The sequence below is a fragment of the Canis aureus genome, chromosome 36 (assembly GCF_053574225.1).
Source record: "Canis aureus isolate CA01 chromosome 36, VMU_Caureus_v.1.0, whole genome shotgun sequence".
NCBI lineage: Eukaryota > Metazoa > Chordata > Mammalia > Carnivora > Canidae > Canis > Canis aureus.
Genome location: NC_135646.1, coordinates 12,002,838 through 12,074,926, shown reverse-complemented (window position 1 = coordinate 12,074,926; position 72,089 = coordinate 12,002,838). Strand labels below are relative to the sequence as shown.

At 34.8% G+C, this 72,089-nt stretch overlaps 2 long non-coding RNA genes across 2 annotated transcripts; both read right to left on the bottom strand.

Moving 5' to 3' along the window:
* Positions 1 to 19,412: 19,412 nt before the first annotated feature.
* LOC144305870 (uncharacterized) lies at positions 19,413 to 22,592 on the bottom strand. Its single transcript, XR_013372895.1, has 2 exons — positions 22,508 to 22,592; positions 19,413 to 20,227 (listed from the first exon to the last, which is right to left on the bottom strand). It is a non-coding gene; the product is annotated as an uncharacterized LOC144305870 (long non-coding RNA).
* An 860-nt stretch (positions 22,593 to 23,452) lies between these two features.
* Positions 23,453 to 54,878, bottom strand: LOC144305904 (uncharacterized). The gene is made up of 4 exons (XR_013372925.1): positions 54,757 to 54,878; positions 26,612 to 26,674; positions 24,130 to 24,205; positions 23,453 to 23,649 (listed from the first exon to the last, which is right to left on the bottom strand). It is a non-coding gene; the product is annotated as an uncharacterized LOC144305904 (long non-coding RNA).
* Positions 54,879 to 72,089: the final 17,211 nt, after the last annotated feature.

Below are 72,089 nucleotides of genomic sequence, written 5' to 3'. Positions count from 1 at the left end.
ATACTGGGTCTGAACCTCAGTGATTCTGGGGTGGCAGCTAAAAATGTGCATTTCTAATAGATTTCCAGTGAGCTGCTCAAGTTTACAGTCTTAAGATGATTTATCGATCATTTCTTTTTACAGTAAAGTTATAAGGTCCCTTATGTTCTGGGACCCACAGTCTGACAATCACTACTATAGGATATTTCACTTGCCATGCTAGATTGACTGAACCCTCTCTTGTAGTAGGGTTTATTTTTAATAGATTTTCAATAGGATATGTACACATTGTGAAAATATAGTAATCACAGCATTACCCATCCTTCCCTTCCCTACCATATTACACCCTCTTTTAGTCCTTTTCTAGCTCATAAGGGGAACAAACAAACAAACAAACAAAGCTTCCCTAAAGAAAAAGTGGCTCAGTTAATCTACAAAGTAAGAAGTGGCATTGGGAAGGATAATAAAAAAGTAGTGGTTGGTTATACGTATGTAATTTGATACATGCAAGAAGAGAAGTAATTCCATTTTTTGTATTAATTTTGGTCCCTCTTATACTCCTTTGGGCATATAACACAGTTTTGAGACTTATATATGTAGATTGCTCAATCTGATAATATATTCACTTAGGAAATCACAAGTGAATACACGGAGAAATCCTGTTTTCCTGAGTCATCCAACAGATGCCAAAATTGAAGAAGAAAGAAATCTGAAGCTGGAACAGTAGTTTTTTGTTATTCTTTTATTTTTTTTCTCAGAGAATTGAGTTTTACTATTATCTAGGGGTAAGAAGTCAGAAATGAGTATTGAGCCAACAAAGAAGGGCTTTGTGTGAATTCATCTTTGCTTGATTCTTGAACCCATAGGAATAGTCTTAACACTCAGCCAGATGCAAATAGAATTAACCTATATTAATCTCTGTCCTCCAGAGGGAAAAATATCATTCTTATGTATCCAAAACAAAAATCACTGAAAAAATAAATTTAGGTAATCCTACCAAAGTATGCTAATTTTTAATTGTAATATCATCACTCTTTAATCATCCCCTACTTATATGTTCTTATTCAATATTGCATTTTATTACTACCAGTTTTCTGCACACAAAACTGTAATGTAGCATTTTGGGGAGAGGGCAGAGGGACCATAAACCTTCACATTTTTCTAGTTTTAACTACTTTTCTAAAGCACTTTCACATCTGTTATAATTTTACATTTAGAGCTGAGAAGAAATGCTTTGTTTGGGTTTCTTGGGGAATCTCTGACTTAACTTCTATTTCCTAAAGTAGTCCAAGTTTATTGAAGGATAAGTCTTCATTCCCTCTTCCCATCTAATTACTTACGTAGAGACTTTAAGGCTAATCTCCTCTCGCATTTAGCTCTCCCTGGAGGCAACTACAGAAGCTAGGAAACAAGCTGGCTTGCAGTAGTGGACAAATTGGCAACCTTCTTCTCCCACCTGTGTGAATACTAAAAGGAGTAGAGGTTAAATGTGAATCCTTTGTGATTTCACGTGGAGATGATTCAAAGAACCGTAGAAGTAAGTAGACACTTGTCATTGCCTCTCAAACAAAGCGGCCCTTTTCTTATAGATACACTCCTATGGGATGCTTCCTGGAAAGCATAAATGTAAACCATCCCATACTAGTGGTAAATGGTAGAATGTATTATTCTATTCATGACTTAGTTTTAAAATCTCTTGGCTTCTCAAAAATGAAGGAGAAAGATGTGAGCTGCATAGTGGTATAGGACTCATATTTATTTACTTTCTTTTGGTAGATGCAGTATGCATGCAGTAGTTCTTAACTTTTATTTTTATATTTTTTAAAGATTTTATTTATTCCTGAGAGAGAGAGAGAGAGATGCAGAGACACAGGCAGGGGGAGAAGCAGGCTCCATGCAGAGAGCCCGACGTGGGACTCGATTCTGGGTCTCCAGGATCAGGCCCTGGGCTGAAGGTGGCGCTAAACCACTGAGCTACCTGGGCTGCCCAGTTCTTAACTTTTATTATGATTATTATTTTATTTTTTTGTTAAAGGCCTTGTAGGACTCTAATTAAATATAGAGACCACTTCCTCAAATAAATCACATTCAAATATACAAACATTTTCTATATTATCTCGAGTGATTCATATACTCCTTATAGTATGACACAAATACTATTCTGGAGTTAAATAGGTTCAAGTTTTAGCCATGTCATTTACTACCTCTTTAGCCTTGGGTTAGTTGAGCTTCCAAGTTTTCAGCTTCTCCACTTGTGAAGTTGATGCCATAAGGCATGCCATCATCACAGGAGAATAAAAGTAGAAATATGTCTAGTATTTTAATTTTCAGGACAGCTACCACACCTGAAATGGCGCCCTGATTTTCTTGTGGGAAGATATCCTTCCCACCTTTGAAATGATCTTGGTAACATAGATGTTCCAATATCTTCCAGCCAAGTGGTGGGCACATGACAAAGTGTCACACCAATCAGAGACTTTCTTACACTTTGATTGTAGTTAAACTTAAAGTCTGAAGATGTTTGTACCTGGTTCATTCTAACAGCGGTACTCAGATTATCTCCTCAAATTCCTTTATTCAAATGACTGTAGATAAAAACTGACAATCAGGAATAAAGCAAGTAATTTTTTCTTCAATAACTTGTATACGTATGAGTGCATAGACAAGCAAACATTCATTGATTTGACAGATCTAACTGTCCTACTAGAAAGTTTACCCCATGAGAGATAGTACGTCATGGTGCCTGTCTTTTCACTTGGGGCTCAACCCCTAGACAAGAAACTGGCATGCAGCTGGTAATCAACAAATATTTGTCTAATGAAAGGAAGATCAGAATGAGGTGAGATCAGTGAGGTAGACAGGGGCCAGATTTTATAGGATGTTTCAGACCATGGTAAAAAGAATGGATTTAAGTCTCTAGCGACTGGACAGTTTTAATCAAGGGGAATTTGATAATTGCTTAAAATTGTGCTCAATAGGTATTTCTCATACTTTCCAGATCCCATGCTTGACTTTTCTAGAAGGCGCAAAACATTTAAGTAACTAAAACACTAGTCTAAAAATTAGAGCATGGAGAATTATGGAGCTAGAGAAAGGACACAGCAACAACTATGATTTTAAAGAGATTACAAATCCTATCCATTTATTTCTATCAAATATTTTATATTTGTGATAATATTATTAATAAAGGGAATTTTATTAAATCTCCACAGGAGAGCCAGGACATTTCATCTCACCAAATATCAATTCCATAAAGAAGCTTTAGCTTTTCTGACACATTAATTACGGTTTATTATTAACACTTTCTGGACTTATCTGACTCCATGGATTCCTTTCTTGATGAAAGGAAAATGTCATTTTCCGTAGTGAACTGAATTGCACATATATCCTTTACTAGACTTTTGTGCTTGCAGCACTGAAGTCACAATGTCCAGGAGGTCATGAGAATGGTCCCTTCCACCTGGTAACTACTAGGATGGGAGGGCAATATTATAAGGTATCAATTCTACCCTTCAGATAACCTGTCAATGTAATATGATGCCAATAAAATCTGTTTTCATTTCTAGGACTTCACAAAATAATTCTAATGTTCATTTCAAGGAGTACATAAACTGTCTAACAGAGGTTTGAAAACAATAGTAATAACGATGGGTTACCACCCTTAATAAATTAAAATAAAGCTACAGCATTTTACAGCTTTTTATTCTGAAATCATTATAGATCCACAGGAGTTTGAAAAGAGAATAGAGAGGTTCCATGTACTTTTCTCTCTGTTTACCCTAATGGTCATATCCTACTTAATTATAATCACTATCAAAACAAAGAGATTAGCATTCTTACAGTATGTGAATTTGGTTTTATGTCATTTTATCACATGGTTAGACTTATGTTAACACTGGCACAGTAAAGAAACAGAGCTATTGTATCACCACAAAGCATTGCCTCATGTTACCCACTTTAGAATTACAGTTTTATCCACCTCAGTAAGACTCCTGAGTTTAGTCAACTCTGAGACCCTGATCTGAGGAATCTAAAACCTTTCTGGAGTGCACCCTTAGTATCAAATTTTGAAACCAGCTTCAAAACTGTGGGTAGAATTTTGGATACCTAAAAAATAATTTATAGACAAAAAGGCTGATTCATAAATAAAGTCAACTCAGGAGGATATGGTTTTATAGATCCTATGAATCCATTTTAAAGCAAGTGCTTTAGCCCTGTGCTTTTCTTTTGGAGGTTTTTTATTTTAATTAAAAATATAATTTACTGAGCTTATTTATTTTATAAAAGTTCTCTTTTTACAGAGCACGGTAAGTGATCCTAATATCTTATAATATGTGGTCAAATTTGATCATTTTTGAGTACCACTATGATAAATATATATAATATATATGTATAAAATATAAAATATATACAAAACTTAGTTTCCAATTACTCAATGCCATAGCATTTTTCCATTGCATTGATACTTTGTCTATTTTCTTAATTATAGATTATATTCAGCTAAAAATATACTGAAGTTGTGTGATTCTTCTTATACCCTAAAAAGTATTTAAGATATTATATCATAAACTTCTGGTCTGGACAAAATGGTATAGATTTATTTATTTTCTGTTCCCACTAAGTACAGTTATAAATCCTAGAAGTAACACAAAAAAAGTAATAAAAGGAGACTTCTGAAAGCTCTAACATATCAATAATTCCCTTAAATGTAAATAGTGTAAATACACCAGTTGAAAGGCAGAATTGATTTTAAAAACACAAACCAACTACAGTCAATTCTCATTACTCACAGCAGTTATGTTCTATAAAATTACTGTAAATACTAAGCCATTGCTTCTAGGGAAAATACACAGTTAGGTTCCTGTGAACCTAGGGTCAAAATTTTTATTATTAACTAATTAGACATAATCTTGTTTTATCTGTATTTCTGTTTAAAGACATCTTATTTAATACATTATGTTGATCCTTTAGCATTTAATTCATGGTCATTACCTTTACAACTCATGCCTGAATGAAGCTTATCTAACACATAATTTCTTTTTTTTTTTTAAGATTTATTTATTTTAGAGAGAGTGAGCAAGTGGAAGGAGCAGAAGAGAGAATCCTGAGGCAGACTCCCCGCTGAGTGCCGAGCTTTATGTGAGCTCCATCCAGAACCCTGAGATCATGACCTAAGCCAAAATCAAGAATTGAATGCTTAACAAGCTGAACCACCCAGGCATTCCTAACATGTAATTTCTCTGTAAGGCATGTCACAACCTTTTTGTACTTAGGAACACTATCACTTCAGCACTGTGCTTGGCCATTATAAACAGCAAAATCACCAACAGGAAGCACAAAAATACAAAAAAAAATGTAGCACTAAATAAAGCATAAAAAAGATAGTCATTTACAGTAGGAGCGCCCAAACAAGAAGATAGAGCAATACTTTATTCTACTCCAGTTGGGAATGTGTATGTTGAGTGACAAGTTTTTTGCACTCTGCACATGTCCACAAATGGCTGTGCAGATACTACAGGTTACAAATAAATTTTAGCAAGTAGATGAATTTGAAACACAGAATTGTGAATAATGAAGATTGTATCTGCTATTTAAGATAAACTCAAGTGCATTTCACTGACACATGGAGATTGAAAGCAAAAGGATGGAAATGACATACTATGCAAATTTATTAAAAACAGAAACCAAACATGTGTGGCTTTATTAAAACAGATAAAATAGACTTCACAGCAAAGAAAATGTCTAGAGACAAAGTTATATAATGGTAAAAGGACCAGTAAGATATAATGACCTTAAATGCATATCCACCAAGTAACAAATTCTCAAAATATAAGAAACAAAAATTGATTGAGCTGAAAAGAGAAATAAAGAAGTTCATAATTTTAGTTGTAAACTTTGACATCACCTCTTAAAAAATCATAGAACTTCTAGATCAAAGCTTAGCAATAAAAAGAAGATCTGAGGGACACCTGGGTGGCTCAGAGGTTGAGCATCTATCTGCCTTTGGTTCAGGGCATGATTCTGCAGTCCTGGGATTGAGTTCCAAATAGGGCTTCCTCCAGGGAGCTTGCTTCTCCCTCTGCCTGTGTCTCTGCCTCTCTCTCTGTGTCTCTCATGGATAAATAAATAAAATCTTTTAAAAAAAGGGTCTGAATAGCACAATCAACTAACAGAATCTGATTGACATATATAGAATACTCCAGCCAATAACAGCAGGATACACATTTTTCCAAGTGTCCATGGAATAGTCACCAAAATAGACTATATCATGGCAATAATACAAACTCTCAAAAATTTTAAAGAAATGAAATATCATAGAATATGTTCTCTGACTATAACGAAATCAAACTAGAACTCACTAATGGAAAGATAAAAGGAAAATCTCTAAATACTAAGATATGTAAAAAGCACACTTCTAAATAGTTCAAGGGTCAAAGAAGATGCCTCCAAGGAAATAAAATACATGTAAAAGTGAATGAAAAGGTCAATAAAATACATCGAGATATGTGGGATACAGCCAAAATAATGTTGGGATACTTACATTTGAAAAGAGGAAATATCTCAAATTAATAATGTAAGTTCTTACTTAGAAAAAGAATATTAAATCAACTCAAAGCATGGGGAAGAAGAAAGGATATAATAAATATAGGAACAGAAATCAATGAAATTCAAAATAGAAAATCAGTGAAACCAAAAATCTAGGAACAGAAATCAATGAAATTCAAAATAGAAAATCAGTGAAACCAAAAATCTATTTTTAAGAAAAAAAAATCAATAAGATGATAATCCTTTAACAAGACTGGCAAAAATAAAATGAAAGAAGACATAAATAATCAATAGTAGGAATGAAACAGGAGTTATGACCATAGATGCTACAGCCAATAAAGGAATAATTAGGGAAGACAATAAACAAATTTACACTCATAAATTCAAAAATTTAGACAAAATAGATTAATTCCTTGAAAACTACACACTATTAAAATACAACCAAAATGAAAAAAAGCCTGAATAACTCAAATGGCTAAATGTTTAAATTGAAATGGTATTTAAAAAGCTCCCAAGAAGGGCACCTAAGTGACTTAGTCAGTTAAGGATGTGAGTCTTGATTTTGGCTCAGGTTATGATCTCAGGATTGTGAGATCGAGCCCCGTGTTAGGCTCTGCACTCAGTGAGAAGTGTGTTGGAGATTCTCTCCCTCTTCTTCTGTGCCCCCTGCTTGCACGAGTGCATGCTCTCTCTCAAAGCAAAAATTAATTAATTAATTTAAAAGTAAAAAATTTAAAAACTTTTAAAAATTAAAAAAAAAAAAAAAGCATAGGTTGCCTAGATGACTTACTTGGTTAAGCATCAGATTCTTGGTTTCCACTCAGGTCATGATCTCGTGGTCTTAGGATCCAACCCAGGTAGTGCTCTGAGCTCAGAAAGGAGTCTGCTTCAGATACTTTCTCCCTCCCCCTCTGCTCTTCTCCAGTCATGTGCTTTCTCTCTCTCAAATAAATAAATGAAATCTTTAAAAAATGTTTTTAGAACTAATAAGGGAGTGCAGCAGAGCTGCAGAATATAAATTCAATACATGAAAATTGATCACATTTCTATATACTAACAATAAATACATAAAAACAAAAATTAAAAACCCAATACCATTCATAGTTGAGAAAGGTGCTCCTCTTGACCTAACCTTATCGAGGCTCCTCTGAGTGCTCTTTCTGCCTAGGCCTCAATGTTGGCCTGCCTGAAGCAAAGAGTCCTGAAAAGTCAGTTTAGCAAGAATCCTCCTGCCCTTGAGGTATGGCCACCATGGATATCTGATCAGTTTCAACATCCCTCACTCTTGATGTGTATATCCTTGTCTTGACGTTAGTAAAAATCCTGTTAGGTCAGATTAGCAAAAATCCCCCTACCATTGGTGTCTCCTCTTAATCATTTTCTGTCCACTGACCCCTTCAGTCTGCTCACTGGCTATAAATTCCCACATTTGGAGTTAAGATCAGTCTTTCTTCCTTATCGCAATAGAGTTGACCCTTATTACAATAGTTTTGAATAGAATCTTCCTTTAACAAGTATCAGAATAATTTTCTTTTACACAATCATTCCAAAAGAAAGTAAAATACTTAGGTATATACATGAAAACAAACAAAAAACATGTATAGAATTTATATGCTGAAAATTTTTATCTTTAATATTCTTTTGAAAATGCTTTTATTACCTAACTAGGGCATTTTGCTAGATATTCATGTATTTCTTGAAAAAGGAAGGATGACAGTTTCCTGAGTTTCCTAGCTGCTGAGTTAATTGGAACACAATTCTGCACAAAAATTATCATTTGCAGAAAATGATGAGGAGTTCACAACCACTCTTTTCTCTTAGCTGCCCCTCCCACCCTAGTTTAATAATTAGATTTATAAGAAGTTGGGTAAAAGCTGGCTGCAGCTTTCATGTTCCACACAATGCATTTGGGAAACACCTGTCACTCTCAATGGACCCTGAAACATTCACAGAGTGAACAGAAAGAAGTCATTGTTATTATATAATACAGCTAAAGCAAAAAGTTCTGATCAATGGTTTTCTGCACACCAAGTCATAACAAACTTGCAATTATACTAAACCTGAAAGATTACAGAGTTCTGAATAATGGAATTTTATCCATGTGCCAGACACACTGTATGGTTTTTTGTTTGTTTGTTTGTTTGTTTGTTTGTTTTTAAAGACTGTATTTATTTATTCTTGAGAGATGCAGAGAGAGAAAGAGAGAGAGAGAGAGAGGCAGAGACACAGGCAGAGGGAGAAGTAGGCTCCATGTGGGGAGCCGGGTGTGGGACTCGATCCAAGGACTCCGGGATCACAACCTGAGCCAAAGGCAGATGCTCAACTGCTGAGCCACCCAGGCATCCCTGGTTTTTTGATTTTGGATGAATGATTTCTGTTCTTGGACTTTTAGAATAACATCTTTGTCTTTGGGGGTTCTGAGAAATATAGAAAGAAAATAAAGAAGCATAAATTCTCAGTTATTTTCTAACACTGCCAAAATCTCTCTATGGCCCTAAAATAAATCTGAGTTCTTTAAGGTTTCCTGTATAACATGGGATTAATAATATGCATTATCTATAGGCTGAGTTCACTAGAAAAAAACATGCATTATAGAAATAAATTATTCTTGCTTTATGAGTGTTATCATTTGACAGTACTATGTATCTTCTTCCAGTAGAATTTTCTGGGTAATAGAGGCTTTTACAAGACTGTATATTAACATTCACACATGATAGTAAGGGTGTCTGATAAGTTTGGCATTAAAGGAGACAGAGAGTGGGTTCTTCTGAGAAAAGTCGTTCAAGACCATGATTTTCCACAGCCTTACAAATGAAGTCATTTCAGGATTATCTCTTAAGAAATGGCTTATTTTAAAAAGAATTTATAGATGTTGATATTTAAGGCTGTCCCAGCTGACTTTAAAGCAAGATAACATGACCATAGCCAATACATTTTCAGTGCTATCCCTAATTTTCTTGTCTTCTCCTTCCTCCTAATCTTCATATCCTGAGATCTCTCTCTGTCTCTCTGTCTTCCTTTCTCTCTCTGTCCTCTCATTGTTTCTTCGAGGTCTGCGTGTCTGTCTCTCTGTCTCTCTCATACACACAGAAATAAAAAAAGTTTGCTAGTTATAGTTTTCTGGGCCAATTCATTAAAATGTAGAGACTTAAACGTGAAGAAGAGATTTTATGCATTGACTCAAAATCTTTTAAAATTTTTCTTAGGGTTCAGTCAGTAAACAGAAAAAGGTTGTAATGTATAGTGAGTTTATTTTAACTTTCTTGGGCCTTAATAGTAGAAGTCAAAAAAGAAAAGTAGCTTGATCTCCCTAGATAAAGATATTCAAAGTCTCCAAATTATCAGGGAGCCCAGAAATAACACTAAGAGAAATAAAGACCTGGCAACATGGGCCATCTGAGGAACATTTTTCTGGAAAATAGAATAAGGGTTCTACCAAGAAGATCAGTGCTGGCTTATTTTAACCTAAATTCTTTGAGAAGCTATTTTCTTTCTCTCTGCTATTCTAAGATTAACTCTTTTTATAGTTAATCTTGTCATAACGAGCATTACAGCAATACTTCCAGTTTCATGGGTTTTTGTTTTCCCCTTTTTTATCCCATTATTCGTTCTGTATGGGAACAAGTGAACATGTTTGTTTTCTCAAAACCTATCAATACTGCTTATTGTGACTCTAGTCATCAACAAGAAGCACAAACTCCACAGCAGTGAATTTCAACTGTCTATGGAGGAAAAGACTAGCTGAATCGCATGGCAAAATTTCCTCCCTTAAAGATTTTCATAGCTATTTGATTATAAGTAATAAGTGAATAGGGACTCTGCTGCCTTGATCACTTTTTGCCTAGAAATATAACTGGCAGGTGGAGAGTAGCGGAGAAGGAGGAAATAGCATCTCCCTTTGCAGACCAAGAAATACCACTGTTATGATCTAATGTTACTAGAATGAATATCCTATTCTTAGATGTGTTGGGGCACACGGAAGATTGAGAACTATTCCTATCTATCCCTATGCATAAAACACGACCCCACTACCATTTTTTAAAGTAGGCTCTGCATCCAGCATGGAGCTCAACAAGAGGCTTGAACTCAGACCCTGAGATTGAGACCTGAAGTGAGATCAAGAGTTAGACCCCCAAACAACTGAGCCACCCAGGCACCCCACTCACTACCATTTTAAATGCTTCTTTTAAGGTGAGAAAATGTAATTCATATAGATAATGATTTTGCTCTAAACATAATATGAACTCACTCTTATGAAAGTTGCCTTAGAACTTAGGCCATGTCATTCCAATTTCCATATTATTTAGGGTTCCCAGCTCAGTGGTTCCTAAGAGAAAACAATAAGTACGCATTGAAGTGAAACAAAGATTAGAATGTTGATTCTTTCTGAGGAAAGATGCCTGTTGTAAATGTATTTGTACTTTTATTTCTTAATCAAATTAGAATTCTTCAATGTTTCTAGCACAATTTAAGAAAAACACAAAAGGGATCCCTGGGTGGCGCAGCGGTTTAGCGCCTGCCTTTGGCCCAGGGCGCGATCCTGAAGACCTGAGATCGAATCCCACATCGGGCTCCCGGTGCATGGAGCCTGCTTCTCCCTCTGCCTGTGTCTCTGCCTCTCTCTCTCTCTCTCTCTGTGACTATCATAAAAAAAAAAAAAAAAAACACAAAAGCTGGAATTTCAGACATGAGTTCAAATTCTCAATCTTCAACCAGCAGTATGTGACTCTGGAAAATCCAATTAAACTCTCTAACAGAAAATCTATTTCTTCATCAGTAAAATTAGAATAATTATTTTAAAGTGCTTACCACAGCAACTGTACAAATTAAGCATTCAATAAATGGTAGCTATCATATTTTTTGGTAGCTATCATATTTATATGAAATTAGCTCTGTAGGATATTAACCATTAAGTCAATATACATTTAAATATATGTTAGATTAAAATGGAAAGTTTATTTAATTTAAAAGTTAATTTAAAATAAAACAAACACAAATGCTAATAATTGAGATCTTTAATAATTATTTATAGATTACTCTAGGTTTATTGCTAAAGATAGCTGAAACTAAATGATAAAGGAATCAATTCCTTTAGAAAAGGAATGAATTTTCTTTTATATTTTAGCACGTTATCATGAAATAAAAAATAATAAAACATTCACATTTACCCTCTAAAAACTTAAATTTTAATTCAATAATTATATTCAAATTATTGGGATTTGTATTTTGTTTTCTTGGAGGAAAATTTGATAGTATATACTATGAGTCAAATAACAAAAAACTACCACATGTCCTAGCCTGCTGATGCTTATGAAATTCTAATATATTTCAGAAAAGGTAAGAAAGGCAAGTGTAAAAAGCTAAAGGAGTGCCTGGGTGGCTCAGTCATTCAAGTGCCCAACTTTTGATATCAGCTCAGGTCTTGATTCTTGATCTTGGGGTCATAAGTTCAAGCCTCATGTTGGGCTCAATAAAAAAAAAAAAAAAAAAAAAAAAAAAAAAAAGCTAAAAGGAGATAAATATAAAGAAATAACATTCTTAGGGAAACTAAAAATCGTTTTTTTTAAGAATAAGGAAAACACAGAATTGGTCATATCTTGAAGAGTGTTGTTAGTATCCTCTGTCCATATTTGCTTCTTCAAAATGCATGGTACCAAAAACCAAAACAAAGTAAAATGTAGCTGCTCACTGACTATCAAGGAATCCTAAACAGGCTCAAAGGTTGATTTCTAGGTAAAATGGAGAATTTCTATTTACCTTCAATTCTCTCTAAGAACTCAATATACTTCCAGTGGTTTAGCTGAATCTAAGTTGAGAAGGAAAAAATACATTTTTTTAATAATAAAATTTCATTTTTGTACCTAAAAAATCCTCAAGATAATAATTTTGAAGAACTGAAAACCTACAGGGATTTTTTTATTATGTTTAGTATCTTTACTTTTGAATCGGTTTTAGAAGTAGCAATTAAAAATATGTTTTACTGTGTTTCTACTTGTAAATGAAATAAATACATGAGTACTGCAGGAGTATTGCATGAGTATATATTATCACATATAATAAGACTTTAATGTCTGCAATTCAGCTTTCTAGTAGAGGTAAAAAATTAAGGAAAGAAGTAGAGTCCTGAATGGATGAAAGGGGGAAGGTAAGTTATTTAACTGTTTTTAGATCTGTTACCACAAAAATATTTTTATGAAGGACCAGAGGAAATGATGTAGTCAAGAATTAGGTAAGCTTTAAGGATCTTGGGTTGATTTAGTTTTCTAAGATTTTAGCAAATCTTAGAATCTGTGTGTTAAATTCATGAATGCTTGGTTTTATTATTATTAATATACATTTATTCTCTTATTCTTATGTTCTCTTATTTCATTTCTTCTGAAGAAATGAAAGTTATTGCTTCCTCTAATTTTCTTCCCATCTTAGATACAAGGCAGACAACTCCAGTACTGCCTTATAGCACAAAGGAAGCTGACCAAGCTTTGTGAATGTAAACAAGTAAATAATAGAACAGGAGAGATGAAAATTATCTCTCAGAAGACAAACATTTCCAAACTTTTGTCTCTCTCAATTTGGGAATGAAATTTTACCTGTCCATGTTTTCTCAGTAATTCACTGTCAACAATTCAGAGTAGAAATGAGCTTAGATTAGAAGTCAGGAGACCTGGGAGTCCTTTTTTGGCTCCTAATATGGCATAAAATTTGGGATGAGGCATTACTTTATAAAACATGGTAAAATTTTAATGTGAAAATGTCTGATCTGTAGCCAAAATTACAAAGTAGACATATGAAAATAACGGATGGTCTCAGGTCGGTTTCATTCCAAAACTAAACAAAATTTGTTTTGCTCTGGGCACCATGTTTTCAGTTTTCATTTCTTCTACATAAACATATAGATAAGGTCTTTAGAGAGCACCTCTAACACTGCTCTAGTTTAGAAATAACCAGAGCAAATGATTTCATATCTTATTTTAGCCACTTAAACCACACAGCTGCATTCCCTGTCTTTTTTTTATTTCTGGAAGAAAAAAAAATGATCTTAAATAGCAGTTATATCTATGTTCTTTAGACATACACTGCATCAGCAGCTATCAGTTTCTGTATGTTTGGGGTTGGGGGTAAAGTGTCTATAGTTCTGGGAAGTAGGGTGCCTTCTTTTTATGACTTGGGAAGTAATGGCTATCTCTGTTTTTATCAGATCTCCACAACTGTGACATTCTTCACTTTGTATCCCTTTTAACACCAAGAAATGAAAGACTCACCATTATATCTTTCTTGCTAGCTCTTTCTTTCTGAGTATCAGGTAATTGTTAAGCCTCTCCTTATATGTCTTTCTCAGAGCCTGTTGCTGTAATAGTTTTCTTTGAATTTCATTTGAGCTTATAACCGTATCTTCCCTGATACATTTCTCTGAGACTCGGGTGCCCCTTCATAACTTCTTTAATCTAGTCTAGTCAGTCCTGTTCATATCAGAAACTAATTTTCACCTTTGACCTGTTTTTTCCTACACAGCAAGATAGAATGTGAGCTACTTCATAAGAATTAAAGGGATCAGTTATCTACAGAGGACTAGTTCCTTCCTAGCGTCAGATAGGTCTTATGACTGGGACCCCATAGCCACACAAGAACTCTCATTCCAATTTTGAGCAGCCTTTGTTGATAGGAAGATTTTTCTTTTAGTTTGCCAAAACTTGCTTCTGTGAAGCTCTTATTTGTTGGTTCTTAGTTTGTTTTCTGTGTTCAATCAGAAATACATCTAATTTTGTTTCTACATCATAGCCCAGGATAGCCAGCAAGTCCTGGTGTCCCATTTGGGCAGTAGGAGGAAAACAGTAATATGTAAAGGCTGTAAAGTGACACTGCATACATAGCCTATGCTACTTTACCTTGTTATTTAACAAATACATGTTAAGAAAGTGTCTGATTCCTTGTTTATGCTATTGTTTATAGTTGGGAGTGACTCTGACTGAAATCCAAGCAGAGTAGGATGTCTGTGTTCCTGGGCTAGGACTTCCATAGCTAAATACCACAAATTCGCTGGCTTAACAAATATAATCTCTTACAGTTTTTCAAACTAGAAGACTGAGATCAAGGTTTCAGTGGGGTTGTTTCCATCACTTGACTATGAGGGAAAATCTATTCCAAGCTTTTCTCCCAGCTTCTGGTGGTTTGCTGGCAATCTTTGGTGTTCTTGGTCTTATAAACACAAAGCACCCTACTCTCCATCTTCTGGTTCATGTGATATTCTCCCTGTTGTGACTGCTCTGTGTTCAATGTTCCCCTTTCCATAAAGATATCAGTCAGATTAGATTAGGGCACAGCATAATGACCTCACTTTCATTTGAACATCAACAAGAACCTTATTTTTAAATCAGGTTGCATTACGAGGTAGTGGGAGTTAGAACTTCAACATATGAATTTTAGGGAGACTCAACTCAACCTGCGTAATGATTTAGTTTGGGGAAAATGGTAGATCAGTGAGTAATAGTAAATGTTTGATAAATATTTTCTACTACTGTTGTCATGGTCGCTTAGAGTGAATTAACATAATATCATAGAACCATTTGTACAAGACAGGACCCTCTGATTATCTTCAGTAGTGTGGCCATGCCTCTGGCTGTGGAACTCCAGATACATTCTCTTGCTGGTACTAGCACATCCCATGCCTTAGATAAAAACTTGACGTTCACACAGAAGACTGTAACATGGGAGCATTTCTTCTGAGAGGGGGTAAAATGCTGTGATATGCACTCAGATCTAACATAGAACAAAAGTTCAACTGTACAAACCACTAGTCACGAATTCATTAGCAAGTGGGAGTCACTTCCACATATTTCTGTCATGCTAGTTGCCTGGTCACCATGAATATAGTCCTGTCACTTTTGTATCCTCAATCCTAAGATAACAACCCAAGTAGTTCTAGTAGTTCTTTTATATGGTATGGTTTATTTCTCATCAACCAGTTTGCTTTTCACGGAACACAATCCACTTTAACTATTATCCTTTTAAAAGAAGGTTCTTGGATTTGGATACAAGACTTAAATGCAGCAGAGACAAAGTATGAATTTTCTGGGTATTATATTTCTTAATGTTGATTGCCTTTGTTTCCTTTTTTAAAGCAGATATATCAGGATGAATTCATGGTGTTTTCTGATGCTTTCTCAAAAGTATCCCATAGTCATGATAATGAAAGTACATATGTCCGTGAAACAGCTTTGTAGGAGAAGGATGACAGTGATGATGGTGATGGTGATGGTGATGATGGTGATGATGATGATGACAGATGGATAGATATAGATAGATAGATAGATAGATAGATAGATAGATAGACTGAGAGAATTATTTTAGGGTATTGGATTAAGTGATAGTGGAAGTTGGCCAGGATATCTGAAACCTATAGGACAGACCATTAAGAAAAGCAGACTAGCAACTTCAGCAAGAGCAGGAACTGGAGTCAACAAGCAGAATTTCCTCTTCTTCAGGAAAATCTCAATTCTATTCATCATATCCTTCATCAGATTGAATTATGGCCATCCAGATTACCCAAAATCATGTCCTTTAGATAAAGATTGCAAATGGGAATCAAAATAGCCTTCATCACAATATCTAAATTAATGTTTGATTAAATAACTGATTACTATCACCTAGCCAAACTGACATGAAACTGACCACCACAGAGACTAATTTCTGCTCTAAAAATTATTTATGTCTGCCTGGAGTGTCATGTTTAGTGAGATTCTATAGTTGTGTCTAGCCTCAACAGTAAGAGCACTTAGCAATATCTGTCAAGTACAAGGGAAAAAGGAATGGCTACATATAGCATTTGCTTTTCCTAATCTAATAACAAAAACAGATAAATATAAACACTAGATAGTCAACTGTGTATAGCATCATTAACAGGTTCAAATGAAGCACAATATTATTTTAAAAAATGCAGTTGTATATCATGATGTAAACACAGTTCCTCTGGGGCGATACAAAGTATACTTAGTTTTTCCAGTAGCCAACTTTTCTCCTAGAATATACAATTCATTAAGTTCATTTAAAAATAAAAAAGTAATACTTAAAACATCTAAAAAAAGAATAGAGAGATGAAAGATGAGTTACATTTCCTCTAGATGTTCAAAATGTATTGATAAATGACATACACATGGATTATTTTATTTTATTTTTTAAAAATATTTTATTTATTTATTCATGAGATACACAAAGAGTAAGATGCAGAGACACAACCAGAGGGAAAAGCAGGTTCCATGCAAGGAGCCCAATGTGAGACTCAATCCTGGGACTCCAGGATCATGCCCTGAGCCAAAGGCAGCAGATGCTCAACCACTGAGCCACCTAAGTGTCCTGATGTAGATTGTTTAAATTAATATTTATAATCAAGCTCATTATATTTCAAGTAGATGACTGATACATTTGGAAATGCATATGTGATGGCCCATGATCTAATGACAGTGTAGTAATAGATGAGATTGAGATTCTGACCACCAGAGAAGTTTCTGCAGGCTTGCTCAGCCACTTTTCCCAGTCTGTCTGTACACTTTCAGTGTTCAGGGTCTTCTGACCCCAAACTTGGCCCTTCATATTCCTCTTCTCTATAATACATTAAGAATTTCACTTTGGGCCTTGCATGTTTTTCCCAGCCAAAACCCAAAGGTGCTCAAGGCTCTTGTTATTCTCAGGACTCACAGGGTCCCAAGAAGCGCTACCTGGATCACTCATAGAGCCCTTATTTCTCTGCTGATGAGTTAGACTGCCATAAGATTGACTACCACTTCTAAAATCTTTGAATACCAATAAAATCTTTCTGGGCCCCAAACTTTCTGCAATGTCCATTTCAGAGTTTTATACTGACACATATATTCTCTCTAACTACATTTCTCTCATCATCCTCCCAGTGGTCTTATTTCCATGTCCCAGAAAACTCTCAAACTGGTCCTTCTTTAATGGTTATTTTACTTGACAAATACATACTAAATGTCTACCAAGTATACGAATGGAGATTACTGATGGTGAAATGCTTTATTGTCCTATATTCTTCAAGTTACTGGCATCTTTCCAATCCTACAACTCTTTTATCCCATAAATTCTTCAACCTTAATGTCCCATGTTTGCCTTAAATATATTTAATTAGTATAATGATGTACCAATCTAAAAGATATTTTGAGTTAAACAAGCTTGGAAAAGATAAACTAGTAATTCTCTACCACAGGGATTTTGTCTCTAGGGCACATCTGGTAGTGTTTGGAGGCATCTTTGGTGGTCACAACTGGAGGAGTGGATGCTACTGACATCTAGTGGGTAGAGGCCAGGGATGCTACTTAACAACCTACAATGCATAGGACAGCTTCCCTCCCACAACAGAAAAGTGTCCAACCCAAAATATCAGTAGTGCCAAGGTTGAGAAATTCAGAGATAATTTAAAGGAGAATCCAAACTATGTTTTCATATGGATGAGTAATAAAGATACAGGTGAATTATCAATTTGCTTTTATACTAAAGAAAATAAGCTTAAATTTCTGAGAGATTGTTTAGATAAAAGAACTTCCTGATTATAAACTGTTTCAGTAAGTGTCCAGAGTATGTTGGCATTTTTCTTGAATGATTTTAAGTATGCTCCTGCCTAAAGGCAGTGGAGAAAATATGAGGACATTTCAGGATTTTTATAAGAATATTAGCATTCTGGGAACAACAGTTACCAGTTCACTAAATAAACAAAATCTAAAAGATGTGTCACTGCTCAGGACTTTTTTCCTAATTTTCTTTTATTGCTATTGATTATTAAATTGTCTTCTTCATATATCCAAATTATGTCTTCAGTCTCATCACCGAAGTTTATAATATTTAATGTTACCAGCAAAATAACCTAATGATTGACATAAAAAAATCTTACCTCATTTTCTCAAAATTCATATTTGTGTTACCTTTATGGTAAATAGCTGCAATTGCTTACTATTTGGAGTTTATTTCTACTCGACTCTTTGGAGTTGATTTGTATTCTTCTAACATTTGAGCAATAAATTATCCTTTCAATTAATAGCTATTTTAACACAAAATACACAAGAATGAAATTTTCTAATATTTCTAGTGGATGAAGACTTCCTCCCATTTTTTTTTTAAACTGAGATCTCTTCCTTATGGCTACATAGTAGTTCTGTTCACTATATTGTCTTTGCTTATTTTTATTGAAAATGGCATTTAAAATCATTTAAATAAGAAAATTCAGGTAACTTACACTTGATGTAAGAGGAGGATTGATATTTTCATAATTATAATTCATAATGTTTTTAATTAAAGTGTCGAAAGTTCCTGCATTAAGTGAAATTTAGTATTCTTTGACTATTTAGAGTGGCCATTTTGAGAGTTTTTGATAGATTCTATTTTTTCCCAAGTATTAGTAATCTCTACTTCCACTTACTTACCTTGCTTTGGGAGAGAATGTCTCTTTATATCTGGATTATAGCTATGTATGTTCATGCCTTATCTTTCCTTTTAGATTACAAACTGCAGGGAAGAGATGTGCCCTTTTCAACCTTATATCTCCTGACATACTCAACCAAATTTCTGGAAATTAGAGTTGCATATATAACTGTATATATAAATGAAGGTGTGTATCTTCTAGATCTATAATTAAAGTGAGACTGAATTGATACTGTAATATAACAGAAAAAAAAAAAAACACAGGAGGAAGCCAAGAGTGTGATATGGCTCTGGCATTAATGAGCTATGTGACCTGAGGCAAGCTATCTAATCTCTTTGGGCATCAAGTCTTCTAGTCTATGTATGATATTTATACCCATGCACCTAAATATAAAATGAGCAATGAGCTCTGTTCCCACTTTCTCTCAGAGATAGGAAGAAATAAAAGTCCCTTATTCAGGCAAAAATACCTGCTACTGCCAGCTTTAATCAGAGTCTTACAATCGTGGTTTTCTGGCAGCTGCTCTTGTAAGCAAAGAAAATAGTTGATGACAGTTTCTGGCCTCAGAAGCCTCTGGCAGTTACAGCTTTACAGGTCTTTTCAGTAGGATCCTCAGAGTCCACTCCTTTTCTACCAGGTGTTCAACCTGGGATATTACTAGTGCTCACTATACTGCATACAAGGACATAAGTTGGAGATTACTGAGTGGAAGAGGCCCATAGGGGTAAGTGTAAGTGTTGTCCAACAAGTAGGCAGATGATCCAAGAGCAGTTGATAATAAAACTATGGCGGTTCAGCTCCAAACCCACCCTCCTACATTCCTTGTATCCTGGAACTGGAAATGTGAGAACCACACTTCTCCCACCCAGTGGGCCCCTTGTTAAGTTCTGCTATAGGGAACGTTAGAGGAACATTAGAAGGGTGGAGGAGAGAAAAAGAAGTTGCTCTCTCCTGTCTGCTCGCCCTTTCTGTTAACATCACTTTGGCTGCAACACCTGGTCTAGTTTCAGATTTTTTTCTAAACTCTCATTGTATTTCAGTGTACCCCTCAGAAGTATCAGCCCTGTTGGCTGATGTGCTCTTTTCAGGGGTCTCAGTATAAACTCCAGAGAGTCCCACTCCAAGATTGTGTGTGCTGACAAGCCCAACCTTATTCGTTTGTTCTTCCAGCTCCAGCTGTGGTAGCTGCTTCCAGCAGTTGCTATCTCAGTGTGTACCTATACACCCAATTCCTCATATGAAAGGTCAGTCTTCTTGACTGGATTAAAACGAGTGCACCTCCTATATTCACATATCCAAACAGACAGAAGGACAAGGTCATTAGTCAACAATAGAAACCTAAACACACATCTAGGTTTTGAAGGTGGAATTCTAGTCCCATGATGGGTACATATGATTTTGCATATGTGTAAGTTGGGCCTGGCAAGCAAGAACAAGACAGGGCCCAGCTTATCTAAAGTCCCAAAATGCTTGGGAAACCATGGCAGTTGCTAATACAGAATCTTAAGAATTCTTAAAATGGTAAAGTTAGCCCAACTGCTGACTTCATCCTACAATATCAACTCTAAATTATAGTAGTAAAAAGAAACTTGGATTTTATTAATAAAATAAAATAAGGTAAAATGCAAATGATAAGATAGGGTCACCTGGGTGGCACAGTTGACTAAGCATCTGACTCTTGGCTCAGGTAGTGATTTCAGGGTTGTCAGATGGAGCCCCTCATCGGACTCCGGCTCAGCTCAGAGTCTGCTTAAGACTCCCTCTCCCTCTGCCCCTCCCCACTTCTCTCTAAAAGTCAATCAATAAATCAATCAATCAATCTTTTAAAAAATAAGATAACGTGGGAACCCCCGTGGTGCAGCGGTTTAGCGCCGCCTGCAGCCTAGGGCGTGATCCTGGACACCCTGGTCAGGCTCCCTGCATGGAGCCTGCTTCTCCCTCTGCCTGTGTCTCTGCCTCTCTCTCACTATCTCTGTGTCTCTATGAATAAATAAATAAATAATCTTTAAAAAAATAAATAAGATAACGTGGAGAGAACAAAGGCTATCTTGATCTGCCACATTTGTGAGAAGCAAAGTTTGAGGCCTAAGCTAAGAGTAACCAGAGGCAGGAGTGCAAGAAGAGTTTTATTTTGTGCTGTAGCATCCACTGCCTTTCCCTTTACCTCAGAAATTGGCAGAAACAACCTCTACTAGGGCCTCTATATGATAATATCAGGGAAATAAGACACCATCCACGAGATGGTGAAGAAAATGCATGTGGAGATGCTGCCTTCCGACATTGACATTCGTTTCTCCCCTCCCTCCTCTTCAAGCTGGGCCTGATGGGTTACAAATCCAAGGTGACTGCCTTCTTCCACCAATGTTCTTTTGAAATAAGAAAAAAATAAAATAAATGAAAACTTGCTGAGGGTAATTGCCTGGGAATTGGAAGCAAATATGCATGATAAACAGTGGTCCTGTCGTTCCTGGGTCCATCTAAGGAAACAGAGGGATAAATAGTAAGATTTACACTAACTGAAGAATATATAAATATCGGATATAAGAATTCTTCCAGAAACCAACAGAGAAGAAGAAAAAGATGGAAAATGTAAAAGAAAAGTTGAATGATTAGAGGTGTCAAAGTGGCAGATATGTTCAAAAAATCAATAAGAATAAAAATCATGAGTATGGGCCTCAAGTTTTGTTTCTTCATAATAAAACCAAAAATAATATAGAACTTTAAACCAAAGAAGAAAACTCTGTCTCTGCTTGTCAGGGCAGGGGGAGACAAAAAGCACAACATGTGGAAATATGAACTAAGATGGCAAAAATAAATCATAAATAATCAAGGAACAGTTATTAAAAAAGTACAACATGTGGAAATATGAACTAAGATGGCAAAAATAAATCATAATGTGTGTGTATATATATATATATATATATATAGGAACAGTTATTAAAAAAGCAAAAAAATATAAAATAGTCATATCACATATACTATATTTTTGCTTATAATAGAATAAAATTAGGAATTAAAAATGGCTTAATAATAAAAATCCAACATGTGAAAACTAAATAATATCTCATTGAATAATCCTTGTATTTCAAGGAAAATTAAGATCTATTTAAAGGTGAATAATGCGAACCCTATATGATAATTTTGTGAGACACAGCTAAAGCTGTAGTTAGAGGGAAATTTAGAGTTGTAAAGACATTTATTGTAATGCGAAAAAGGTTAAAATAAATGAGCAAAAGATTCAACTAAGAAAGTGAAAAAAAAAAAAAAAAAGAAATCAGTTCAACCCAAAGACTGAGGCAGTTATGAATGGGAATCTCTGCTTAGGAGAAGTGTGTTGAAATGTGGAGATTTGGTCTCAAGAGGCTTAGCAACTAGAAATAAGATGAAAGATCAAAGCCAGAGTCAGTCAGAGTGACTGGGGGATAAATCTCCTAATAAGAAAAGAGATATCCTTAAGTTCTTCATATAAATACTATTTTGGGATGACCAAGGAACTGAGTGCTTAAGATGGGAAAAACAGTTCTAGTCGCAGTTGAGTGTTACTAAGATCTCTGGAGTCACCTGCAGCTTGGCCATCTCCCATCTACTGCTATCCACATGTGACCTTGGGCAAAATATTTGGCTTCTCAAACTCAGTTTAATGCTGTAGAAAACAAGAAGCTCCTCTTAGAGGTTTTTGCAAGAAACAAATGAAAAGATATATTTATTGTGTTAGTTATTATTTTTAGCATGAAAAAAAAAAGCATGAGAGCAAATGATTCTTAGTCCATCGCACCTCTACAACTTTCCATCAAGGAACTGGCCTTCTTAGTGGCAACTATTCTGTGCTATTGCTTTTTTATAAAAGGACTTTCTTTGAACATATTTTCTTAGGGTATAGATACCAGACACATCCAAACTCCACATTATCGAATCCAGACTATTTACCTCACAGCCTATCACTTCTTCTCTGAGGCCTGGGAGAAGGTTACCAATAATAGTTTGTCTCAATTTTACTTCTTTCCCCCAATATCTGGTACTTCCCCTTTCCTCCACTACAACCATCCTGTCTTAGAGGGTCAAGCCTGTCACTCATCTTGAGGGATAACTGAATATGGTTATGATCTTGGGGACTGGACTGTCACCCCAAAGTCCTCCTTGTGCCTTCTCCAAAAGCAGAAGGACTATATGCACCAGTGTGCATGTGGCGATGTCTACTGCCTCCGGATTAGGCATGCAAATTGAACTGAAAAAATGAATAACTTCATATAGGGGAGCACTAACAGCTAAAACCTGAATGTGTCAAATGTTGAGTACTGAAATCATAGGGGGCATGAACAGATTCCTTTGAAGAATTCAGTCTACAAAATTCTTAGGGAGTTCTCCTCTAGATCAGTTCAATGCACCTAATTTTGAAAACAAGATTTGACCTGTCATACTTTGAAGACGTGACTCCTACAGTAATTTGAATAGCATTAACAATTGCTTTAAAACAATGAGGACGGTTTTGGCATTTACTCAAAGCTCTTACCTTAGAAATAATATTGTCATTTTATTTGTAAATGTTAGATTAGGATTTACCTATTAAACTTGTCATCTGGTTAAGTTCAGTTTTTGTCATTTTCTAATAGATTGGATCAGATTTTCCTAAACTTGCCTGCTCATAAGAAATATCCGGATTGATTGTCAAAAATTCAGATTTCAGTGTTCTACTGAATAAAAATCTGTAAGGAAGGAACATGGAAATCTTACTTTTAATACAAATCTTGTGATTCTTTATACTCAGGATAAGTTAGAAGTATCAGTAACTGGTAGAGAGGAAAGAGTCCTAGATGGCTTCAGAATATCTGATCATCATGCTGAATCCCCTAGGAATTAATTCTTTATCCTATAATAGTCCATTTATTTTTAAGCTGTGTACAAATTAGCAAATTCAATATATTCATGGAAGAAAGAATGAATGGGCCAGGATTGAGTGTGGCACATTGAAATATGTAACAGCCTTCTCACATCCAATTTCTATATACATATACATATTGATATGTATATCAATTCATATACATTTAATTTCTAAGTTAATGCTAAAGTTATTAGTAACCCAAAGAAGTTTTCTAGGTCATAGCAAGACATGTATGATACAAACATTCTGTGAAATTGAAGTATTGACCAACGGGCTCAAAGAACAGTCTCTAAAATCAGCTTACCTAGGTTAAATCTCAGCTCAACAATATACTTGGTTGACTTCTGGTAAGTTACTTCTCCTTGCATCTGTTTCCTCATCTGTTAAAAAGAGAGAGAGAGAGAGAGAGAGAATAGGCTCTACCTCATGAGATTGCTATGAAATTTGAATATACTAATTCATGTAACTTATTTGAAATGGTAGTCAGCCTTATAAAAATGGTTTCTATTATTACTATTGCTATGCATTTATTTTTAAAGTATTTTCAGACATGATGAGATGAGCACTGGGTATTATACTATATGTTGGCAAATTGAATTTAAATAGAATTTTAAAAAAAATTTAGGGATGCCTGGGTGGCTCAGTGGTTGAGTGTATGTTTTGGGCTCAGGACGTGATCCCGAATTGGGATCACGTCCTGCATTGGGCTCCCAGCAGGGAGCTACTTCTCCCTCTGCCTGTGTCTCTACGTCTCTCTCTGTGTCTCTCATGAATAAATAAATAAATCTTTAAAAGTTTTTTTAATTAAAAAAATATTTTCAGAATATATGTATACACACAAAGTATTCATATACATTTAATAGACAATCCAGATATTGTACTAAGTACTTTATATTCATTATTTCAATCACCACACTAGTCATTAGTATTTTTAGCCTCATTTGATATGCTAAAAAATTGAGTCTCAGAAATTTATGTAATCTAAAGTCATATAATTACAAAGAGGTGGTTCAAACCAAGTGTTGATTATTTATAGCTAAGAGAGATCACATCCAACTGAGGACAACTAGCATTATTGACCCAAACACATTTTTTGACATCCTAAAATTAAATTACTTTTCTTAAGCTCTTAGCCTTGGTTAGTTTGTGCAAAGCTGGATATTCCTTATTAGTAGTTTTATTTAGCTTGGAATATTTTCATTAGTTTATATTTCTCAGGTTTGATGCCTATGAGAGAGCATTTTCCTGGAAGATGGTAATGGATGTAGTACTGCTTAAATGATGATAAAAGCAGCTCAATGGAATCATATCTGTAAGAGTTGATATTTAAATGAAATAGTCCTTTGGAATTGGCTGAGAAAAAGGGCTTTATGTTTGAAGAAACTTTAGTTGAGAATTACCAGTTGAGAAGACAAAACTTTGGGGCCTCCTTGAATAAAAAGTGGCCTGGGTCAATAGGATAGAAATACAAATGTAACATTGAATTCTTTACAGGAGACCTATGAACATGGAAAGGACATCTTTTTTTTTTTTTTTAATTTGAAAATTTCATGCAAGCTCTAATACAGAATACAGATAGGACTTCAAAAATATAAGGAAAGTTTCAAGACTAGAGAACTTCCTTCCAAAGAATATGTCTGTCCATTGAGCATGAGGAGTCTCATTGGACTTGGCTTTCAACCTAGAAGCTTATCTTGGTTGATCACTTGTGCCCCATATCAATTAGGATTTTGTAATCATTTCCTAGAAAACAATACATAGCACATGTCAGAATCTATTTCTTTAGGCTGTTATTTGAGTATTTAGAGACCCCCAAATTCTTGAGCACAAGGGTCACTGGAATTTTAAATAGAGCCAAGTATAGTTTGCAGGATCTTTTCCATTTAGTCAGGAAGTTTGCCCTTTTTGTCATAACACAAAACTATGAATAAGTTTTAGGAATATGCAACTATTGTTGTTTTACTGTTCTTAATACCGTACTTAAAATAACTGCTTATTTTTCTCTCCTATCATGCCATGAAAAAAGACATAAAATCTTGTCTTATAGACTGAAGCATTAATTTATTTAAATTAAATTTAAGCTATTTCAATATTGGATGGAACGTAATATTCATTCAAGCACTGTGTATTTTTTATTTTAAGATGGCACAGATAAGCTTGTATATTTTTATCTAAAAAGTCTGTTTCTCTTTGTTTTGGCAAAAAAAAATGGCCTGTTAATGTTTTATTTTTACATGGGTTGATATCTAGATTTTATTCTGAAGAGTCTTGTTTTTTTTTCCCTTTATGGTTCTATGCTTTAATAGTATTTGATAAATTATAAATAAGAAGGTATACTTTGCAATTGGTTGTAAAATGTCATATTTTATTTTACCTTTTTTTGTCTCACATACCATGGTGTTTTAGTTCTGATGCATGCTCATCACACGCATCTTTCTTCACATGCAGCACCAAGTTTAATTACATGATACTTCTTGAGTTATATGTACCGAATAGCTAATAATAAGGCCAATTTACCAATCATTTGTCACCGCACACCCTTCTCAATATGGCATTCCCAATTGTAGCCCAAAAGAATAGGAAGGACCCTAGCAGTAAAATGAATCAATTTACTTGATGGGATAAATATGTATGGCACAAATTAGGTAGGATAATTCATCACTGCAAGAACACTTTGATGCATGACCTAAGGAAATCCTATATTGCCTTTAATGACTATAAGTCATAGATTTGTTAAGTTTGGTACATGGCTATGGTTTAAAACCCTTACTGCACAGTTCACTCACCTGGGAGATCTTTTTAAAAGCAGATATGGAAAACTAAGCCTCTTTCCAATCAAACCAACGTACCTGAGAGGAAGAGTCCAAGCATCAATATTTTTAAAGAAGACCCTCAAGTGAGTCTAAGTGTTACCAGGTGTGAGAATCACTGGCCTGTCACAGTGGATTTCAACATGTGCTCTCTGGACCAGCAGCATCAGCACACCTGACAACTTGTTAAAAATGTAAATTCTCAGTCCTATGACCAACCTTCTGAACCCAAAATTCTGGAGGTGGGGACTCAGCAATCGGTGTTTAACGAGGCCCCTCAGATTCTGTTGCATACAGTATAATAGGTGGTCTATCTATTTTTCTGGTTAATTGCATCAAAAGTATTTCCTGGTTGTGCCAGCTCCTTCAAGAGTTGCTAAGGAAAAACCAGGCTAGATATTTTTCATTGTAGAAGAGAACCTGAGAGCAGATTCTCAGACATCATCAAATATATGGGAAGTGTTGCTAGCTATTTTATATTCTATAAACCATTAGAATTTTAGAAGGTTGAGGATAGCATCCCTATTGTCTACCTGGATTCAGAAACCAAATGAGAGATACATCTAAGAAATAGAAAGATAGAAACCGGGCATTCCCTGTGAATTAACAGATTTACCCTCCCTCCTTCCAGTCATTGATGCAGTTAGGTAGGGACAAGCTCCTAACTTAAAAGGAGGAGTTTGTAATTCAAAGCAACCTACTACTGCAAGAAGAAAATATTTGGGGGAGGGGAAAGTAACTCAAACTAACATGCCCAATTCCTTCTTCTAAAGTCATAAAGAGGTAAGTGTCCCTCATTGTCTTCTGGGAAAGAGTAAGTGAAGAGGCAGAGAACAAGAATGTAATTCTAGAAGTTTTTATGGGAACATGATGGGTACAAAAGTTCTTCCCTAAAATGAACAATGATTGGGTTAATACCACACATCTTGAATGGCATCTATTCAACTCAAATTTATTGAGCACCTTATTTTTCAGAAATTAGGATGGTGTGGAATGCAAGAATTTTAAAACTGTGATTTAGAGAACTATGGATTTAGAGAACCACATGGGTAAGATTTGTACTTTAATTGCAACTGAAATATTTACTTTTATCTATATTCAAATTCTTTATTTACTGTTTGAGAACTTAACATACATGATTATATAATAATACAGAGATGTTACAGAAGAGATATTACAGCAGAGATATTACAAAATAGTAGAGAATAGATGAAAAGATAAGTGAAATATCTAATTGATAGAGAATAAATATATACTGTGTCTATATGGTCTGCCCTATCACTTTTCTACTTCTTTAAAAACCAAATATCTCTAAATAAATCTCAATGAAAAGTCTAAATCAGGATGCTTTGAAGGACAACGTATAAAAAAGGAGTTATTGTTAGAAGAGTGAGTGAGATAAAGAGGAGCAAGACCACATGTGCAAATCAAAACCACTTCAAATTTCAATGTCTTTCCAACACCTAAAAATACTCACACAGATGAAAATAAATGTTAATTCAAAAATAAACTTTGCAAGTTGACAATAAATCATTTGCTATTTATAATAAAGGCAGGAGTTTGTAAAGCTAAAGAGAAAATTGCTCTTCTAGTACTAAAAGATGCTTATCAGAATGTGACAGGACAGGGGTTACACATTCAAATGTAACAAGATTAGGCTTTGGATTCCCAAAGTAGAAAGAACATGTTCAGCAGAAATGGTTTTTACATTGCCTATTGGGCTGCTTTAGAATTAATTCTATTTATCTTTGGCATCAGCTGTGGTTCTGAGACTGAAGATTTTTAGTCAGAAAAAAAAATCAGAAAAACTGGATTCTAGAATTTTCTTGTTGGTAAAATGCAATGTAACCTGGCTTTTGTTATGCACAGGCTTAATTACTTTTAATATAACTATAAGACATTATTTTCAAACTTAATATTTTTATGTTTGTGTTAAATGTAAAAAAACTCCATAAAATAATTTATACACAAAGGAAGCTATTTATTATAGAATATCTATTTTATTCTCCATTATTTCCCAATAGCTAATACTTAATTTTTGTTTAGTAAAAGGAATTTAAGAAAAAAATTTAAAACTCTGCAATCTTTTATCTTTTTCTGGGATATATTTTAATATTGCATTTTTATCAAGCAAAACATATAAAATATAAAATGAATATGAATATTCACAATGAGGTTATATTTATATATAGTTAAAGCTCTTAGGTAAATTGGCTAGCTTCCCACTTTTTTAGTTCCACTTGAAGTAACGCCTTTTATAAATTAATACCACCATGAGTGGTCCCTACCTTTTCCCTAAAATTAACTATCATCACAGAAACTCCATTTTGTTAGAGTCTGATATATGCAGTACTTCAATACACACGTTTTAATGGACTGAATGTTTGTGTTCTCTCCAAAATTCATATGTTGAAATCCTAATCCTAGTGTGATAGTATTACGAGAAGGGACCTTCAGGAAGTGATTGGTCAGGAGGATGAAACCCTCCTAAGTTTAAGATTAGTGGCCTTATAAAAGAGACCCTAGTGAGCTCTCTCACCTCATCTGTCATGTGAGAACACAGCAAGAAGATGGCCATCTGTGGACCAGTAAGTGGGCTCTCACCAGACACTGAATCTGCTGGCACCTTGGCAATTTTCAGCCTCCAGAACTTTAAGAGATAAAACACTGTTGGGGATTTACCCCAAAGATACAGATGCAATGAAACGCCAGGACACCTGCACCCCGATGTTTCTAGCAGCAATGTCCACAATAGCCAAACAGTGGAAGGAGCCTCGGTGTCCATCGAAAGATGAATGGGTAAAGAAGATGTGGTTTATGTATACAATGGAATATTCCTCAGCCATTAGAAATGACAAATACCCACCATTTGCTTCAATGTGGATGGAACTGGAGGGTATTATGCTGAGTGAAGTAAGTCAATCGGAGAAGGACAAACATTATATGTTCTCATTCATTTGGGGAATATAAATAATAGTGAAAGGGAATAGAAGGGAAGGGAGAAAAAATGGGTAGGAAATATCAGAAAGGGAGACAGACCATAAAGACTCCTAACTCTGGGAAATGAACTAGGGGTGGTGGAAGGGGAGGAGGGAGAGAGTTGGGGGTGAATGGGTGATGGGCACTGAGGGGGGCACTTGACAGGATGAGCACTGGGTGTTATTCTGTATGTTGGCAAACAAAACAACAATAAGAAATAAAAAAGTGTGTTTTTTTAAGCTACCTGGTCTATGGTATTTTTGTTATAATCTAAGCCTTGTGTATGTTTGTGTGTTTTAACAGTTGTAGGTTTGGATATATATTATCATTCAAAATCTAGTGTTCTCAGATACCTGGGTAGTTCAGTCGGTTAAGTATCTGCCTTTGGCTCAGGTCATAATTCCAAGGTCCTGGGATCCTGTGGCATTAGGCTCCCTGCTGAGTGGAGAGCCTGTTTCTCCCTCTCCCTCTCTCACTCCCCCTGCTTGTGCTCTCACTCCCAAATAAATATTTTAAAAACCCACGAAATCTAGTATTCTCTGTTAGAAACACTGTTTTATGTCATGAGGATATGGTGGAAATAGTATAAAGCTGATCCATGCACAATCCTGACAAATTTAAAGGATGAACAGTAACAAGGCCAGACTCTCTGAGACAAATATGGCTGAAGACAGACTCACTGAATGATGTCTATGGTGCTGAAGAGGAGGAAAAATGGTGCAGGAATTATAGAATATTTGTCTTTTTGTGTCTGGATTATGTCAATAGCATAGTATTTCTGAAGTTTATCCATCTTGCATCTGTCAGAGATTTATGTCTTCTTATGGCTGAATAATTTTATTGTATGTAGATACCACATTTTGATGATCCATTCATCTATTGATGGACACTTGTGTTGTTCTTTTAGCTATTGTCAATAATGCTTCAGTGAACACTGTACAAACTATATATTTGAGGCCTGATTTTTAGTTTTTTTGGATATATATTAGAGTGGGATTGCTGAGCCATATGGTACTTCTATGTTAAACATTTTGAGGAACCACCACACTGTTTTCCACAGTCACTATACAATTTTACATTTCTATCAGTGATGAACTCGGGTTCCAATTTCTCCGTATCCTCACCATCACTTGTTATTTTTAGTTTTTGTTCGTTATAGCTATCTTAGTATATGTATAGTAGTGTCTCCTTGTGGTTTTGATTTTTATTTCCCTAATGGCTGCTTCAATTTCTTTTGATATCTTTATTCACTATTTGTATAGTTTGGAGAAATTGCATGATTTTTTAAAAAAAATTAATTGCATGATTTATGTTTTTGTTGTAGAGTTGTAGGAATTCTTTATACATTTGGATGTTAAAATATATGATTTCCAAATACTTTTTCTCATTCTGTGGACTGTCTTTTCAATCTGCTGATAATGTCCTTTGATGCACAGAAGGATTTGTTTTTTATTTTAATGAAGTTCAATTTATCTATTTTTTCTTTTCTTGCTCATAATTTGTCAAATATCTAGTATAGGCAAATTTATAGTCAGAAAGTAGATTTAGAGGTTGCCAGAAGGCAAAGAGGGCGTATATGGGGAGTTTTACTTAATAATTGAAGAGTTTGTTTAGAGTGATAAAAATTTTGAAATGGATGTTGATAATGCCTGTATATAATTATGAATGCAGTTAATGGCACTCAATTGTATACTTTAAAATAGACAAAATAATAAATTTTATGTTTCATTTATTTTACCACAATACAAGCAGTAAAAGAAAAAAATGAGAAATGGTGCAGAAGTAATGACCAGTGATGATGCAAATAGTAGATGACCAGATTGCCATAGTAAATTAAAATTGAAAAAATGAATGAAAACCTAACAGTGTATTAACTCTGTGAAAGGACGGAAACAAACAAACAAATAAGTAGGAGTTTTTGGCTAGCTACAACTTTAGTGATTGCTAGGAGATTGAAATAACATAAATGCTTAAAGCTGTTAAGTCCTTTCTTGGTGTATTCAATACAATTTGAACTAAAATAAAGATCTAACTTTTATAGTAGCACAAAAATTATGTAAATTATGATAGTCAAAAATATTCCCCTTAAATAAGAAAAATTTTGTTGTTTTACTTCTGGGGAAAAATGCAGATTTATCATTTGGTAAGTATGGTGACTTTATATCCTGAAATTTTATAGAATTTTTTAAACAATATTTATTTATTTGAGGGAGAGAGTGCAGAGTGGAGAGGGGGAAAGGGAGAGGGAGAAGGAGAGAATCTCAAGCAAGCCTCCCTACTGCCAACTGCAAGAACAGAACCCAACCCAGAACCCGACCTAGGGCTCCATCCTCCAACCCTGAGATCAGGACCTGAGCCAAAACCAAGAGTCTGATGCCTAACCAACTGTGCCACCCAGGCTCCCCTAGAATTTTTTTTATTAGTTCTAAATGTTTTGGGTGGAGTGTCTAGAATTTTTTATATGTATAATTATGTTATATGCAGAAACAATGTTACTTCTTCCTTTCTGATTGGAATGCCTTTTATTTACTTATCTTGTCTAATTGCTCTAGCTGAGGCTTTCAGTATGGTGTTGAGCAGGAGTGATGAAAGTAGACACCCTTGTCTTGTTCCTAATCTTAGTGCAAAAGCTCTCAGCCTTTCACCATTAAGTATGGTGTTAGCTTTGAGCTTATCATATATATGGGTTCTTATTAGGTTGAATTATGTTCACATTTCTTCTATATCCAATTTAGTGAGAGCCTTTGTCATGAAAGGATATTGAACGTATCACTTTTTCTGCATTTACTGTAATGATCATTTTTAAAATTATTCTATTAATGTGGTATAGCACATTTATTGAATTACAAATGCTGAACCATCCCTACATCACATGAATAAACTACTTTTCTGTGGTGTATTATTTTTTTTAATGTGCTGTTAATTCAGTTTGGTAGTATTTTATTGATAATTTTTGCATTTATATTCATAGAGATGTTGGAATATAGCTTTCTTTTTTTGCAATGTTCTTATCTGGTTTTGATCATAAGGTAATTCTGACCTGCTAAGACGAATTTGGGAGTGTTCTTTCTTCAATTTGTTTTTAAAAGAGTTTTAAAATGTTTGGGGCAGAATTTACCAGTTCAGTTATCTGATCCTGGACTTTTCTTTGTTGGGAGTTTTTGATTACAGTTTCAATCTTCTTAGTTATTATCGGTTTGTTCAGATTTTTTATTTCTTCAAATCTAATCTTCAGAGATTGTGTATTTCTAGGAATTTATTACTTCTAGATTATCTCATTGTTAATTGTTAATAGTAACCTCTTTAACTTATGCAGATAGAGGACATCCTATCCAACAGCTCCAGAACACACATTCTTCTGAAGCACACATGGAACATTCTCCATGATAGATCATATGTTGGGCCACAAAAAATGTCTTAACAAATTTAAGGTCAAGTATTTTTTCAGACTCTAATAGTATGAAAGTAAAAATAAATAACAGAAGGAAACTATAAAACTCACTAATACTTAGAAACTTAGACAACACACTCCTGAACAATTAATGGATCAAAGAAGAAATCAAAAGAGGAATCAGAAAGTATCTTTAGAAAAACAAAAAGAAAAACACAATATACAAAACTTCCAGTGTGTGGCAAAAGTTGCACTAAAAGATTTATAATGATAAATGCCTATTAAGAAAGAGGAAAGATCTCAAATATAAAATCTGACTTCACACTTCAAGATATTAGAAAAAAAAAACACTAAATCCAATGTTAGCAGAAAGAAGGAAATAATAAAGAGTAGAACAGAAATACATGACCAGGAATCAGTGAAATAAAGAGTTGTGTTTTTCTTTTTTAAATATACACAAAGTTCACAAATCTTTAGCTAGAGCACAAATTAAGAAAGAGAGATGACTCAAATAAAATTATAAATGAAAGAGAAGACATTACAACAGATACCACAAAAATGCAAAGGATCACAAAAGGCTACTATGAGCAATGATATGCAAGTTCTTCCTGTGAGAGCACTCTGTCCTTATTAGTCCTATTATGAAACTTAAAAGCTTTAGTGTAGTTCTGAAAACAGGTCCTGGGATTACCATGGCATGCTCCCTTGCTTTCTAAGTTTCTGCCAGATGCAGCTATTTTAGTGCCTTGTGTGCCATCTTTCCTCTCTCTACTCTGGACTACAGCATCCCTGCTCTCTTGGTTTGGATTGGATACAGTTTCTCCTTCCAACACCCCTACCTCTTGGCCCCCTTCACCTGGCTAATCTCTTCTTATCCTTAGGGGCATATGTTAGAATTTGCAGTCCAAGTTACATTTTTTTGTCCCAGTTTGGCTAGGTATCCACCTTATGCGGTCCCATTACATCTAAAGTACTTACCTCATTGTATTATAATTTTATTTTTCAACTTATTTGTTTTCCCCAACAGATCCAGTTTAGAAGAACTTATAAACTATTGTATATTTCTCAGGCATACCTCTTGTTATTGTTGTGTTGATTAAGCCAATAAATTTATTTTTCCTAAGTGGCAAAGCTATAATTTCAACATGGGTTCATCCAATCCAAAATTCACACTACTTAATAAATGAATGAATAGATGAACGAATAAATAACAAATAAACTGTACTAAAATTTGTAAGTTAGGCCAACTTCCTATATCATAGAGTAAGATCCAAGTAATTTATATTTGTTAGGACAGCCCTCTCAACTCCATTAAGTTATTCTAAATTGTTCATTCTTACATAGAGGCACATTGCTCTCCAAGTGTGTGCTAGTGGTATTCCACTTTTTGCCAGGTGGGGATGGAAACCGAGAGTTTCTTCTTCCTAGTAGAAACTCAGATGGCTTTAAAGTCTATCAAAAATAAACTTAAAAAGAAAAGAAGAAAAAGAAGAAGAAGAAGAAGAAGAAGAAGAAGAAGAAGAAGAAGAAGAAGAAGAAGAAAGAAGAAGGAGAAGAAGAGGAAGAAGAAATGAATCTCCTTTACTATCTACAATGAGGAAAACTCCTAAGAATTTGTTGGTTCTAACCTGCTTTCTTCACTGTTTTTCAGATTGAGAGCTCATAATTTATTGTACTGAGCTTATAAATTAACTTTAAAATCAAAGAGATGGAAGGGTGTCATAGTACAAGGCTGACCTGGGAATATAGAGGTGTGGATAAAGGCCGTGTTGTTGGAATTTCAATTTTAATTATTTGTCCTAACAGCTCTGCTAATGTCCTGCATTTGAAAATGCAAAACTCCATAATCAGTTTTGGATTATGACTAATAAAAGACTCAGATCCACCCATCTCCAATAAAAGCTTTCTATATGAATGATAACATTTGCTCTCCCTTATCACCAATGTCACGATATACATTCCTCTGGAAAGTGTTCCTGTGGAGATGACACCAGGAGGCTGGAGCAGTTGCAAAAGAGCCATGGAGGCAATGACAGAGAAAGTATTAGAATGCTGCTGACTTAATTCTCAATCTATGTTGGATCTAATTATCTAGGGTAAATCAACAGAGTGACTGCCTAATCATGCTGAGTATGTGAAGGGAGAGAGGATGGCAAATTTCATTTTCAAAAGTAGAAATTGACAAAGTAGAAGAATTATCTAACTTCTTTCAAAAATAGCACTAGAGGATTGATGCTTGATTATACTAATCACCATTGATTTTTCTCATTTTGAATTGAATTTAGAAATAACACTAAGGGTGATTTGCACATTTATCTTTTCGCAGAAATTGGCCAAACTCCTCAGGCTGGCATTCAAGGTCATCTATAATCTGGTAAAAATCTATATTCGATTTTGATGTTTTACTATTCCCAGCTTAGCCTTTTGTTGGTGATGATGGCTGATTTACTGCTCTGTGAAGCTGCTTTCACTTGATAGACCACGTGAATTGCTCTCCCATTCCAACTTCATACAGACCCGCTCTTCATTCAAGTTGAGGACTGTGTTTGAATTGATTATAGATTCAGTGTCTGACTGGATGAATGAACACTTTTTGATTATCCTTCTCTAGGAGTTCAGTTATTAGAGATACCTTATACTAGAATATTATGGGGTATATCCAAAGATACCACAGTTCTACGAGACTGTTGCCTGAGGGGATTAAGGAATATCGTATTAAAGGAATTTCATGAAAACTAACTTTGTCCTAATAGTCTTCTAATATATTACATATTATATGTGTTAATGTGTATTTAACACATATTGTATTAACACATATCATATTAACATATAATAGTCTATTAACATCTCTTTTCTGAGATAGGGCTTCAGAAAGATATCCTAGCTATTCCAAAATTATATTAGAATAACTGGACAGAGATAGGAACATTTCCTTGTTAAGAATGCCAGTTTACTCTGTCTTACTTGACTTGGATTCTATCAGGTTACTGAATCCTAGAGCATTGGTGTGGAGTCAAACTGCGATGCTTCTTAGGTTTGTGATGTTGGCAAGGGATTGAATGTCTATGAACCTCATGTTTTCATCTATAAGATACAAGTGATAAGATGTACTTTACTGAGATATGAATATTCAGTAAATAATGTTGGTAAAATTGGTTAGTACATTGCCTAACATGTTGTAGGTATTCAATAAATATCTGGGAATTCTTCTAAGGACATAAAGTAAAATATATGGTTTAAAATTTGGTAGCATGGTGATGTAATAACATGACATATTTGGTGTTTAAATTGTAGAACTTAAAGATCATAGAAATTGTGTAGTCCAACAATTTTATTTTATGTATAAGGAGGCTCAGCAAGTTGAAGTAACACAGGTTACCCAATAGCAATTTATTGTGATATGCCATATTTCATTTTCATTTCATTTTTGTTAATTTTTTTGAGGAGTACACACATACGCAGACTCAGATCTTTTGACTCTGGGTTATGATTACTTAAATTTCACAAGGAAAATTACATAAGAATATCTGGTTAAGGGTGTCTACAGTGTTTGACTTAAGCTTAGCTGGGTATTTTAAATAGTTGAAGCTATTTTAAAATATATCTATATTGCATTTTATAAAAAGGAATTAAAATTTAAATATTCGAGCTTGTATGACATAGTGTATTAACATTGTGTATGCCATCATATTGTCCCTGCCCGTGTTCACATATAACTCTGCCTTCTGAGAAACTCAAACTAAAAAGATTGTAACAGTAAGTAGGTGGGGTCCAGGATATGCATTAACTTAAATCAGAAACAACCCATAATAGAATCCCTTGATGTCAATAAATGTTAGAAAGAGTTCATAGGGAAAAATAAAGGGAATTGTGGAAGACACGGCCAATTGACTCTGGTGTTTAGGCTTTGTTTTGTTTTGTTTTTAAATGGCAGAGCAACCAAAGTGCAAGTGGAATGGAATTTAAAGGTATGGCTACTTAAAACTGATAATGGAACTTTCCCACCACCCTGAAACCTCTGGGGTTATGGCTATTCCCAAGAAGACAGACCAATATGATTTGCTGCAGAATCTTAAGAGATTTTATTGACTCTTAGCCTCATTACAACAAATCAGGGAGGTCTTAAACCCAGCTCAGATGAATGAATTTGGAGCAAAACTTACATGTTAAAAAACATTGCCTGATTATAATAACTATCACAGCTAATGCTTTTCATTTTTTCCTTTCATTTAAATTATTTAAGTCTCACAACAATCCCCATGAGGTAGGCATCATTGTCCCCATCTTATAGAAGATGAAATGTAGGCTTGAAAGCCAATATAAGTTGCTCAATGTCATATAGCAAATGAGAACTAGACCCAGGATTTGAACCAAAATGCCTCTGGAGCCCGAACTCTTAGCTATTTTACAAAACTGAACCAAATCTCAGTCCCCTCCAAAGTCATGTCTCTTCTCACATCAGTGTAACAACTACCATCCCATGACAAACAACAGAGACATGAACAAGAAAGACCAACCCAGGACTCTGTTAATGTGCTATTTGATCCCTCGCAATGTGGAGAATGGTCCAGGAGGGTCTCCTTTACATTTCTGTGTTAGCAACATCTACCCATGAGCACCAGAGAGTATGAATCTGGGCACCAAGAGTGTCACTAGTGATTTAACCCATCTCTTCTACAAGAGGAGATGTAGCATGAAATGAGCATAGTGGCAGCTTCTTCTCTCGTTCAAACACGGTGGCAGATGATGTCCATGTGACAAACATGATGGGTTGAATTAGGGACTGTCTAAATGAGTCTGGGGCCTTGTCGCCAAAATTAGGATTTGAGAAAGTTACTTGGGTGCTACCACACTTAGCGTCCTCATCTGTAAAGTTAAGATGATAGCGTATCATTGTTACCATAATTGGTAGTAATAGCAGTAGTATTCCCCTGAATTAGCATTTAAGAATGACATTTTTCTCTTATTCCGTCTGGACTGAAATCATATATTCATTCATTTCTTCATATCCATTATTCAACCAACAAATAGACCCTGGAGTAAAACCTACCTCCTGCCCTCCAGCTTCTTGCTAAATAAACAAACATTTTGAGCTCACTATAAACTCTCTTCTCAGACTGTCAACTTTACAATACTCAGAATCCTCAATTTTCTATTCTTCTTCAAACTCTTACATTTATGTAGTCTTCTTTTTCTTCTTTCTTTTAAAAGCTTGAAATGTCCTTGTTCAATCCTGACTCCCCCCCCAACCCCAAAAAAGGATCACTGCCCTCATGTCTTCTTGGTCTTTCTTCTCAGGCACGTACTGGTTGAGTTGAAGGCTGTCTGCATAGGTAGGGAATACAGCTGTGTGAATGAGATCTATCATGTTAGCAGGTGCAGGTACATTTCCAGGCAAGATGTAGAACAAACATATAGTGTAAGGTTCCACTGGAACCATCTAGGATATCTTATATTCCGTATCTTTAAGATGAGGTGCTTAGGTAGGATGAGTCAAGGAAAAGAAAAAGAAGAGATAGAATAAAGAAGGGGAAAAGGTGGCGTGCTTAAGTAATTCTCAATCACCCTTGCAAACACACAGGAACCACCAAAAGCTATGCAATCTGGAAATGTGTGTTAATGATTGCTTCCATATGAGTACAAAAACAACACTTCACTTTGATCCACTGAAAATATTTTGCATATTGAAAGTCAAAAGCTAATGATAGTTTTGCTGAAACTATCTCTAATCTCTTTAGTGCAATCCTTAGTTGTTACCCATAAAGCCATCTTAGAATTCAAAAATCATTATAAATACTCTAAGTAACATTGGCTATTATTCTTATAAGAAAAGCATAAAATAACTAAGGATATTTATGATAAGAGTTATATGTACCCAGGAAGTCGAAGCTATTTTAAAATATATCTATATTGCATTTTATAAAAAGGAATTAAAATTTAAATATTCAAATTTATACGACATGGTGTATTAACATTGTGTATGTCATCATATTGTACTGCCAGTGTACATGCAACTCTGCCTTCTGAGAAACTCGAACTAAAAATTGTAACAGTAAGTAGGTGGTTGGGTCCAGGATATGCATTACCTTAACCTATTGTTAAAGCCTACTTCCTCCTGCTTTGACATAATATGTCACTTTTCTGTTTTTCTAGCATATTTTTCTGTTGGGAAACCAGTTGGAGTCGATGAATGCTTCCCCAGAGAGAAATTGAAAGTGAAATCATTGTAGGAGAACTTTTTATATTAACCTAAAATTATTTCATCTTTTAAGGAAATTGAGCCCTAAAATTATTTGTGGTTGCTTTGTGTTGACGACAGTGAATGCCTTTTATTTAATTCCATCTTAAGTGGAAGTTTGTTCCTTGATCTCTAATATCATTCTTGAATGGAAGTAACAAAGGCAATTCTAGCACTCTGACTTCACAGAAAGCCTCTATATTTTACTAAGAACTCAAGCCAAGATAATTACTTCAAATTTTTGTCACTAAAAAGTGAAAGTTGAATGCTATCATACAATGCTGCAAATGTCATATTTCTGGTAAGTCTGGTGGGAGTTATTTATAAAAAGATCAACCTTGAGTTCTGGGAGATGTACAAAACTATTTCTTCCTTTAATGATTCTTGATTTCTCACCTATTACACCATGAACTTCCTCAGAAGGTAGTAGTTGAATGCCTAGTTTTTCTTTTTCTTTCTTTTTTTTTTTTAATTTTTAAATCATCACTTGAGTATAATATGTGGAGAAAAAAGACAACACAAAATGAAACAAAACCACTGCTTTGCCACGACAGCAAAACTTCAAATGCTAGAAGCATAGTTGCAAAACTTGAATACATACTGCCTTTGATGGAGTTGTCCCAGAACAAAGTTATGCTTGGGGACTGCTCACTTGCTCAACTTTTTTTCCTTAGAAATTTCATTTTATTGTCTCAAAACAGTCACGGCTTTCTCAAGACTCATCTCTCCGAATTCAGAAATCTTATTTCAAACAGTAACTATCTTTTTCTGCTAGAATTTTTTTTAGTAAACATTTGTAAATAGTCTAATAAAAATTCCATCTGTTATATACCTTAATTTGTCTGAACCTTAGAGGTCATATCTCTGCCTTATATTTCTTTATTTTGTTATATTCCAAATTATTTCTCTCAATGGGTTAAAATAGGAGGAAGATAGTGCGTGCATGTATCAAAACTATAGAGCTATAATACAATGTTTTGATTTTGAATAAATTCCAAATTCTTGATAAACATAGCTAATTCTAATGTTTCTGTGCTAGTTTATTATGAAGACTAAATACAATCTTATTCTAATATACACATGTATTTGGAAATACTGATGTAATTTGAGAAGAAAATGATTTATCTTATATTTTCTCCATCACTCTCTCTTATGAATATACAAATCAACCAAAATCATAATCAATTCTCTACTTTAATCAGTAGAAGCCACAAGCAGTCTCTACATTGATAACAGCACCATCCAATTGATAATTGTATGACAAATTGACTTTCGGTGCCCATGAAAACATTTTTTTTCCTGAAATTAGAATGATTTACTCTATTTGTTGATATAATATAAAATGCATAATTTATATGATACTTGTTAGTTGAAAGGAATTTTAAATTTCTTTAAAGTTCAACTCATAAACAACTCAAGAGGAATTTCTTTATTTTTTTTAAATTTTTTTAAATTTTTATTTATTTATGATAGTCACAGAGAGAGAGAGAGCGGCAGAGACGCAGGCAGAGGGAGAAGCAGGCTCCATGCACCGGGAGCCTGATGTGGGATTCGATCCCGCGTCTCCAGGATCGCGCCCTGGGCCAAAGGCAGGCGCCAAACCGCTGCGCCACCCAGGGATCCCAATTTCTTTATTTATAAAAAAAGAGATCTATTCTGGGTTAAACAATAATAAAAATTTCTAAAATTGGTGCAGTTCTTTCTACATTTCAAAGCTTTTTCAGAGAATAATCAAGCTAACATTAGTTGAACTTACTTTATGACTAATTTATACACAATTTTCATGAGTTAACTGTTTGATTTCTCAATAATGTCATGCATTGAATTCTATTATTAACCCTCTTTTTAAGATAAGGAATCAGAAAGAATAAACTCCTCTTCTAGGATTGACACAGCTACTATGTGGTGTAATTGAGATTCCAATCTAATGCAGTCTGAATCAAGAATCTGCATTTCTAACCATTATTTCCAGCTGAAAAGCTGGGAATTGTGGAGCCAAATAGGCCTTCCAACACTGAGGAAACCTTATTAGAAATGGAATAGGAGTTTTAACCACACCATTGAAGCCTACTAATTTAGGTGGTTGGGGTTGTATTTGCAAAGACAATGGTTAAGGAAATAAAAGAAAACAGAACGTAAAAACTGAAGCTTCTAAGAAAATACATAAGCACATAGGTCCTTGGAAAGAAAATAAAGTAATATAATTGCATACAGTTTTCCACACATAACATTTCATCAAAATAGAATTACACTTAAATATGCATTTATTTGTTTGAAATTTCTTGTGTGTTTTCACTGTGCATGATCTATAGAGAATATAGAACACAGGCATGATCTCTTTCTTCAAAGATCTTGTGTTTCAGAGAAGAGACTAGAAACTGTGAGCATCTTACACTTGCATAATGCTTCCTATTTTTAGAGATTTTCCATAAATTATTTCACATTAAGCCTGCTAAATAGTTATGTGAGGATCTCTCTTTTATGTGTCAACAGAGCTTCAGAGCGGTGACATGGCTCATCTAAATGTACAGTTATTAATAAATGTGTTAAAAAGGGCATGATACAAATCATGGAAGAGATATGAACAAGGCGATGTGAGGTTATTAAAAGTTGCATTTGGCAATAGTAAAGAAGATGTCATGGAAGATGTGGTAGAAAAATGAGATATTGCAAGTTACATTAACATGAGCAGAGAAGGGACATGAACATTTCAGTTTTAGATAACATCAGGAGTAGAGCAAAGGGAACCAGAAAGTGCCAATATACCTGGGTAACAATAATCAGTGTAAATTTACTGAAGCTTTGGTAAAGAGAAAATGAGTAGGAGAATATATACATCAGATGAAATTAAACTGAGAGGACTTCAAATGCCTTAAAAAATAAAAGGCTTATTAATAAAACACTTTTGAAGTGTTTTATTTGAATTAAAAAAATTAGAGATATGGTATAAAAGGTGTTTTAAAATTTTTAAAAATTAATTTGAGACTCTTGAGTAATATATACTGGAATGGACAAGATTGGAGTCGAGGTCCATCTTCATCTACCCCAGATTAACAGCTTCTCAAATTTTAACATGCTTATGGATCACTTGAAGATGTTGTTAAAAATGCAGATTTAAAAAAATTAAAGATCTTATGTATTTATTCTTGAGAGACACAGTGAGAGAGATGCAGAGACACAGAAAGAGGGTGAAGCAAGCTCCTTGCAGACAGCCCAATCACACCCTGAGACAAAGGCAGATGTTCAACTGCTGAGCCGCCCAGGAATCCCCAAAATTCAGATTTTTAACTCAGTTAAGATCTGATGAGGACTGAGATTCTGCAGTTTTAACAAGTTCATGGTTGATGCCGACGTTCCTGCTGCTGGTCTGTAGACACTGAATAGCAAAGATCTAAGACATCCTCTGTTCGTATTTCCAAATATAAACAAGACTGTTGAGGTTCCCTTCTTCTGGAAGGTGAATAGAGGCTTGCCCCTCCAGTTCCTGAGGATGTTTAAATTGAAGCTTGAGTCTTGAAAGCTAAATTTTGTATTAAAACGTTGACACAAAAGGACAAAGATAATAAAGATGTAACTAACAATTCTTAGCTCATCAGGCACCCATGCCATAGGCTAACAAGGGCTTATGATGTCGTGGTAGATCTGTGAAGGACTCGTGATGATAATGCATTTCAATAACCAGTGTCTTCCATCATCAACAGAAGCTCATGGTGATCACACCCAACTCCCAACTCTCTGTCCTTCTGACTAGATGCAACATGTCTCAGGGTCAATTGTAATCTATTCCTCTGGTCCTGTCCTAGCCTCTTCTTCCTATCTTCTTGATTTCATGATAGATAATATCAAAATCATCATCACTATTAAAACATCATTAATATCAGCTCTCACTACATGTGATAGCCTCTATCCTCTTAGTTGAAACTTCATTCTTCCGCTAAAAAATTTTTTTCTGAAATATGTGCCTCTGATGCCTCACCAAATGCATTATAATTCTCATATTTTATATCTTCTAGACACCCTTTGCTGTTTTCTTTTCTTACACATATATCTGTTCCTTGAATTTACCCTGTCTCATTTTTTATAACTTAAGATCTGTTCATGCCAAACTGCTCTGACAAAAACTAGAATTATGATATTCTGAGATCCCCTCCCAAAAAATTCAATATTATTCCATGCAATCTAAAAGGGTTACTATGGTGCATCATAGTTACTCAAAATTTTAACACATGAGAATCACTGGGATCTTCTTAATAGCACAAATTGTAGGCTGTATCTGAGATATTTCAATTCAATAGTTATAAGATGGGAACTATGAATTTATATTTTCACTATCACCCCAGTATATTCTAATTCACATAGTCTTAGATCTCTCTCTATAAGAACAAATGTAGTCCAAAGAATTCAGGCTTGTATGTTTTATCTGGCCCCTATCACAAGCTAGTCACATGATATTGGAAAAGTCATTGGGCTTCTTTGGTTCTTAGTCTCACATCTGATTGATTTTTCATGTCCATTCCAACTGTTTAGTCTATGAATGCATAAAAAGCTAGTCATCCAACATACATTGAATGCAAAAGGATGTTTCACATAAACATAGTAGAATTAAAATAATGAAGGACCAAGCAGAGACTTGGGAACTAAATGAGAGAGGAAAAAGGAGAGACCCTTTATTTTTTATCAGCTAATATTAAATGCATCATCTGAACAAGTGCATTCTGTGGCTTCTTACAAGTTCTCACAAGTTGTTGATACTCTGATACTCCTTTCCCAAGTTGTTTCTATATTTAGGAGCCAGGAGGTCACATGGAGAAGATTTCCTGACACAGGATGCATATCCCAAAATCAGATAACATGAATTGGTTAATTCTAGAACAGGGAAAGTTAGGGTGTTGTTTCAGGGGGACAAATTTCTTTGGCAAAACAGGCCAAGTTTTGTTGGCATAAATTCTCATCTTGTTCAGTTATCCATGGACATGGATTTCAGAGAAATGCTCTCATCAGTAGCCTTCTTCTGTGTTAACTTTCATAGTATATAGAAGTCACCTCTGAATTATGATAATGACTTATTACCGCCTGCCCAGAATTGCACACACGCGTCTCCCATGGTCTTCAGTGCAGCTGCATGCATGCAGTGGAAATGAGAAATTTTTATGAAATAATTATCTTCAGAATACTTTGAAAATTTATGAAATTAAATGGTATTTATTCATTAACATTTGAAAAACCAGAAATATCCTTCCATCTGCTTTTGATGAAATCAGCCCTTTATTCAATTCAATATTATCACAAATTAGTCAGCTTGCTTTCATAGCTTTTTCATGCTCTCCGATCCATTTAACTCTTAAAAGCAATGCATGCTGTAGCTTAAAGACAATGGTCTCTGCTGATGAAACAACTACAAATTACAGAGACACAACATGGAAGCCTCTAATAAGCTGAATAGAAGTATTTACAATATGCATCTATGCATGACTGTCTGAACGTTTTTGCTTAGATTTCATATTTCACTTTCTATGGCTGATTTGATGGAAGTCTGACGAGAATAATACCGTTTTGTAGCTTTCTATGATTGCTATTGTACTCTGTTATAAACTGTATATCCTTCATTTAGATATGCTAAGCAGTTTTTTTCTTTTTTAATAATGAGAAAAATCTCTTTTTAAATGGTATTCAGAATGAAAATTAATATTAATATTGTCCTCCTCTGGGTTAGTGAAAATGAATTTCAATTACTTTCACCAACTATGGAAGAAAAAAAGATGTTGAAATAAATGGACAAGATTTGGGTGTAAGTTCTAAATGTACTTAGCTGATAATAATCTACGATGAAAATTGTTTTTATTAATATACAAATATAAGTACTTTCATTGTAAGAAAACCAAATTTGTAAGATCAAGTAAGTAGAGTTACTTATACTAATTTTGTTATTTCTAATGCTCCCTTTTGTGTATGTTATAGGGTTGATTTCATTTCCCATGTGTTTTTTTTCCCCATCAGATTAATATCAAAACTACTAAAGGTAGTGACGCACTTTCCACAGTTCACTTCTTTCTCTGTCTTTGTATGCCAGTTGTAAGATTTAACATTTTAGCAACACTTCTCACTTAAATGTAAGTCCTTTAAGCAATCATAATAGTTAGTAGTTCTCTATCTTAACAAAAAGGTCAGGTCTGAGAAAAGCGTTAGATATCTTGGAATTATGTATTTATTCTGCGCAAGACTTTAGACTTAGGTTTTTTATAAATGTCATTCTCGTTTTGCTAGGCATGTCTAGCAGATTCCTTTGTTCTCACCTATTTTCACGAGCTTTGTCTTATATATGTGGCCTATATATGTGTGATCACCAATAAAAATGAATGTTTTATACTCTCCAAGGATGTGAACTGGCCATGATGCCTATAACTGCCAGACATGAGTAACTGACAGTCTAGTGAGAAAATCATATACTTGGTTTCAAGGACATTTGATATTTTTATTTTCCTATCTTAAAGATGAAGATAATTATTGTTAATCATTCACTGTTTTGTGTTTAGATAATTATAGTGTAAATGTTGATATTTTTAAGATAATATTAATAAAACCTTAATCATCCATCTAGTTGTTGACATAATCTTAGGTTTGGATTGAATTTGAGATAAAATGTATAATATATATGGATGTTAATTAGAATATTTTAAACAGGAGTTACAGAAAATAACACAGACCAACTTAAGCAGAAACAGGAAACTTACAATAAGAATGTGGATGACTTATGACACCAAAAAGAAAAGAAAACAAAACAAAACAATTTATATATTTAATTCCAAATTGCTGGGAGGGAGTATTACATAGGTTCAGAATGGACTAGGTGGCCTCAATTCGATCACTGGTGGCTAAGGGTGGTGATCACAGTGTAAAATGTTGCTGTGAGAGGCCCATCTGTGCAAATGAGGTGGGGCAGATAAGGTGGTAATTTTCAGATAATTAAGAGTTTCCTATTATGGCACAATTGGTAGAGTTGTTATAATAGGGCCTCAAGTGGTATTTCTGGCCAATTAACATTTCTAATTATACACTTAACAATTTAAAATCCCACCATTCATTCTTTTCAATGAAACAAATAAGATTTTCCTGCTGTTTGTTGAGTCTAGAGTTAATTCCATGTCAATCTGGAAAATGTCTATCTCTTAGCTAAGAGCTTTGAGAGGGGATCTCAGGACAATGTGAATGGAAAGATTTTAGGGATTGAAATCTGTCTTGGTATTGACAAGATAGAAAGGTAATCATTACAGCTAAAATTTGCTGAGCTTTATGAAGTGGTGGCCAGGGACCATGCAAATAACTTTATATAAATTATTTCATTTAACTCTATGCAAAGGGTTTTAATTATGACTGTTATCTTTGAGAAAACGAAGTAGTGACACAGAAAGTTTAAGTAACTTGTGCAAATTTGCTTAGCTAGTAAGTGGTAAAGCCAGGAAAACCACACCTCTGTCATCTGTGGAAGTAGATGACACCTGGAAGCTAAGTGTCACCTCATAAGTGAAAAAATGTCATTATTCTAGAATTAAGAAAAGAAAAAGATCAGTAAAATTCTTTTCTTATTTGGGATTCTGAGGATCAGACTCCAGTATTTTGGAAATTGATTGTAGCATGGTTCTTTGCATTTACCTTATTTATTTCTCCATTTTATTATCCTCAGAGAAGACTTTCTTGATTTTGTATTTCCCCTCTCCAACCTACCTCCACCCCAGTGCAGCAACATATTTATCTTCTCAAGGCCTCCACTGTTCAGGTTCATTGGCAACAACCACGTCTGTCTTGCTAACAGCAGCTGGCATCACCTTCACAACCTTGTGAGTAAATGCCATTCTTATTTTTATTTAGAAGAAAAAATGAAGTGCAAAGAGCCTAAGTAATTTACCCAAGGTCACACAACTAGCTTTTTTTTTTTTTTTTAAATTTAAGAATTGTTTTAAAGTATGGACAATGTTTGTCAAACTATTCCCTTTCCCTGTCTGCCACACCCATTTCTTGCCTTCCACTCAACACACACACACACACACACACACACACACTCATCACATAGAGTAAATCTTAGGGTTTTTTACACATTGTTTTTTTAAGTTCTATGGTATTGTTAAAAGTTAAAAAATATGAAGTACTACTTCAGCAGAGTAGATGTACAGGTAACTGTGTATTCTGAACTTACATAAAGTTCAGGCTTGTTATTATTTTTGGCACTGTTGCTGCAAGTACTGCCTTATGCCAAGGCTCACAGGGGATATTTCAATTTTTTTTTGTTATTTCATATAAGATTGAATTCCCTATTCCCCAAAATGATCAAACCAGAATCTGTTGTTTGTTTCACATGGGGATACACTTCCTTTAACCTTTGCTCTATGAGCAACCTTTGTTCCAGTCCAATATATATTATGTCATTAAATATTTTTTAGCATCGAAGGTTATATACAAAATTTGGTGATACCTCTATGGATGCAGTTATGATTTGCATAAAAATCCTTTTAAAAATGATTCCATTTCATCTTTCATATAATAGAAAATGGAGTTGCACATATGCACATGCATGCATGCCACATGTTGCACACCACGCATATAAGCATCAAACACAAAGTATTTCTCTATAAGTATCCATGGCCTTTTCCTCAGTGCCAATATTTTGTGTATCCTCCAACTTTTTTCTAAGATGCTGTGGAAAGTAAACATCCTCTGAGTAAGCCTCTTCTGAATCAGATGCTTTACTTGAGAAACTTAGTAGCTGTCTTCCATCTCAATGAAAGTAGCCAAAGGACCCTAGTGGCTAGCAAACACTTCTGTGGAAACAAACATATACTTTATTTCCTCCTTATTACAGTATAACACAATTGTTGTTACTTAAAAAAAGGCTAACTACAAATAACAAATTTTGCAATTACAATATAGAATTTAGAATGCCTTAACAGGTTGGTGATGTTTAAAAAAATAGAACAAGTAAATGGAGACTTAATATTATGACTTAGATTTTAAAAGATCTGAAAGTAAAAGGTTAATGAGGGAATCTTATTTATTATTTGGTAGGATAGTAAAAGTTGACAAGTAAATCATATCAGATATAAGATAAATGGCTTTAAGTCCAGGGCCACACTGATGTTCAGTTGAACACAAGCAAACAACCCACCAAGGCAACTTTGAAAATACAGCCAGCATAGGAAGATGAATAAGAAAGGAGGAGACAAGAGGAATTTTCTTCCAAAGGGCAGGCCAGATTCTTGTTCGAACACCATGATCACTTTCTAAGATCTAGAGAGCTTGAACAAGGATTTGGAAAATAAGAGGAGAAACTGGATTTTAGTGGGTTCTTATCATAGAAGCTACTGTGAACTGGTTTTCCATTCCACCGAAGTACAAACGAGAGACAAATGGGACAAAGAACAAAATTGGAGAAGTAGATTTTTGAAGAGATACAATGCATCTCAATTGATAGTTTTCTAATGGTATCCATGGTAAGTATAACTGTGAGGTCCAATAGTGAAAGTGAATTAAAAAAAATTGTAGCCTTATGCCTATAATATTTTATCACAGTATTTCATTTAGTTTAATATTTCCTAAAATAACTCAATATTAAATTCTTTAAACATGTACTAAATTTAAAAAGAAAATATATAATATACATGAAACACCTACTCAAATTTAACAGTATTTAGTCATATTTGTTTCAGATATAGTTCTTTCTCAGGCTTTTTGGTTTTATTTATTTTATGATGCTGTAATTACATTGATAGCATCCTCTTGCCCCATCCTCAAATGGTCCCCATATGCTCAGGAACAGGTAACCAATAACCTAAAGATGGAAGATATTCATTCTGAATATGTCTTTACTTTATATCTTGACTATATATATTTGTACCTATGACAGCATGTGGTGTTGAGCTCTCGGTGTTTCATGTTTTTACATAAATAACATCTTTCTCTCTCTCTCTCTGTATCTTTTTACATTTTAGTTCTCATTCAATTTTATATTTTCAAGATTTATTCATGTTGGCATATATAGATATTGCACATGTAGATACAATGAAATTCTGTGAAGTAATTAAAGCAAATGTGCTAGTTTCATCACTTATAAATAGCATAGCTACTGACAAAATGGGGAAGACCTACAAGCCTGTTTAGTTCACTTATATGCTATTTTATAGCTAGCCAAGGCATGAGGATTCTAAAGGTAAAAATATTTGATCTGCCCAAGACACCAATATGTACAGGAAGAAGGACTAAGGCATAGTCAGGAAATATTTAGCCTCTTTTTGTTGTCTAAGGGTGTCAAATTGGTTATCAGTTTAATCCTTCCAAGACCTTCCCAGGCACATTATAGGATCATCCACAGAAGGGATCAAACTATGGGCTCCTGTCCTATGAGTGAAGGATTGTAAATTCCATCCCACTTCACGTGGCACCTGCGTGAGCTCTGGGCAAGGTCCTGCAAGGAGAAGATCACACACAGGAGAAGATCCAGGTGGGATGCTTGAGAGTCTTTGTACAATTGAAAAGAGGAATATTGGGATCCCTGGGTGGCGCAGCGGTTTGGCGCCTGCCTTTGGCCCAGGGCGCGATCCTGGAGACCCGGGATCGAATCCCACGTCAGGCTCCCGGTGCATGGAGCCTGCTTCTCCCTCTGCCTGTGTCTCTGCCTCTCTCTCTCTGTGTGTGACTATCATAAATAAATAAAATTTAAAAAAAAAGAAAAGAAAAGAGGAATATTCTACTTACACCCACACCAAGCAGGTAGTCACAGCAGTCCAGGCGAAAAAATGTGAACTGAGAGGATGTGAGGCAGCACACAAGAGGTATTCAATACAAATGCAGGACTTTAAAAATTGAATTTACAGACCAATTGCAAGTTACAAAAAATGTGATGATTGATTTTGGTCAAAGGCCCAAATATCAATAGACATGTTCAGATTTTAAGCTTAAAAAAACCTTTACCTTGAGACAGAACATATTTTTAAATCTTGTTTAGTCTAAAATAACCTTTGCAAAAGAGATTGGCAACAGATTACCTTTTGTTGGAGACACATTCTTAAATTGCAGTTATTTTGGTTGTGGAAGAAGCAGAGGGCAGTGGTAGTATTAAGTTAATTAAGGAAAATATTACAGAAGATAGTGTTTTACAGGAAAGATTTGAATAGGCTTAACAGTAATTATTTCTGCATGGTTGGCAATCAGACTCCAGGTGAACAGAGTAGATCTTATCTTAAAACAAGAGCATTCAGAGGCTGAGTCTATCAAATTAATATCAGGAGTGCTTGGAGTGAGATAGAAGGCTGTAACTTTGAAAAGAAAATCTTACAGTTATATTCTGCAAATTCAGCTTTCAACAGGTAAAGTGAAAGAATCACATTCATTGTTTATTTTCTTTCCAAAAGGTACCTGTGATCCAAGAGATGTAGTTCAAAAATGCAGATGGATGTTCCCCAATGCCCCACCTAGTGTCCTGTCTAATTTAAAAAGAGCCCAGTGCAATTTATCAGGAGAGAAAAGAGAAAACAGAAAAGAAATAAAAAGAGCTCCTTTGGCTACATTTAAATAGTGCTGAATAATGATGCCAGGTTTTGTTGCTAACCCAGCAAGTACACTGATCAATATTGTGCAGAACCAAATGTAGTAGACTAAGTCAAATACTATTTCAGAATAGTTCATCATTTTTGCCAGCCTGTGCAGTGCTCAAAATGGGAAATGTTTCATATGATCTCAGATGTAGCAAAGTTCTTGGGCTTCAATCAAGTATAACTGTGAATTCCTGAAAAAGTGAAAAGTCTGGGAAATTGATCCCAAATTTGGCATTATAAAAGACAAAAATAATTATCTACATTCTCATGTATAATTGTTTCCTTATTCCCAGGAAGATAGAAGTTAAACCAGGGGTCAGATATTTTAATCTTTTGGTTAGTTTTAAAGGAATGATCACATAGTAATGCAGTAAAACAGCCCCAAGTTAAAAACCTTTTTGTAGTAAACTTCGTAGATTAATCATTGGCATTTTGAATACAGTCCTTAAATTACATTTGGTAAGCCATTTGTAGTCAAAATATATCATGTCTATGACCAAATAGATCTATTATTAAAATGAAAAGTGAAACCTTTTCTAGCTGCTGTATTTTAATCACAACAATGAAAGCCAACATATATTGTGTGGGATACAATTCAGTTTTCTTACATTAGAATATAATTTGAATTATACTTGTCTCACCATTAGCTTTTTTTCCTCCATTATGGCTTTCTATCTGACTTTCAACAACCAAAAGGGGATTTTTTTTTTGAAGTTGATATTTAACTTAAAATAAAAACTTTCAAAACGTTGAATATATGTCAGCAATTTTGAGAGACTAAAACCTATCACAGAAATTTTTTTTAGGAGAATGGCTAATGCTTGATAGAAATATAGTCTGAGAAATTTCTTATATTTTTTTGATATATGTCTTTTCTTTTTGGATGTTCCTACCTAACAGTAGCTTCATCAATTTGGAAGATTCAATGTTTTCTCCTTCAAGGACAACAAGGCACAATTTAATTTTCAAAGTGCTGAAGTAATATTATTTCTAAAATATACATATATTTTCTGTGCTTTGTTTTTATTTAAGTGTATTATCCAAATAATATCAGATTGCTAAAAAATTAAAAATGCTAAGATAGGATATCAAAGAAAATAAAATATTTTAAATGACATAAGAATAGAAAAATGAATAAGTGCCATTTTCCAGTCTGGTATTCAAACTGTGGAAGACATCAGAGAATTTGGAGTTTGGTTTTTCCTAATGCTAAACTAAAAATTCACAAATGCGCTTAAAATGCCCATAGTATTCTAAGTAAATCATTATGACTATCCTCCAAACATATTTTCTAAACTCATAAACATCCTAGTAGTTATTATTACTATTATTACTATTATTATTAATTATTATTATTATCAAAATATTCTGCCTGACAGCAATTTTCATGTATATCCTTCTTTCACTGCTAAAAAAAGTATCTTCATTAACAAGGCCTCTGGTACATCCCTCAGTGACTAAAACAGTGACGAGCTGACCTTGGTTTCCTTCTGTGGTATGTGCTTAGAAGACACATTTTTTTGTTTTTGTTTTGTTGTTGTTTATTGAGGTTGGGAGAGAAAGAAAAGACCATGCTTGAAGAGTTTACCTAAGGAGCCTCCTGCACACAGGTTCTATTGTATTGGGATGATCTGGAAAGTCTGCCCCTACTGTTTTTACCTAATCTCCTAAGCCTGCACTCTAGATATATAAGGCTACACAGATCAATGAGTATTAACAAGTACAAGTATGTTGGAGTAGTTCCCAGAAAAAAGATAAATTTAGTCTTTCTAGTCAACTCTTTGTTAAGGTAAAAAAGAATTGACAGCAAGCCGTTTAGCACATTTGCTGGAAAGATGTCCAGTATGCAGAGAGACTATGTCCAAGAGCTTCTAGAGAATTTGCAAAAACCTATGAAAACCTACTGATCACTGATTCCTAGAAAGACCAAGTGAAGAATACATCTGATTCTGCTGATATGGTAAAGTTCTTTATTGAACTTTAATAAACAGTATGAATTCATATCTAAAGTGCCTATTACAGTGTCAGGTACTATATCATCATCATCATCATCATCATCATATCTAACATTTATTGAGGATTATTACATACTAAGTACAGAGTAGTAAGTATTTTATATTCATTACCTTTTAACTTTCAAAAACCTTATGAGGTTTTTTTAACTTCATAAAGAGGATTTTTAAAAGCCTCCAGTTAACATGGTACTTAATAATGGGAAACAATAAGCTATTCTACTAAATTAGGTTCAAGACCAAGATAGCCCTTCTCATCTCTCTTTTCAACATCTTACAGAAAGTCTTTGTTAATGCAATAAGGCAAGAAAAGGAAATAAAAGGTATGCAAATTGGGAAGGAAGATATAGAACTGTCTTTGTTGGCCAATGACATGATTGTCTATGTGAAAAATTCAGAAGATCAACCCAAAACTCCAGGAACAGTAAGCAGTTATAGCAAGGTTGCAGGTTACAAGGATAAAATATTATTAAATAAATGTCAATCACTTCCTGATACACCAACAATGAACAAGTGGAATTAGACTTTAAAAACACAATACCATTAGCACTCTCAAAAATGAAATATTAGGTATAAATCTAACAAAATATGTGTAAGATCTATATGAGGAAAACAACAAAACTCCAATGAATGAAATCAAAGAATTAAATAGAGAGATAATTTATGTTGATGGATAGGAACACTTGGTAATTGTCAAGATGTCAGTTCTTTCCAGTTTAATCTCTAAATTCGATGCTATTCAAATTAAATCCCAGCAAATTATTTTATGAGTATTGACAAACTGCTTTTAAAGTATATAGGTAGGTGTGCCTGGCTGGTTCAGTTGGTAGAGCATGTGACTCTTAACTTTGGGGTTGTGAATTCAAGTCCCACATTGAGTTTAGAGATTACTTAAAAATAAAATCTAAAAAACAAAATAGGGATGCCTGAGTGGCTCAGCGGTTGAGCACCTGCCCTCGACCCAGGGCATGATCCTGGAGTCCCAGGATCGAGTCCCACATCGAGCTCCCTGCATGGAGCCTGCTTCTCTCTCTGCCTATGTTCCTGCCTCTCTCTCTCTCTCTCTCTCTCTCAATGTGTCAAATAAATAAATAAATAAATAAATAAATAAATAAATTCTTTAAAAAATAAATTAAAAATTAAAAAAATAATAATGTATATGTGGAGAAGCAAAATATCCAGAATAGCTAACACAATATTGAAGTTGAAGGACTGACACTTCCTGACTTCAAGACTTGCTCTATAAAGTTTCAGTAATCAAGGCAGTGTGGTATCGGTGAAAGAACAGAAAAAAAAGATCAATGGAACAAAAAGTGAGGACAGAAATAGAAATTCGTGAACAAAGTCAACTGATCTTGGACAAGGAGCAAAGGCATACAATGAGGTCAAAATAGTCTTTTTATCAAAAAATGCTCGAACAACTAGACATCCACATGCAAAATAAAATTAGACACAGAATTTATCCTTTTCAAAAAAGTTAATCCAAAACAGACTACAGATATAAATGTAAAATGCAAACTTTAAAACACTTATAAGATAACATAGGAGAAAAACCTGGATGACCTTAGGTATGGTGATGGTTTTTAGATACAACACCAAAGACACAGTCCAGAAAAGAAATAATTGATAAGGTAGACTTCATCATAATTAAAAATTTCTGCCATATGAAAGACAATATCAAGAGAATTAGAAAACTGGATGCAAACTGGGAGCAAGTATTTGCAAAAGGCACATTAGATAAAGGACTCTTATCTAAACACGTAAATAACTCTTAACACTTCACAGTAAGTAAACAGACAACTCAATCTTTTAAAAATTAGCCAAAAACCTTAATAGACACCTCACTTAAGAAGCAAACAAGCGAACATATGCTCCTCATTATATATTATAAGGGAAATGCAAATTAAAGCAATTCATACCTATTGGAATGGCCAAAATTCAGAACTCTAATAACATCAAATGCTGATGAGGATGTGGAGCAACAAGAAGTCTCATACGTTGCTGGCAGGAATGCAAAAGTGGTATAGCTACTTTGGAAGACAGTTTGGCAGTTATTTAGACAGTTAAGCGGTTTAGGCAGACACTAACAGTTTAGTTTCTTACAAAACTAAACATGAGAAAAAAAAAAAAACTAAACATAATTTTACCATCCATTATGCTCCTTGGTATTTATCCAAAGGAATTAAAAGCTTGTTGTCCACACAAAAGTCTGCACATCGATGTTTTTAACAATTTCACTCATAATTGTCAAAACTTAGAAGCAACTGAGATGTCTTTCAGTAGGTGAATAAATATATAAACTGTGGTACATCTAGAGAATGGAATGTTATTCAGCACTAAAAAGAAATGAGTATCAAGCCGTGAAAAGACATGGAGGAAGCTTAAATGCATATTACTAAGTGAAAGAAGCCCATCTGAAGATGTTACATGCTGTATGTCTAACTGTGTGACATTTCTTGAAAAGGCAAAACTATGGACATGGTGCAAAAAGGAGTTTGGGTGGGAGAATGAATAGCCAAAGCACAGAGGATTTTTAAATAATAAAAATACTCTAAATCATATTATAACGAAAGATATATGTCATCACACATTTTTCCAAATGTACAGAACTCACAACACCAAGAGTGAACCACAATATAAGCTATGGATTTAGGGTGGTTATGATGTGTCAGTATCTATTTGTCCTTGATAACACAAGTACCATTCTGGTGAGCGATGTTGATAATGAGGAAAGCAAGCATGTGTGGTGGCAGAGGAGATATGGAAGGTCTCTGAACCTTCTTCTCAATTTTGTTGTGAACCTAAAACTGCCCTAAAAACTTTTTAAAAATAAAATCACACACACACACACACACACACACACACACACAAACCCACACAAATCCTGTGGGTTCTCTTATATGACCATTTTGCAGATGCTATTCTTTTTTTTTTTTTTTTTTTTGCAGATGCTATTCTTAAAAATATTTTCAACTGAAACTATATAGATGATAGTGATAGATTAGTAGATATACATATAGATATTACATAGCTTGATATTGCAGTTATTTGAAGATAGACAATCATGTAAATTATATCAAATGATAGATTTTTTTCTAGAGCAATAGTCATGATAACAAAGAGTCTCTAGCTATAGAAAATAGAAAATGTTTGCACAAAGGACAATATTTCCATGATATGTAAAATGATGCAGTAGACAATAGAGAGGAGGGTTTACAAAGCAAACATTGGTGACTTTCATGTGAAATAATTTCTTCATCTCCTTCCATTACCAGTCTCCATCCACTGGAATCCTACAGAGTCCCAAACTCAAGACCAAGAGGTAAATAAACTGATAAGATTTGGAAGACATTTGGGTTTCAAAATTAACTTCTGCAATGATTCGCAGAAAGATTTATCGTTAAGATTTGATGGGATAAGATGTATGTTTGCTTAGAATATGATAATATCTGAGTGTGCTTAATAGTGCAAGATTAAACAATTTGAAAATAACACCCCATGTCAAACAGGCATGTGCTTGCACGAAATTGTAAGGAAAGCATTATGAAAAAATTTTGGAATGAGAATAAATGAATTAAAAATTAATATTTACTTAAAAACCACTCATTCAATTTGTGTCTATTAAAAAATTGCTTTCAAAATATATATTGAAAGGTACACTTGCGGGCAAAATGCAGTAGTGATATCCTACTGGATATCCATGTTAAAGGATCACTGGACAAATGGCATTTTGCAAAAGACATGACTATCTTTACTGACTTGTTTCATCTTTTATGAGCTTAATAAAGCAATGAGTGCATTTACTATTCTAAACTTAACTGATCAATAACACCATTGGTGAATTAGCATTATTCTTGGGAAAAAGTGACTGTTGTCATGGTGAGGATTATCAGAGATGCAAAAAGGAATCCAAAAGCATTCTTAATTTACAAAATTCACTGTAGCACCTGATGTGATAAGAGCTCCTGACCTGTGCCATCTCAGTAAGTTGTAGATCTCACTCACCTAATGTCATTTTTATTATATTCTAAGAAAAAAATGGAAAGAATATTGAATAATTGTCTTCTCTTTGAGCCCAAATTAGACTTAAACTGTCTCAGATCAGATGATTAAGCAATCTAATTTTTAAAACCTCAGCTTTAAAATCCAGTGACAATAAGAGGACAAATTAGTGGTCTCTTTCATAGCAAGCAACTAACAAATCACCAAGCATCTCTTAAGTGGCTACTTTCTGCTGAGGAATTAATGTAGCTGAAAACATTTATTTGATTTTTCTCCATCCTTCTTTTTCCAAATGAGTAATAATTTTTAAACTTTTTTTTTCCACTTAGATAACTGAAACATATACAATGAAGTATTACTCTAAATGTATATTTACTTCCAACTCTGATTTTTACATTTAACAATAGTTAATTATTTTGCCTTTTAATGCCTTTTAGATGGTGCAATTTGTGCCTAATGCCTTAGCTTTCCTCCTCGGTCACACAGCTGGAGTGGAACATGAAGACTCTGTGGAGCACGTCTCTCTGGGTGAACGTTTAAAAAAAAAATCACAACTAGTAGGCAAAAAGCCATTTCCTCTAGTCAGGCTGTGGTTATCTTGATCTAGCATGACAAATTGGTGTTCCCAGAGTGGCTGCAAAGTAATCAGACTGTGACAAATGGTTTACTTATAGCAATTTGTTTCCATTTTACTGAAAATTTCCACAGTCTTAAAAAAATAAAAAGATTTTTAATGGCATTTGAACATTGTTGAAAATGAGCTGCTTGAAATGCCCAAAGCTGGAATCTAGAATCATTGAGATCTCCCAAGAGATGCAATAGGAGAAAATCATGCCTCCCTCCACTGATGACAGCAGAGTGTCCCTCTACCTCATGCAGAGTCCTTTAAGACTCTGTTCTCATTGTGAACTAGAGAGTCCTTGGCACAGGTGATTTCTGGTTTACCTTCTGAATTTTTAACTTTATGATGGTGCAAAACCAATACGCATTCAGTAGAAATTGTACTTGGAGTTTTGATTTTGCATCCTTTCCCAGACTAGCGATATGCCCCCACGATACTCTCTTAAAATGCTGGGCAGTGATAGCAAGCCACAACTCCCAGACAGCCATGCAACCATGAGGGTAAACAACAATACACTTACAACCACTCTGGACCCATACAATCATTCCTTTTTTCCACTTCCAGCATAGTATTAGATGAGTTGCATGAGATATTCAACACTTTATTACAAAATAGGCTTTGTGTTAGATGATATTTCCCAACTGTAGGTTAATGTAAGTGTTTTAAGCACATTTAAAGTAGTCTAGGTTAAGCTATGATGTTCAGTAGGTTAAGTATATTGAATGCATTTTGCTTGATGATATTTTCAACTTAGCATCACATTTGTCAGGACTTAACACATCACGCATGGAGGAAGATCTAGATCAAGTATAGTAAGATTCATCTTTTCTAAGGGTCTGCCCAAGCCGGGCAAGGCCCACTCTTGTTGCAATAGAGGAACATCTATTGGGGCTTGGATTCTCTATAACCTGGCCCCCATCTTTCAGGAATGGTATTTCCATATCCCTGCCTACGTATGTTGATCTTTCAGAAATTCTTTTTGTCCTTGGTTAGACCCTCTACAGTGACTCACGAACTGATTTGTTCTATGGCCTAAGCTGCTTCCAGGGTAATGCTGTCTTCCCTTTCTCACCTTTGTAAATCTATGGATGGTCTTCAACTGATCCTCTGTAGGATTTTGGAGAAGAGACCTCTCTCTTTTATTCCCTACTTTCCTAAAGGAAGATGAGGATTGGGGCATAGAAAGGCAAGGTGTAGGGTTAAGAGTTAGCACTGTGACCAACAGCCATTGACTAAGAAATTTGCCTGTGTTACCTCATTTCACTCTGGAAGGTCAGCATTATTCTCTCCATTTTATAAGTAAATGTGACTTAGAAAGATGAAATGAATTGTTAGAAATCAAATATCTGTGCAGTCTTTTTCCTCTCCACATCCTCAATGCCATGACTTATTTTTCTTTTTTTTAATCTGAATTCAATTTGCCAACATATAGTACATCATTATTTTCTGATGTAGTTTTTAATAATTCCTCAGTTGCATATAACACCCAATGTTCCTCACATCACATGGCCCATAATTGCCCATCACCCAATTACCCCATCCTCTCTCTCACCTCCCCATGCCTTATTTTTATTTCTCAATTCATAGGTAGTATGAGGCATTCTTCCTTTTCCATTGGTCTGTGTTGCAAGTTAATTTTTTTAAAAGGTGAGAAAACTTTCCGTTAGCAGAGAAATAGTAATAACCTAGAAACTTAATTAAATGGAAAGAAAATGAAAATGATTTCTTAAAGATATTGCAATGTTAAGCTTTAATTCATATATATGTATATGAATTATACATATATATATAGCCACTTGCTTTACTCTGTACATACTTGCTATTTTTACACTGTATTACTCCTTTAATATTATTGTCCTAACTCTTATCTAAATATACACTGAAAAAGAAGTCTCTAAACAAGAAAGTATGTTATTTATTCTTTATAATGTATCTTTATAGGTCTAGTTATAATACTGAAATAGTAATTTCCATATGCCGGTAGTATTTCCTAATAATTATTGGAAATTCTTTGCATTGCCATAGGATTCCACTTAGCTATAAATTAAGTAGTCATAACTCATGATCTCTTTCTGATGTTCTACTTTATTTTGGAGTCTCTTCCTCTTCCCAACCTGTTTTGTTTCTCCGTTAGTGATCAGATTATTTCTTGGGCTTAAAACATGTGACTCTCCTTCTGTCCTTTACTTTGAATTCTAAGAAAGGTTTTGAGATATATACAATTCTTTGTTTTGTCAACAGAAGAGAAAAAGAGAAAGTTATTTGATTTTGTTTAAATAACAAATATTGTTTGTATTTTTCTCTTTTAAATGAAGCAAAAATCAGTTAGACATGTTTCACACAAGACATAATTAAAACAACCCACAGTATATTTAGTCATAGCTTGCTACCTCAACCATCATCGCTAATCTGATTGTATTCATTTTCCCTCATATTATTTAAAAATTATATTTCCAGCTTAAAATAATAAATATAGTTTCACTGTTCTAAGAAAATAGGGCAAATAATTAAAGATGCAGATTGATGAAAATATGTAAGCAATGTGTAAAGAAAAATAATGATTCTTAATCTGCCAGGACTTTGGTAATCCAAAAATAGTCCTCAAGAATTTTTTCTTCTTGGTTTTTAGTTAGTATCAAATATGGGCTTTATATTTATCACTAGAATGTATATCTGGGATCTACTTTTATTTTCATTCATAGATTCAAATAATATGCCTTTGTACCCTATTACATACCTCAGTTTTGGAGGAATTGTCTGATTATTTCAAAGATTAGGAAAGTTCTATTCTTGTTTGAAGTTATGATATTGTTTACTGATTTAACTTGATTCTGGGTTAGATGACAAAGTCATATTGGGAAAAAAACTACTATATATACTGTGCTGTCATTCTTTTGCTTTGGGATACATTGATTAGATAGGCATGCCGATAAAAGGGGTTAAGAGGGTAAGAATTTTATCTTTGCCTCCAAATTTTTTTTAAAAAATTTAAAAAATATTTTATTTATTTATTCATGAAAGACACAGAGAGAGAGGCAGAGACATAGGCAGAGGGATAAGCAGGCTCCCACTGGGAGCCCAATATGGAACTCGATTCCAGGACCCCGGGATCATGCCCTGAGCTGAAGGCAGATGCTCAACAACTGAGCCACCCAGGGGTCCCATGTCTCCAATTTTTAACATGATACATCACATTTTAAAAATTAATAAAATGATGCAACATATATCATTCTTTTTTTTTTCTCCAAGGAAATTACATATTGGACATGACTCATGCATGGTGTTAGACACTTTTTGCAGGGCAATGATAATTCCCTAGGGTTCTCTCTTTCCTCTAGGGATTGAGTGAATATTTACAAGCTCCTCAACCCATTTCAAAGACTTCCAGTCACCTTGAATCACTATGATTCCATTAAGCAGCGTGTATTAATGTGGAGATGACATTACATTCACTCTTGCACGTTGCTAGCAGAGTATTAAACTACTAAACTCAGAGGCTGTCTTCACCAACATGCTTCAAATCCAAAAAAGCAGACTTATTAGAAATAATGAGTTCCAAACTGAATTAGAGTATGAGCTTCATAAGATCTAAGATATATTCTTTCTAAAGATCTTAGAGATAGTTTGTTGAAGAGCCATTTCATAAACCTGACATTATCTCTTTAGGAATGCTTCTGGATTAAATTGTTGCTATAGTTCTTCCTTACAGGGAGAATTTTCTTGAAACATAAATCCAGTGTCAATCTTTTTGAATATTCAACAAAGACTGCTGCCTACTATTTTTATCAAAGCAGTAACTTTGAAGATAATCATTTCAATTATGCCTCTCTTCCCTCTTACGGTTTTCCACCAACCCAAATTCAAGCACAGTTCACTTCTCCTTTTTAACAGTGGCTGCTGGAACCTGCATACTTTTACCATACCACTCTGTAGCCTTAATCTCTTCACAGAAAAATCCTACTACCTAGTTATTGATTTGGAACCTGGATCTCCCCTGAAAATTACCTCTTTCCCTCTTCCCAATTGGGTGAAAGCTTTTTATATTTTCAAGCCCAAGGTACATGATGACCTAGAGTTAGTACTAGTAATTTCCTAACTCCCAAATATTTTTTTTTATCTTAAAGCAAAAATTACTCTTTAAGGATCATGATAACTCTACACACCATTATTAACTTCTCATTATTGACGTCATCCTTTGCCATCTTGACTACCTTATTCATTCTCTGTGGGCTTTGGAACCTAGCTCTCGGACTTCTTTATTTCCACAGTAAAATCAACCATCATCATTTGTTTAATTTCTACAGCATGTAATCTTCCCAACAAATAGTTTCAAAGTACCTTGACTTTGATATCAGCATTCCTACCCCTACGCCACTCCCAATTCCACCACTACAATACTGTGGACCTCATCATTCAAAGTCTTGCATAAAATCTTAAAATCCAAAGTGTCATCATCTTACCAAGTCTCTTGCCTTTTTTGGTTTGTCATGCCTGTTCTTATTCATGAAGAACTATGAATTCTCTTTCCCTCTGCTTACACACAGTTTGTCACCACTTCAGAGTATCTCTCTGCTTGACACCTTTGTAGTTTGTTTCATCAACATCTATGCTAGTATCTTAACACTGCCATTCCTTCACTTCACAATCATGAAAATTTTCAGATCATCTATCTTGCATGTGTGCAACCATCCATCTTGTCATTTGCTGTTCCCAGACTTCTGAACACTGTTAGAGAAAATAAACCATTGTGTGAATTAGTGCCAACTATTTGGTCTCCAGATGGGTTTTCAGCAGAGCTCAGCAATTCTTTTTCAAGTCCTTGGTTCTGTTGTCTCTCCAGTTCTCATATATGCTATTTCCGAGCAAAACTAATAACGTTATACTTCTTATTGCACAACTATTTTTATTTTCTTTTTTTTTATTTTCCTCATTTTCAAGAAGATAACTTGCCTCTTACTTCACAGAGAAATTTTCAGGCCATTTGTTTATTATATCCTAACTTCACATATCCTATTCACAAATGTGATATTGTCATGTTTCGAGATAATAAATTTGTTCTTTTCCTATTTATTTTCTAATCTTGTTCCATCAAAGACAACCAGGCCTTTTATAGTGTCTTGTTTTATGAGTGATTTCAGTTAGGAGGCTAAAAGGAGAAGTTGCCTTTATTTTTATTTGTTTGATTTTAAGTTGAGTGAATGAAGAGATCGTGATAAATGACATTGAAAGCCACAGTGGTACTGACAGAGTTCCCTTGGAAAGGAAGTGGAATAATGCTATATCCAGCAACATGTCCTTCAAAAATGAAGAGCAAGTAAGGATGTTTTCAGAGAAAATGAAGGAGAGGATTCATCATCAACAGACCTGTCCTTCCATAAACATTAAAGTCATAGGAAAATGATCCTAGATGGAAGCACAGAGCTTCAAGAAGTTATAAGAACATCAGAAATGGTAAATACAGTCATAGAATATAAACACTTACTGACTGTTCAAAACAAAAACAATAATAAAAATATCTTGTGGGATTTGTCACCTGTGTAATAATAAAAATATGACAACAGCACAAAGGTCAAGAGGGATTAAAGGAGTTAAACTGTTACAAATTTCCACATAATTAAATAAGTGATAAAAGTACTAATTTCAGAGAGATTATAAATTAAGGGCACAAACATGTAATCTAAGGAAATTTTAACAGGAAAATGCAGTAATTTTAACTAGAGTTCATAAGAGGATAATAATAATAATGATAATAATAATAATAATAATAATAAAACATTTGATCAATTAAAAAGAAAAAAAGAAAAATATAGGACAAAAAGAAAACAAGATTCTATAGTTAGACTTAAATAAGTCCATAATTACATTAAATGGACTAAAGATCCCAGTTAAAAGATTGATAATAAAATAATACCTAACAATAAGTTTTTTACAAAATACAATCTGAAAAATGTAAATATAAAGGCTAAAAGTAGAAGAATAAAAAAGATACACCAGGAAAAAATATTCTACTTACAGATAAATATCATTGAAGGCAAGAATCATATTAAAGATACAGGAGAACTTCTCAAAATTATAAAAGGTAATTCAATAGAAATGTGTAATAATGTGTAATGTGTAATAATTCTAAATGTGTAATAATTCTAAAATTATGTACAGCTAACATAAACTTAAAATATAGAAACCAAAAATAAACAGTACTAAGGGGTAATATCCACTTTAGATTTTCCAGTTTACCTGAAATAATGCTCAGTAGTCTTATGTCTTAGGTAGTATCAAAAGATAAATGGAGGGCAATATAAATTTGTATTCTTAAAAAGTTCAAGAAAAATCATCAGGTGATGCTTTCAAACATTTATTATATCTTAAACTTATGTACAATGGTTTCCCACACTGCCCTCTTCTCTTGCCTGATGCCTATATCAAGGTCATACTCAGAGCTTTGAGGTATTCTAAAAATAGATCCAACTTCACTAAAATCATTAAGCATAAAAGAAAGCATTAAGAGAAAAGTAACATTTAACTGAAAACTCATGGGGAGACAGAGAGGCAATTTACATAGCAGAACAACTATAAGAAATATAACCAAATTTCTCTTAGATATCTCAATTTTCTCCTAAGTATTCTTTTTCCCTCTAGACTTCTTGTCCTTCTCACTCTCTTTTTTTTTAATTTCTTTTCCTTTCTTTTTTGTTTTCTTTCTTTTTTCTTTTCTTTGCACCAGCTATAAAAATCTTTCCAACAATTCACTTGTATGGCCAACTTAGCACATCAACATCCTTAATTTGCTAATTATTGACAACCCGTGATACTTTAAGCACACATAACAGGTCTCAGTTTATCCAAACACATCTGCTTGTCTTAATTGAAATACCTTTTTTTGAATCATGAGGTTTTCAAAAAGAAAATTAAGCACCAAGATGTGAAATGATTTTCTTCAAGTTTATATTAAATGATTAGTGAAGCTGAAATTGCATCCTTGGCCCAGATCTTGTTATTGAATCCACATTTTCTGTCATTCACTAGATTCTTTATATAAGGCATTGGGAGAGATGTGATGAATACATAGATAAACTGGACACATTTCCTGCCTTCAATTAGTTGAATAGGCAGTTCAATAATATTATTGAAAGGAAAGACAAATGTAGTAGTAGTCTATTGGAGAATATGGAACATGATAAGGTACAGTTGACATGTCATTGAACCACTGAAGAAAATAGAATAACTCTGGAAGAAGAGAGAAAGGATGTGCATGAAAGATCTCAGAAAGAAGTAATCTTTGACCTAGAGACTACGCCGGTTTTGAATAGCTGCCAGACATGTTTATTGAATTCCAAAGAAATATTCACTGATTCCTAAAACATTTTTTGCATTATTTTTTATTTTTATTTTTATTTTTTTAAAGATTTTATTTATTTATTCATGAGAGACACAGGCAGAGAGAGAAGAAGGCTCCACGCAGGGAGACCGACGTGCAACTCGATCCTGGGTCTCCAGGATCAAGCCCTGGGCCAAAGGCGGCACTAAACCACTGAGCCACACAGGCTGCCCTGCATTATTTTTTTAACTAAAAAAATTGTCTTTTCAAGTTTCCCAAATAGTTTTATTTATTTATTTTTTGTATCTAAATAATTAGAATGTTTGAAAGCCACAGGACTATCTATAACCTGTAAAATCTCACTTTGTGGTAGTTTTTATTTATATTCCCTATTATTTTATTCCCTGAAATTCACCATTTAATTTTGTTTACTTATATATGGCATTTGGCTGAATATCAACATCTGAACTATGTGAATCCAGCATCAATTAATGGAGAAATATTGATGTTAAAATACCCAGAGAAATAAGTCATTAGTCATTTGTATGAAATTTATCCATCTCTGTCTTTAATATTATTCACTGATCTATTGAATCAAATATGCTAGTTGAATTTATCGTTTTAGGTCATATTGGTACAAGGACTTATCCAGTTCTAATTGATAAAAAATTATTTTTTTTCTGACAATAAATCATGCTAGCACACTTTCTTCCTGTGTGTTAAACTCAATGCTATACCTTCTCATTCCTACCATCTCTCAATATCTCTCAACTTTCCCTACTTCTTTCCATCTTTACGAAATCAGTTTTTTATTGTTGCTGTAACAAATTACCACAAAACTAGCACCTTAGAAAAATATGTAATTATTCTTTTACAGCTCTCGAGGACAAAAGTCCAAAATAGGTCTCACTGGACCAAAATGGTGGTGTCAACAAGGCCGCATTTCCCTGGAGTCTCTAGGGTAAAATTCATCCCCTTAAATTTTGTAGTTTCTTAAGGCTTCCTATATTCCTTGGTTCATCACCACTTTCTTCCATTTTCAAAGCCAACAAAGTAGCATTTTTCAAGTCTCTGACTCCAACCTCCTCTTCTGCCTCCTTTCCACTTTAAGAGATCTCTATGATTACATTGGGCTCACTTAGGTAACCCAAAATAATCTTATTTTAAAGTCAGTTGATAGAGACTTTAATTCTATCCACAACTGTAATTTACTTCACAACATGTAACACAACATAGTCTCAGATTCCAGCGATTAGAATGTAGACATTGTTGGGAAGCCATTATTCCACCATTTTACCTACAGTCATGGTTCTGGCCACTGTCAGCTCCAACTTGGAAGGTCTCCGTGTGTCCATTCTATTCCTGTTCCTATCCTTTTAGTACTTCCCAGAAGGATCTGACACATCATCCTCTTACCCTTCTAGATTATTATTTTTTGTAAAGATTTTATTTATTTATTCATGAGAGACAGAGAGACAGAGACAGAGACAGAGAGAGAGGCAGAGACATAGACAGAGGGAGAGGCAGGCTCCCCATGGAGATCCTGATGTGGGACTTGATTCCAGAACTCCAGGATCATGCCCTGAGCTGAAGGTAGATGCTCAACTGCTGAGCCACCCAGGCGTCCCCCTTCTAGATTATTATTTAGAATAATATCCAAATTCTTTAACATGAACTCCAGGATTATATGTAGCTGCCCTTATACAAATTCCCAATTTTCTCTCTAATCACTCTGCTTCATTGTATGGAATCACTTCCAGCTCCCTGAATGAACCACACTCTCTCTTCTCTTCACATATGTCTTTTGTCTAGAACATGCTTCCTTCTTGTATTGGCTAATTCCTCCCATCTTTTAGATATCAGTTTAAATGGTATTTCCTCCAAACACTTTTCAAACACACAAATACCTAGGGATGTTTGAGCATTCCTCATACATGATCCTTTAGAACCCTGTACTTTTCATGTCAAAACACTTAATATGTTTTAGGATATTGTAAAGGTAACATTTTTAATTTTATACATTCTCCACTTTATGGTAAACTCTACCAAAGCAGGAACTTTGTCTATCTTATTCAAGGTTGATTGCATCTCTACTGCCTGACGACCTCCTGGCATGCAGATACTGAGTGTTTCTTGATTAAATGATAACCTAGGAGAAATAGAGTCAGCCCCACTCCCCTCACCCCCACCATGGCTACCAAACTCTCAAACTGCAACCCTCTACATCTCTTCAAAACCAGGGAAATATATGCTAACTGTTTGTAAATGTTAACATTTTACTTTGGTTGCTGAGTGGTGTCCAGCATGCATCCTTGAGATATACAATGTTATTCTACAACAAAAGTAGTAAAAATACAGATAACTGAAGACAATTGATGTGCCCCAGTAACCCCTGATCAAAAAGGTGAGGTTACTGGCAAGGGTTAATAAAGACACTATAGTTGAGTTAAAGTTTCAGTCCACTTATGTACAAATATGGTGGGCCTGAAGGTAACTCAGAACAGAAGCTGATGACCAAGGATGTGTGTATGTGTGTGGAGAAGGGGGTTGGGGTGAGTAAATATGGGGTAAAGAAGAAGAGGAGGTAGTCTTGAGGGAAAATTGAACTCACTCACTCATAAATAAAATCTTTGGATAAGCTTCAATGTCTCAGCAGTGGTTATATCATGAAAGGAATTAGAGATTTATCTTTCATTTTTAAATTTGATTTATTTATTCATGAGAGACACAGAGAGAGAGAGGCAGAGACACAGGCAGAGGGAGAAGGAGGCTTCATGCAGGGAGCCCAATGTGGGACTCGATTCCGGGTCTCCAGGATCACTCCCTGGGCCAAAGGCAGGTGCTAAACTGCTGAGCCACCCAGGGATCCCCGAGACTTATCTTTTCTAATGTTTTATTTAATTATTATTTTATTGGGCTTCAGACACAGAATTAAATTTATGTGAACTCTCAGTTCATTACATATTATTTCTAAATAACTACCACCATTTCTAAAATAGAAATTAAAACTCCTATTGCAAAGTATTCTGCTCACAATGGGAATGTCAATACCTATTGAGTGCCTCTTGTACACCAGGCACTGAGTTAGGACTGCAATGCACTTACACAAGTATTAGCATCTCTTTGGCAAACCATCAGAAATGGGTGGGCTGTTCAGTGTGCTTGGGCATCATCCCTGAGGATATTTTGATAATAACACAAATGTTAGTGTCGGGAGTCCTGTGAGAAATTGTGAACTTGAGCCACAATTGGGATTCAGGTGTATAATGATCTTTTCCATGGATAGAACAATTAGTAGGACATAAAATAGGCCCTTTAGGGAGTCCAATAGAGTGGGCCAACTGGGCAAGATTAGCCCATATATAAAAGAAAGCAATGTTTCTATGTTTGATGTGAGCCTGTTTCTGCCTGACCATCCAACAACCTGACCTTCTCTTCTACTCTCTCCCTACCTATGATGATTCTCAGAAAGAAGAGAAATGTCATTTGAAGCCTGAAGCTTCTGGTAGTAGAATCCACTATGAAAGGGCTGGTCACAACAAATGGTATTTCCTCGCCAGCTAAGCAAGAGAATCTCACAGACAAGTGTAGAAAAATCAGCACCAGCACTGACAGCTTCATGGAGATCTGTGGTTTGGAGGTTGACAATGGAGAAAAAGGCAACCAACTAGGTGATCAAAGCTCGAAGAATCAAAAGGAAAGTGAAAGAAAAGGACAACAGGGCACAGTGATCACAGGCATGGGCAGCAACTATGAGTGTGGGAACCAAATGAACCTCTTCATCCTTTTTTGGCCTCAACTCCCACACACACAAACACACACTGCGCCAGAGACTCAAGGGGGTAATCAGAAAGGGTACAACAACAATAACAATAGCCATTTAGATCTGTTGAGTGCTTAATACTGTTTCCTTAACTACTCTCAACCATATAAGGTTCAAACCACAATGAAGCTCAATTTAATTAATTAATTAATCTATTTATTTACTTATTTATTTTTGGATGGAACAAATAATGCTTAGAGAAGTCAGTCACAAACTGACTGAAGATAAAGCCTACCACCAAGTAAGCAGAGACTCAGAGCATTAAGAAGCTATTGTTTTCTTTCTTTCACATATAGAGAGTAGCAATAAAGAAGAGGATAACTAGAACTCTTTCCACTGTGTACTCCCCAAATGAGTCCAATTTAAAAGTGTGTGCCTTTGTATATACACATGTGTGAAAAAGGAAAGGATGAGAGAATGGAAAATGGATTATTTTATTATCATTGGAAAAAATAACGAGAATATTTTTTTTCTTTGACATTGCAGCCATTCTACCTTCAGGATTAGAAAAACAGGTTGTTGAGATCTATAACAAATATCTATTGGAGGGTGGGGGGGGAACACATTTGGGAGTTTTTCCCATGGAACCTTGAGTCATAGTTATTGGATGCATGTGATTTGTCAGTTTCAGACATGAATCACTTCTGTTGTGGCACAAAGTTCTTGGTTGGGCTGAAGGTATGGAGCAGTTTAGTGGGTAACCCCCCTTTCACTGCGCCTTGCCACTCCCTGATGAGTCTAGCTATGAGGCTCCTTACAATCTCTCAATGACAGCTCTCCCGCTGAGTCTCACTGTCCTTGACCACAAAACTATGGAGTTGGTGCTTTCTTAAGACCCTGCAATTACTATCCAAATGTGAAAAAGTGACCCCAAGATCTCAAGACTAGCCTGATTTTTCGGTGTGCCTTTCCCATTTCCAAAAGTAGCCACAGGACCAGCTCACTCACCCCTTGAAGCTGACTGAAGTTTCTTTCTTTGGGGCTGCCTGGGTTTTGCCTTTGAAGTTTAAACCTGGGAGCAGTTATCTGCCAGCCAAGATAAGCATTCCCAGGGCTTCCACGGGCAGCCAGTCCTAACAAAGAAGGGATAAGACCTCTGAGTGTGCTTTGCCATCTACCAACTAGCAGCGGAAAAGAGAGTAATCAGGGCTCTTTCCACAGGGTGCTCCAAGAGTGAATCCAATCAAATTAAAAGAAAGTCAAAGAGAAAAGATAAAATAGCTTCAAAAGAGAACCCACAGCTGTGGACTTGCCTGTCAATCAGCAGGAGCCACAAGCCAATCAGAGGTAAAGTAAAAAATTGTTTGAAAGAAAATGCATTAGAATCAGTTGCATTCCACCAGAGTAGGAAAAAGAAAAAAAAAAAAAAAAGCTGGCTAACCAGTACAAGGTGCAGAAAAAACTGATAATCAATCTGTATATCTAAGTCTGTCAATAAAGATTACACATGAATATCTGAATTGGTAGGATTTTCATGTGTTCAGCCATGATTTTAGCATCCTCATTGGTTAATGTTCATGATCTCGCAAAGCTAGTGTAATCAAGGCAATGAACAAAACTCTTAATAAGAACATTAGGTAATTTGGTAGGCGAATTTAATTTAGTAAGTATGATTGTTCTCCCCTCACTGTTGTAAGAGTATGGTGCCCATCCTAAGAAGGTAACTCAATCCTTGGGTTCCTAAATACAGAGTTTTTATGCATTTTTTAATAGTCCCCCAAATAGAATTTTCCATGCAACACCAGTCTTTTTGTTCAGGAAAAAATCTGACTCATTTCAGCAGCGGAGCAGGGTAACCTTTGAGCAGGAGGGAAGTAAAGGCTGGAAAAAGCCAGGAGTGATGAGACCAGACAATGCTGATTAGCTTTGTGAAATAGGAAGATGATCAAGTTCGGGGAGTTTACATGTCAGGAGCCTGTGATCTATTTGCACACAGCATCATTGCTGGGAGGATGATAGCAGGAAGGCCAACTTGCTAAGCACATGTCAAGGCTTTCACCTCCACCTGGTTTAAGGCCAAGTTTCAGGTGGTGGGGAAGAAAACCCTGTGGGGCAACTGTACCACCTGAAGTAACATGATCTGCCCTAAGGAACAATAGTAAAGACAGTGATAGTCAAGGACCAACACTAGGCCCACCACCATTTTTTCTGGCATGGTGGAAGTCAAAGTATTGACCCTACAAAGATGCCCACATTCTTAACCCCAGATTCCATAAATATGTTACTTGAAGTGGCAAAAAGGACTTTGCAGATGTGATCTAATTGAGGATCATAAGATGGGGAAATTATCCTGGATTATCTATGTGGACCCAACATAATCACAAGGGTCATTAAAAGAGGGAGACAGGAATATCAGAGTCTAAAAAGGCAATGTGATGATAGAAGCAGAGTTCAGAGAAGGAAGGGAGATTTGAAAATGTTATGCTGCCGGATTTAAAGATAGAGGAGGGAAACACAAGCCAAGGAATGCTGTTGATCTCTTAAGGTTAGAAGAAGCAGAGACACAGAAATTTTGGAAGGAGCACAGTCTTTCCAACTTATTTTGGACTTCTAAGCTGTAGAACTTTAATATAATATATTTATGCTGTTTGAAGCCATAGTGTAAATTTGTACCTACTCGTTACAGCAGCAGTAGAAACTAATACCGGCATCTTTTACAATCAGTATTCTTGTATGATATGTGACACTCTGGAATATTTGTAGCTTTTAGGAACAATGGACTATGCATACAGAGACCCATGGTACATCTTATATAAACACAGTGCTGAGTGAACATTATAACAAGAAAGGAACAAACCTATAGCTTATTATATGTTACAGAACGGTCCTACATATTTTTAAATTTTGTGGACCTAAAACATTGAGTTGCTTTTGGTGGAGGGAACACTAAGGAAGAAATGAAGTTAAAAGGGAATCAATCAACCAACTAATCAGGAAAGTATGATTATCTCTATTTTCTGCACCAAATTTTTTTTAAGGAAAAATGATGACAAGCATATAGTTTTCTGTATTTTGAATGAGATTGTAAACTATCTTTGTAATAAAAGATATATGAAGGGACCTGACATCAAATGCAAATCCTAGAGGAAATGATGATTTATCACAGCAAACTGATTACTCATGGAAAATTATTGTAATTTATGGTTAAGCAGAGTTAATAAATATTTAGTTTACTGTAACGAAAAATGTCACTTGATTTTTTTGGATCATCACTGTTGAGATCATCACCTTACACCCTCCTCTTTTACATCCCCTGCTTTTCCTTCTAGAAATGAAATGCATCCCTGACCATTTTGTAAAAGTAAAAATGACTCAGAGAAATTGCTCTTTAGTCTCAATGTGTTTTAAAAAGGAGGTCAGATTGACGTTTGGGGTCTAACAATTTCTGAGCCACAGATTAGCATGACAAGAATTAGGATGAATCCCCTGAATTCACGTGCAGGTAAGACCTGTTTAAAAAATAATAATAAACATGAAGGAGAGAGGGAGG